The 72,089-nt window shown below is 39.3% G+C and overlaps 2 protein-coding genes across 2 annotated transcripts; one reads left to right on the top strand and one right to left on the bottom strand.

Annotated features, from left to right (window-relative positions):
- Positions 1 to 5,657: 5,657 nt before the first annotated feature.
- Positions 5,658 to 8,097, top strand: LOC145766253 (T-complex protein 1 subunit eta-like). Its single transcript, XM_082577927.1, has one exon. It carries the CDS (start codon positions 5,748 to 5,750, stop codon positions 7,371 to 7,373), a length of 1,626 nt encoding a protein of 541 aa, XP_082434053.1. The 5' UTR covers positions 5,658 to 5,747; the 3' UTR covers positions 7,374 to 8,097.
- Positions 8,098 to 17,731: 9,634 nt separating this feature from the next.
- Positions 17,732 to 48,237, bottom strand: LOC145767188 (signal peptidase complex subunit 1-like). Its single transcript, XM_082578964.1, has 4 exons — positions 48,139 to 48,237; positions 32,613 to 32,672; positions 21,941 to 22,027; positions 17,732 to 18,655 (listed from the first exon to the last, which is right to left on the bottom strand). Exons 1-4 carry the CDS (start codon positions 48,166 to 48,168, stop codon positions 18,536 to 18,538), a joined length of 297 nt encoding a protein of 98 aa, XP_082435090.1. The 5' UTR covers positions 48,169 to 48,237; the 3' UTR covers positions 17,732 to 18,535.
- Between the last annotated feature and the right edge of the window lie 23,852 nt (positions 48,238 to 72,089).

Below are 72,089 nucleotides of genomic sequence, written 5' to 3'. Positions count from 1 at the left end.
GATGTGGTCTGCGGTCTGTTCCTCGGCACCACATTCACAGGAGGAGGAAGAAGCCATTCCCCATTGGTGCATGGTTGAGCGGAAAAGGCCGACGCCCGTACGGAGACGGTTGAGGCGCACCCACGCCTGTCTCTGTAGTGTCAGGCCGATTGGGCGTGTGTCGGCGTCGGGGATGAATGAATGGAGTCTGGTGGTGCTTGACCTCCATTCAGAATTCCATTTATGGTCCGCCCAAGTAGCCGCAGAGATGTCTTGTTCATCAGCTTCGTTGATCAGAAGTTGAGCGGCTGGCACGAATGGGTGTCTTGATTTCAGTCGGCGAGGGTGCCCGTTTGGGAAGGCAGAGATCTTGTGGTGGAGAAGATGATTAGGCTCCAGTGCCCGTCGACCGAGGGACAGAGTGGCTTCTTCGCGACGAAGCTCAGCAGGTTGGATGCCAGCGAGAATGGGGAGATTGGGGAGATACGCTGATACTCAATATCTACAAAGTCGCAAAAAAATTTCAGCTCAGTAACTCGAACGGTGTAAATGTGAAAAAAATTATAGATTTTCACACCAAGACTTTCGACACATACAGGGAGAGTAGGCTATCCACAGCATGTTGGAGGCAGTTGTGAACAATATGAGCTGCACATCCGATCCCTGTCAGATTTCTTTCAACCCTTTCTTTCACTTTGAGGAAAACATTATTTTGCCCTCTTCTTTTCACACCTCCAAAATTAGTGTTGCAGTTGTCGGCACAACGAAAGAAACAAAATCACGCATTCACCTTCAGCAAGTAGGCTACCGGTACGCTACACAGCAACAACAGTAACGAGAACATGTTAATTGGTAATGTTGGTGTAATCCTGACTGGCTGAACGCCCAAGCGGGACGTTTGGCTTCCCGGTCGGGACGCCGGGACAAGACGTTAAAAGCGGGACTGTCCCGCCTAAAACGGGACGTATGGTAAGCCTATGCCTACAATCAGATTCGACTTGGTCCTGACAGCCGAAAACGACTCGCATTAAGCACTCACCGTGGCGTACTTTTACAAAAGGTTTTACCTTTTGGCATATCTTCTGCTCCAGGTTATTTTCAGAAGATCATGGACGACCTTACAGCCGACCTTCCAGGGGTCGCAGTCTACCTAGACGACATTCTTGCCAGTGGCACTGCTGCTGAGGAGCATCTCCAGAATCTTAGACGGCTCCTCGATCGACTTCACTCAAAAGGCCTGAGGTGTAGAAAGGACAAGTGTAAGATTGCACAACCTCAGGTAGAGTATCTCGTACACATTTTGTTCAGGCAGGGCATCTCCAAAGGTCCTAAGATAAACGCCATAAATTTTATTCAAAGTTTCTACCGTTGAACGCTTCCACTGTAGCAAAACCACTATACCATCTCACGAAAAAGGACATTTCTTGGAGATGGGGAAAACAAGAGGAAAACTCTTTTGTTCAGCTGAAGCATTATCTTTCTACTGAAGAGGTTCTTACACATTTCAATGCGTCACTTCCTGTAGGTATCGCATGTGATGCTTCTAGTGTGGGCATCGGTGCTACTTTGTTTCACCGTTACCCAGATGGCACAGAACGGCCTATAGCAAACGTTTCAAAGATATTAACAGCTTCGCAGAGAAACTATAGCCAAATCCAAAAAGAGGCTTTGTCGATAATTTTTGCGCTAAAGAAATTCTATCAATATCTTTTTGGTAGATCATTCATTTTGGTCAGAGATCATAAACCATTGCTTAGTCTTTTTGGCCCGACCAAATCGTCACCTTCTTTGGCAGCAAATCGTTTGGCTCGTTGGGCACTCTTTTTGTCGCAATTTACATAGGCTACACTATTGAGTACAGGAAGACGAAGGATCATCAAAACGCTGATGCTTTGAGTCGCTTACCAGCAGGAAGGGATAAAGTCTTCGATGAAGAGGAAAGTGCGGATGACATTGATATCGTCTGCGCTATCGATGCTTTGGATTTGCAGGTCCAGACCCCAAATGCTGCCTCACTACGTAAAGAATCTTCTAAAGATCCTACCATTTCCACGGTAATGCGTTTCATTCATGAAGGATGGCGGGCCAAGTCTTCCCCACAAGACCCGGTCGAACCGTTTCGTAAGTACGCAGACTCTCTTTCTACTTGTTACGGATGTCTACTTTACGGTTCCAGAGTGGACATCCCGTCCAAACTTCGTCCCTCCGTCCTTCAATTGCTTCATGAGGGACATTTCAGCATTGAGAGAATGAAGCAGTTTGCAAGAACGTCCGTCTACTGGCCAAACATCGATCGAGACATAACGGAACTTCGTCACTAGTGTAGTACATGTGGCGAATACCAACCGCAATCTAAAACCCAGGTCTCATCATGAACGGTTCCAGAAGCACCGTGGAGTCGCTTACACATAGATCATGCGGTAGAATTCATGGGTTACCATTGGTTACTCAGCATTGATGCTTTTTCTAAATACCCATGTATTCATGCTACTACTTCCTTATCGTCAACAACTAGCCTACTATCAACCTACTAGAAGAAGATTTTGCTCATTTCGGCTATCCCCATACTACAGTTACCGATAATGCTACTACTTTTAAATCCACAGAATTCCAAACTTTCTGTAAGGAGAGGGGTATGGTCAGAGATGGGCGTGATCTTGATCTTGAAGAACAATAAGATCAAGATCACTTTAAAATTGAATTCTACTTCCAAGATAGAAGCATTTCTTTAGAACTCGTACTGTACAAAGTAGTTAGTGGCAACTAGTAGGCTACAACAATGACATTTTTCAAGACATTTTGGATGAGTTGGTACTTTTGACAGAAAGCCACACAGCAAACTTCACCTGCAAACCAGAACGAACCACCCCATAATCAATACAAGAAATCATTGATTGCAAATTTCGAAAGGTTTTTCCAAATAGTTTTGTTATGATTTTTTTTGTGTTCCGGTAGCTACCTCCAACGGCTGCGCTTTGAGAACGTGGTTTTAGCAATTACTGAAATTTGTAAAGAATTGTTTGCGCTCCAGTAGGCCTATGACTCAAAACCGATTGAAAAGTCTAACTATACAATATGTTGTGCATCAATTCAGACGTCGCAAAATTTTATCATTTGATGCTGTGATCCGCAACTTTGCATTGCAAAAAGTCCAGAAAGGGTTGAATTAAATCAGCAGGGATGTCCAAAGTCCGGCCCGCGGGCCAATTCCGGCCCACGAGACGTTTTTGCATTGCACGCACCTGTTGTTGTACAATGTGTTATTTTTGGCCTGCAGACACACAAAAATCATATAAATTCAACTTGCAGTTTTCAGAAAAATTATTGTGGCTGTTGGCCCGCGAACATTCATTATCAAATCTGGCTCGCGTGGGAAAAAGTTTGGACACTCCTGAATTAAATGCTTGGTTGAACTATTTTCGTTGCCTGTAAGCCTATTGTGTGTTTACAAAGCTTTCTAGACAAAATAGTTAGCCTCAATGGCATTTTTGCTGCAAGTGTAATCCAGTGATTATTGATGATTTTTACATTGAACGAAGTTCTGTTCATGGTGACACGAACATGCAACGCAAGATACAAATTAGTTGTATATTTGCTAAAAAATATTATGGGGCCCATTTTTCGTATTGTTTCCCGACCAGTACTGAATTCTCTCGAAGGCCCTGCCTGGGAGTAGCCTAATAGCCTATAGGCTAATATGCAGCATTATACAGTACCGTACGTGCATATGTAATGATATCACTGTTCTGACCATAGAGAGCATATAGAGAATAATTATATTGATTAATAGATTGCTCCACCAGTCACACGCAACCACACTCACACGTGCTGCACATCAATAATGGACTCAACAGAAAAGTTTAAAGATTGGATTTCATCATTGAGCCATCAAAGATAATCAAACTACTGTGTATCGAATGAGTGAAGACCTTTTTTTAGAACTCTCTCTCTGATTTGCCATTTTCGCTACCATTTCAAGGAAATTTGGCTTTCAAAAGTGGGTGGGCCAGGCCCACCCAAAAAATAAAGTAGGTGGGCCCAGGCCCACGTGGTTCCTCCATCCCTGGTCCAGAGGCAAGTCTGAGTATCAAACCAAGATCTTAGAAGCCTTTTACATAAAACGTAACAATCCACCTTTAACAGACAATTGTAGGCTATGCTTGCGACTCATCTTTCTTGCTCTCTGTATTTTAAAATTGTTTTTTTCGTACCTTGCTTTTTTACCACATCATGTAATCTGTTAAACACCTTTTGATGCAGTTACCTGTGATTCTTGTAGAGCCTATATCGTTGAGTTTGAGCTAGTTAAAAGTACTGTGCAGTTTTTGTTTTTTCCTGTTTATAGATTTAGTAAACCATTGTGTTTTATTCAGATGTAGCCTAGTTAAAATGTAGGCCTATATGCATGTTATTCCTGAAGAAGACATCTAGTGATGTCGAAAACGTTTGATATTTAACTTGTTGCGTAGTTTTGTGTTTCTTTAAATGTAAAAAACTTGAATATGTTAAACTTGATCACGTTGCTCAGCTTCGTATGCCTATGGTTATACAAGACAAACTTTCTACCGAAGCTCTATCTGTCGAAGATGCATGCAAAATAGTTGGCTACTGCTTTGTTGTCTTGACCTGTCATTTTTCTTGCTGATAAGCTTAGCCTACTATTTTATATAGCGCCTGGGAGACAGCTGATTGATTATGATGTTCTCGACATCAACTATTCGCTGAACTGACACCAGAGAACTTTTACCAACAGTAGAAATTATAGGCATATTGGTGATTACACTAAAGAGCCGAGTAAAGAAACAAGTCGACACTAGGCTTCTAGTTGCTATTTTATAGTTAAATTCTGGTTAAAACTAATTTAACTGTTTAACTTTCTAATTAACTATTTGTATTTATAGCTTTAGTGCCTTTAGACATTATTTAGCCTTTAGTGCTTTAGACATTATTTATTTATATATATATTTTTACTGTTAGAAGCCAATGTTTCCTTGAATTTTGTTGACGCAAAGTGTGGCGTTATTTTTTCTAGAACATTCCCTCATTAATAAATGCCGAAGTTGTGTCACAACTATTATAAAGCAGCAGTAAAGTTGCCCCAGGTTCATCTTCGAATATTTTTTTTTAGATATACTCCAGTCTTGAAGTTTTGATAGAATTATTCAATTTTTTTTTATACTTTTGTGAGTTTGATAATTAGAAGTGCTTTTTTATTTCACACATTTTTTAATTATTATTCAAATTTTGCAATTAACAACTTTTCAAAGAAAATTCTTTGGACTTGGAAACGTCATACCGTATTTAGTTTAACACTGCAAAGAAACATGTCAATTTTGAAAACTTATCTTTATGTCAGTTAGTCCATAGATATGTTTTTGAAAAGGTAAAACAACTTATCTATTTCCCCTGTTTATACGAAATGGTTTTATTTCACTTTTTATTAGCATTGGCCACATTATGTATTTTTGTGCTGTTGACGTTTTAGTATTTTGTTGAAGAAAAAAAAAATGTATTTAAAAAAAATCACCTCAAAAGTATTCTACATGCTCAAGTCAGCATGCACTAACTTTTTATTATTTTTTATTAAGTTTTTAGGCTACAGTTGCTCTAAAATGATATTGGAATCGGCATCTAAGTTTTGTTTAAAGCGTTTTATTTGGCAACTCTTCCACTAACGATTTCATCAGGTTTGAAATTTCTAGAAGGCACGCTGTGAGATTGAATTGAATTTGTTATCCATTGGCTGTTAACTTTGAATTGCTAAAAAAATGCAAGCACCAATTATTTTGTTGAAGGAAGGAACTGATACCTCTCAAGGTATTCCTCAACTGGTCAGTAATATCAATGCTTGTCAAGTCATTGCAGAAGCGATTAGGACTACCCTTGGTCCTCGTGGGATGGACAAACTTATTGTGGAAAACAATGGAAAAGCAACAATCTCTAATGATGGTGCCACAATACTAAAGCTGTTGGACGTTGTTCACCCTGCTGCTAAAACTTTAGTAGATATTTCTAAATCGCAAGATTCCGAGGTAGGTGATGGAACAACTACTGTAACTTTGTTGGCAGCCGAATTTTTGAAGCAATGCAAGTCATTTGTGGAAGATGGCGTTCATCCCCAAATCATCATTCGTGCATACCGACGAGCAACTCAGCTTGCTATTGAAAAAATTAATGAAATTCAAGTTGAAATAAAGAAAGATGACCCAATAGAGCAACGTAGTCTTCTTGAAAAATGTGCTGCCACAGCACTTAGTTCAAAACTCATTGCTTCTTACAAGGACTTGTTTGCTCCTATGGTTGTTGACGCTGTTACTATGCTTGATGATCTTTTACCTTTGAACATGATTGGAATCAAAAAAATTTCTGGAGGAGCATTAGAGGAATCGAAGCTTGTGGCTGGGGTAGCATTTAAGAAAACATTTTCTTATGCAGGATTTGAAATGCAGCGTAAAAAGTACAAGAATCCTAAGATTGCTCTACTCAATGTTGAGTTAGAGTTAAAGTCGGAAAAAGAAAATGCCGAGGTTCGGGTTAATAATGTTGAAGACTATCAAGAAATTGTAGATGCTGAATGGAAAATTTTATATGACAAAATGAAGTTGATTTGTGAAAGTGGTGCTAATGTTGTGCTTAGCAAATTGCCAATTGGAGATGTTGCAACACAATATTTTGCTGATCGGGATATGTTTTGTGCTGGAAGAGTAACAGAAGAAGATTTAAAGAGAACCATGAAAGCTTGCGGCGGAAGCATTCAAACAAGTGTGCAGCAGTTAACTGAAGATGTTCTGGGAGTTTGTGATGAATTTGAAGAAGAACAAGTCGGAGGAGAGAGATTTAATTTTTTTAGAGGCTGCCCTCAAGCAAAGACTTGCACAATCCTTCTTCGTGGAGGAGCAGAACAGTTCATGGAAGAAACCGAGCGGTCCCTTCATGATGCTATTATGATTGTAAGAAGAGCAATTAAGAATGATGCAGTAGTTGCAGGTGGAGGTGCTATTGAAATGGAAATCAGTAAGCATCTTCGTAATTATTCTCGTACTATTCGTGGAAAGCAACAGCTGTTAATTTCAGCATATGCAAAGTCTTTAGAAGTGACTGCACGACAGTTATGTGAGAATGCTGGTTTTGATTCAACCAATATTCTCAATAAGCTACGGCAAGTTCATTCAAAAGAAGATGGTCAATGGTTTGGTGTTGACATCAACAATGAAGACATTGCCGATAACTTTACTGCTTGTGTTTGGGAGCCTTCAATTGTGAAGAAGAATGCACTCACTGCTGCATCAGAAGCAGCTTGCTTAATTTTATCAGTTGATGAAACTGTGAAAAATCCACGTTCTGGCCAAGGAGATCAGCCTGCTCCAGGAAGAGGCCGTGGACGTCCTCGTTAAAACAACCACTTTATGTACTCACATTAAATATTTCACAATTTAGTTTTTTTCAATCGCATTGATGTCAAAACCAGAACTGCGTGAATTGGTGTTAGAAAATTAATGCCAAGGTCAATGTCTAGTCAGTGCATGCTCTTCTGTGGTAAAATGTGAGTATTAGAAACAAATTTAATTTTGAATGTATTTACTGAACTTGGTGTTTTACAGTTTGATCTCTTGACTTATAGAAACAGACTTGTACCCTTATACGAGCATAGCGATGATAACTCTCACATTAAAATATTTTATGGCAGAGTTGCATAGATTTGCTCCTTTGTTTTTTCTACCAACTAATCTAAATTTAAGCTGCGCCTTATCAGCTTACCCTAGCCTGCAGTTTATTTTCAGTCTTTGCCATTGCTTTGCATTCTGCAAATGAAGTACATTTGAGTTTATGAGTTCAAAATGTGTTTCTGAAACCAACAAAATTATAATTACCAGTCTTGTAATAATGCCATCAACGTTTTGTTTATCATTACCAAACAAAAAATTATAATGAGTTTGTGGAAAACCGTTTTTGCGCATGTTTGCTTGTGATTTGTCACATGAACAATTGTAAGTCTTCAAGAAAGCATTTTTTAGATTTGTTAACCGTGAAGATGCTTTGATTGTTCTGTATGTGTGAAACTAGCTGTATACGAGTGTCTCATTGCTGTCATGCATAAACTAACTTTTGTGAATTTCATTGTTTGTGATTGTTGTGATGTGTAAGAAAATAGTAAAATCAGACAAATCTTCATCACAATCGAAATGATCATCATCAAACTTTCATGGACATGTTAACTTTCACTATTGCATGCCAGAGGTGTGCAAACCGTGGCCCGCAACCATAAACTTTTTGGCCCATGGAAGGGTCCAGATTTTAAATAATGTATAGCTCGCTAGATGATTTTCATTATTGTTAAGCAACCCCACATGTTCAACCAGTGTGAAATCAAGCAAACAAATCTTTACCGACATCCCTTGCAGTTACATCTTTTGATTGCAGTCACATTATTTTGTCTGTGGTAGCCTAACTCCATTCGCGCGCAGCGCAAAACTTAAACTAGTTGTAAGTCGTCCGCACGTTGAAAAACCAAACAAAAATTCGCTGCTGGTTTGTGGTTGAATAGCCAAAGCTACTCGCGTGCTGTGTGTAAACATCTATCCGCAAAGCATCCCACGCTCGCCTTTAGGCTAGCTGAACGTGAGGTATCTGCGTAGTCATTTATTGCCTTCACATTCTTCAATATAGTGAACAATAGATATATGAGCGTTCAAATATTACGTAACGCTGTTTTTCCGAATTTTTGACCCCCCCTCCCCCACGTGACGCTTTTCCATTACAAAGCCCGTTTTGCCAGTTTATATCAAAATTATGACGTGGAAACACGTGCTGATAAAATATCTTGGTTTGTATGCACCTAAAGCTTACGTTTGAGACATGAAATTTTAGCTATATTCTTTTTTTGGAATTAAAACGTTATGTACCTACTGAAAGCGTTTAGTAGCCCACCGTCCAAAATGTTTCGATCCAAACCTTTCATTGTTTGGTTATGTATTGAAAGAAACAGCACAAAAGAAACCGCAAGGAAAGCTAAGCATCTTCGAATGGGGTCATCAATGATGTTCACTCACATCAAAGCAAGCTTTGTGATGTAAGAATGCTGCCTTGCTATTTTGCAATGCGTGGTTTTAAGCACTTAGAACCGGTATGGAATTACAGTACCGTAGTTGATACTTGGTAGAGATTTTGTTGGTGCTGAATAGGTGCTGTTGGATATGATTTCAGCTTAATTTAGTATCCAAACGACGATACCAGCCAGTACAAATATACTACCGTACTCGTAAGCGTTACTTAACGTTTTGCTTGAACCCCCGATGTGACGCTACCGTAACGCTTTTCATAAACCCCCTCCCTCTCGATAGCGTTACGTAATATTTGAACGGTCCCTATTACCAGTTGTGACCCGCGAATCAAACTGGATCAGCAGTGCTGCAAGTTTGCACACTTCTGCGGTAGGCATCTAAACAAAAAGCTTCCTTTGTTTTGAAATTATTGTTTTTCCGTGTAGGCCACATAGCCTATTGTGATGAGGTGTAGCCTAACAGTGAGCCTGTTCTTAATGCACTTATCACGAAATGTTAATTTACGCAAACAATATTGCCCCTTTAGTTCGTTCAAAAAGTTCATGTGAAGAAGCGTTTTCATTGCTTACCAGGCATTGCTAAAGATTAAACTTCGTCCAGGATGGACGGCAAAAAGCGCGTAACAAAAACTTGTGGGAAAACTCTAATTTTCATTTCAGTTAAAGTGTTTATGATTGTCACCGTAATGCACTCGATTAAGCGCCGCACAAACAAGATCGCGTAAAAAACATCATTCGATTGACACTATAGCCTATGCCAGGGCTACTCAACTAGCGGATCTCGGTCCGGATCTTCTGGGTACCGGTATTGGTGGTGGACCTTGGCGTGTTATAGAATAACCTCATTGCAACGTTTCAGGGCTTCTTTAAACATATTTCTACTGGAAGGAAGCAATTTGCTCTGTGATTATCTTAGTAGCTAAGGCCTTCGCCTTCCAGACCCCCAACACTTTGTCAAAAATCCAAGTCGAGTTACATTTCACCTATAAAATGGTTCGGTACTGGTAGGCTACTAATAATAGTTTAGTTTAGTTTAACTAATAGTTTAACTTTCTTGGTTGCGTGTGAAATAACGTATTCACGGGACCGCTGACAATATTTAACTTGTTAAACTGGACCATTGTTAACATTGGTTGAGTAATCCTGGTCTAGGCAATTGCTGCGGTATCAATGTTCTAAATACTTGAATACTGTAAACCAAATTGAGTGTTCTTTTTGATCAGACAAACAAAACATTGACACATGTTTCACAATCAAGGCCGTGTGAGCACCATCTTGATCTCCCCCGAAATCCACTAGTGGGCCTGAGCTGAGCTTCTATGTTTAGTGATGGCACTTGAAAATAGGACAAGAAAGTGTTAGGTTATGGCCTCAAATTCTTTTCATGTAGTAGGGAAAATCTATCATTTCAGCAAAGGGTAAACAACTTTACGAAAAAAAAGTAGCAAAGCTAGAAAAAAAGTTAGAGAAGGACCAAAGTTTTAACAAAGCAAAATTCATAAGATAAATAGACAATGCAAAATTTAATGTTCGAAAACGCAAAGTTGGAATGATGAGAGTATGGGAGATTTGCCCCCCAGAAACATTTTTTAGATATTTTTGATGCAACAAAGTTCTTTTTATTAAAATTCTTTTTAAAGTTCTTTTTATTTTATCTTACCATAAGGTCTCTTTGTATGTAGCTTAACCAAATTCATCAAATTAAACTTGGATTTGGGTAGAATGTTGGGGAGGGTGGGGTAAGATGAGCACCTTTTTGCTTAAGTCGCTTTTACAAAAGAACGGTTTGTTTTGGAAAATTTTAATTGGGTGAACTTAAAGCACTAGTGAATCAGTTACATTTTAGATTGAGTTTTATCACCTTACGATTTTTATATTTTTTTATATTGATACTTATTCGTGTGTTGCTCAACTTACCCCGGCATAAATTGTATGGGGTAAATTGAGCAATGACCTGGGGTAAGTTGAGCAATTCGATTAAGTTGAAGCATTCCCCTGTCAGTTTGTTTGTATAATTGCGAGGCATTATGCTTCACAACACAACACTGTTTTTTTATCCAATACGAACCTAAAAAGACACAAATTCAACAGTTCAAACATTAAAGAAGCTAAGGCTATTTCTTTTGGGGTAAGTTGAGCAACTGCTCCAACATACAGTACTTCAACTAGCATTGCACACTTTACCCCATCCTGATTTTTGTGACAAAATTACAAATATTTAAAAAACTACAAGACTAACCAACCTGAACGTTTTATTGAATATCCTCACACTTTATGCTTACCAATACAAAAAAACAGATTTGATTTACATAGTGTAACAATAAAGTTATTGAGTTTTTGGCAAAAAAATAAAAATTTCGAATTTTCGACATAAGCAATATAATCTGATATTAAAAACAGATGGTTTTAGGCATTCACTGCATTTAGTTTAACCTCTAGGTATCTTGTTGCGTGTTTTAATTCTGATTCTTGCTGCTTTACTTTACTCATTTTATCAGTATGTTTTTGTGTTGTGCCATCGTTGCTGAACAGGTTGTATTAACCTGTTTTAGCCACCTTGATAAAGTCAGTCGTGCTGACTGACGAAACGTCGGAAAAAAAAAAGCTAGTTATCATCTTTAACATCACGAGGTAACCTAGTAAATAGTCACCAGAAGAACGCAAATTAATTTTATTATAATCTGATATAATTGCGTGCCATTGTAAGATGCAATTCTCAGTGGACATAACAAATACATTGAATGAAGTGGCATTATGAGTGATACATCCAGAATAAAAATAAAAAAATTCCACCGACTTGTTTTTCCAAAAACAGGGCTTGCTCATCTTACCCCATTGCACACTTTACCCCAGTCTCCCCTTTAGTTTAAAACTTAATTTTACAGCCTACCATTTCAAAAAAATTAATTCACGACCACAGAAGGATTTCAATAATTTATTTTTTGAAAATTTGTGTAGCCTAATATGGTGTGTGTAGTAGTATAGTATTAGTAGCCTATAGTAACAAAAATATTTCGTTTCAAAGCGAAACTCCTTGTCTTAATTTCGTTTCGAAATAATTTCTGAGTGAAGAATTTTGTTGCATTTCGAAATCCAAGCTATTTCGTTTCGTTCTGCCTTCGAAACGAAATATACAAGAATTTGGAGATTAAACAAGTGCCAAATAGGCTACTCATACTTCAAATTGAACTCACGTCATGTTTTTCAAAGGTTTCATAATAATCGCAAGTCAAAAAGTGAGAAAATGTATGCTTACGAGGTGATCCCTTTTTCTCTGTATCAGCAAAATTCGCCTCAATCCGGGTTTCAATTTTTATTAGTGATAGGCTACTAAATAAGAAATGTTATCCTCAATTTTGCAAAATTTGGAAAAACTTTAAGGTACAGTAGCCTAATTGGGAAAAAAATTGAATTGAAGAAATTTCCAAATCTGGAAATATTTGGTCCATAAATACTTGAATAAATTAATTAAAAAGTTCAAAAATTATGGTAGTGTTGTAGCCTACGTTTTAAAATTTGGCTAGGTTTTAGCCCACTGTATTTGGCTATTTTTTAGTTACAGTTTGACAGGAGAATTAGGCTATTTTGGATCTGCCAAGAGATTAAGAAGTTTTCAGGTGTATCGTGTAGCCTAGGTCGTTTCAGGAAGATGCAATTGAATTTGGAGTTACATTGCTTCAGGGATATCTAATGATTTCTTCTTTCTTTAGATATCCCTGCATTGCATTCAAACTTATCCTTTTACCCAAGCCCGCAACCAGGGGGGGCATTTGCCCCCCCCCCCGAAATTTTTTGAAAACATTTTAAGCGTTTTATGCAGTATGAAATGTAGGCCCTGCCCTACTATACGTCGTACACGTACAGCCATACTGTAGGGTACCCGGACATTTTGCCGAAAGGACATTTTGCCGAAAGACATTTTGCCGAATAGACATTTTTTTGAAACTCATTTTACCGAAAGACTAATTGCCGAAAGGACTAAATGCCGATTAGACAAATTGGCGAAATTATAGAATTCGGTAATTAGTCCTGTCGGCAAAATGAGTTTCGGCAAAATGTCCTTTCGGCAAAATGTCTTTCGGCAAAATGTCCTTTCGGCAAAATGTCCGTGCACGTACTGCAGACTATCGAAACTGAAAGTAGGCTACGCTGGTTGGAAGCTATGCTAACAATTTTGTTCGATAAATTAGGCTGGCATCCTCATTATCTGTTTCGTTAGCGTATACATAATGTCAGCATCCATCATCACCATAAAAAGCGTTTAAAAACAACTAAATAATTCCAGATCAAAAGCAGCTGCGATAGCGTGGTGAATAAGCTACTCAGTTGGGCTTAGGCATTTGTAAATCTGATTTTAAATGAATTCTTGAAAGTGAAAGGCCAGCAAGTGCGATTGATGCGGTGTCAGCAATAGAATTCCAAAAAGAGTTTTATCCAAACATTTACAAACTCTTGATAATTTTGGCTACACTTCCAGTCACAATTGCTTCTGCAGAAAGAACATTTAGCTGTTTACGACGCTTGAAAAGTTACCTTAGAAGCACTATGGGGCAGGACAGGCTTTCTGGACTAAATCCATCGTACTCAAATTCCAAGCGCGGAATTGGTGTTAAACGAACTTGCTAAATCAAGTAGAAAGTTAGACATTATGCTCCAAATTAAAATGTCATTTTGCATTTGCAAAGTCAACTTCTTTGGGCCTACAAACATAAAAACTTGTTGAGCCAACAAAATGTTTCAGGATTGTAATTTGTAATGCAGTGGCCGAGTGGTTAGCGCTTTGGGCTCACAGTCGAGAGCCTGCGTGTTCGACTCCAGCCACCCACACCTGCTGTTGTTTCTCTGGGCAAGAAACTTTACGATAATTGCCTCTACCCAGTGATCAATTTCGAGTAATGGGTAGTTCCAAATTAAAGTCATAAGCAGAGTAGACAACCGGAAACAGACATTGTCGTCGGCTGCAGCGTGGGTCAGGTGTACGTCGGAAGGCGTACACCGATGCATAGCGCTCAAGTCCGCTTTCCCGCAATGCAGGATAAAGATAAACAAACAAACAAACAAAATTACCGTGTTGAGTTTATTCATATGTATCTGTTTGTTTATGTTGATGTAAATATATGTTATTGATTAATTTATGACTCCAGTCGTGCCAATGCAGTTCGTAGCCTACAGATGTTGTATTTTATTTGTAACCGACTGAACACATTACTGTGATATCGTAATTTTCTTCCTTGGGTAGTCATAGCTAATGAGAAAAGGTTACAAAGGCTAGTTTCCTTTAATGTTGTACTAAACAAAAACGTGATTGACATAAGTTATGACGACTGAACCGTAACATGGTAGTGCCACACACTCTATCAATGGGCGTGGACATTAACATAAAAATGTCACAATGCATCATTTTAATGTTTGTTCTTTGATAAAAATTAAATGCCCCCCCGAAAATATTTGCTGGTTGCGGGCCTGCTTTTACCGATATGCTAATTGAAATATAAGCACAGAAAAATGATCTCAAGCTGCCACTTCTGTCGAACCACGATGCTGATTCTATCAGATAAAGAGGTTACAGGATGGTCAAGAAAGCTTGACGAACATTAGCTTAGGCTACGTCTTTTTTGTTAAAAATTTGTTGTTTAAGGCAAAAATGCAATGTAAATCGTGAATGCAAAATGCAATCCAGTGTCAATTCAGAATTCGGCTGGTGTGTTCCCATGGAGTAGGCTACAAAGACGTTTTTTTATATGAATTACATTTTAGTTGCATTTTGCAGCAAAAAGTAATTTAATATAGGCCTAGGCTACTCGTTGCAGTGCTTTGCTTTTAGGCTACTTTGGGAAAGAAAAAGGTGGATTAATAGAAACATCTTAGCCTACAGTAGGCTACTCAGTTAAATATAAACGTTTCTTAAAAAAATTCTACAGTAATCACTCCTAAAACATATCATCTGCTTATCTCCTTGCACACAATCTTTAAGCTGCTTTATTTTTCTTATTCTCTGTACTATTTTAAGTAGGCTACCTAGGCTATTACCGGGTAGCCTACGGTATGTTCCCTAATTTTTATTGAGGAAAAACATGTTTACGTTTATCAACCGTTGCATTCTCTCCTCAAATCGCTTTATGTCATACCTGATGTCATCAGGGCCGGATTAACCATTAGGCTATATAGCCTTAGGCCCTGGAAAAATTCGGCCCTCAATTTTGTTTAAGGTTAAATTTTTGTAAGGCTGATAGTGACACAGATCCAGTAGACTACAGTAAAGTTTTTGCTTATAAACGATGACTGAATTGAGTCAATACATGTGAAGAGCCCATTTCCAAAACCACGTAGGCGCCACTTTTACCAAAATTCAGTTTAGAGCAGGGGTTTCCAACCTGGTGGTCAGAGCCGTTTTTTGAAGAGTCGCAAGGCGCTTGAAATTCCAGTGCATTCTTTTCACTTCTTTTTTCCCAGAAAAGATTAAAAACTGTGTTTTTTCCGCAATCGACCATTCCTCTACTTTAGGTTATTATATTGTTTTAGATAATAGATGTTGCAAGGCTTTAACTACAGGAAAGCATTCGACATTTTTGACCAAGTTCTTGTACGTTGCTTTGTGCAGACTAAGTTAACCAGTAACCACGCTATGGTAAAAAATCAAAATTATTAAATATTAATGTCGGCTATTTTGTTTGAAAGTTATTTCAGCAACAGGTGCACGCATTGACAAACTTAATAGTTAAAAATATGCAGCACCAAACATCTCACTGAAATTGATTTAAATAATGGTCTGACGCAAATAAATAATAGGCTAATTTAGGGTTACCATATTTGAAAAAGCAAAATTCCGGACAGTGCATGACTATTTTCATGAGACCATAAATATGCGCTACCGAAATGCTAAAGCTGCAAACGTTGTACGATACTCATGCTAAAGCGCCAGCTACCGAAATGAAAAGTATTGTCTTCTGTCACGAGCAGAATCTCACACCAGGCAGGGTAATCTCACACTCTCTAAATATAGCTACGGACCGTCACTGAAAAAAATCTCAAATTCAGAGTGAAAAATAATAATGAGAATTAGGTTGTGCCGAAAAAGGAAGAACAGCAATTACATGCTTAAAACCAATTAAAGACAAGCTTGTAAGTCAAGTCACTACAAATTTACTCTTCTGACCATGCATATTTTTCTGAAGATCTAATTCTCTTCAATATAATAATAACAAATTATAAACCAAAAATAAAATAAAAAAATAATGAACCAAATCGAAAAAAAATAAACCAAACGGTTGCAAAATAAACCAGATTTGGTTTTAAAAAGACTAAAATGATAACACTGACTTCTAAGTGGTAAACATCATTGATAAGCAAAACGCTCTGTTACATCATAATTCCGTACAACCTCGTAGTAAAGAAAATGCATACGGTACGAAATAACAATGTTCTGGGTTGGCAGTGTGCACAGTACGATTGCAGATGCAGTGAATGAGCTGGCTGAGCGAATTTTCTAGGACACCTCTAATTTACAGGATTATTCCCGCAATTTTAATTCCCCCAAAACGCCCATCATAGAATTCCGGACATTTGAGCATTTTTTTAAATTCCTCCCGGACGCAAAATTTAACCCTAAATTCCGGACATGTCCGGAATTTTCCGGACAGTATGGCAACCCTAGGCTAATATGTTCGGGTGGCAGCTGACTTTGGTGACCTTTTGGTCTTTCGCTGCCATCCTTGCTTTGCGAATTATTTGTGTTTATTGTGTTGTGTATATTTTTGTTTATTAGCCAGCAGAAAAAAATAAAATAAACTGGTCTTCGCTTTAGCAAAATTGATACTAGTAGCTTATGGTAGCCTAATAGGTTACAGATTATTTGTAGGCTGCAGGAAAACTTGTTAAGCATTAATTTTGTTGTTTAAACGAACATACCACGGTGACGATTCAGCTTTACCAAAAAATACCAGTAAAATCAACACCACAGCAGTGTAGCCTGCATGTGCATTTGTACGAAACACATTTTTCTCGCATATCATCTGTTTTGTATCCAGGCTTATTCCTGGCAGTTGAAAATTTAGTCGACCGAAAGACGAGAGAGCTCATTTTCGTGTCCACCATCATACATTAGGCCTAAGTTTCTTGCCAAAGACTCTTTAGCGTCGTCGCACCATGGCACTCACCACTCGAGCTATGCAGGTTAGCCTATCTCCTGTGGCACGAAAAATATAAACCAGAAAAGGAAAATCATTTTGGGCCTTAATGGAAGATTTGAGACGATGAGGTTAGGTTAGTGAGCAGCTGGTTGCAACGGGTACTCATCAATCATTGTTGACCTGTAGCCTACTTGGATTTGCTAATGTTCATGTGCGATAAAATAGACTCGCACAAATATTTCATTTTGATGTCATTTTTCAAATTGAGAATCTAATCTTCATGAGCGGAACTTTCAAGTCGGAGAGTGGTTTGAATTTGGCAGCAAAGTCACAAACATTTTCACTAAATGAATAAAACAACCCTACAGGTGGCTTCAAGTCAGTAAAACATCTTTCAAGCTGTAATAACATGCTCCTCATAGCGTGCATTCTCTAGCTGTGTCACACCTTTGCAGTCTGCTTGCATGTGAGGAAAGTTGCGTAATTTACCAGGCTGATTACGGAACTCACCATGTTGGATACTCCTTTACCATTAGGCTACCCCCCCGTTCTACACCCAACATTGAGATCGCTGGTTTATTCAATAGTCAGACATTTAATTGAAGGCCACTGCAGAATTTTCACATAATAAGGACAATCACCCACACCGCCGATCAAACTGCATTTACATTAACCCGAAAACATAAACGCAGACTCTCGTAACAAAAAACACGAGCATAACACCATTATAATTCGTTCACAATATTCCTGGACAGTTAAACTAGTTAGAGCAGTCACAAGTCTACTATCCAAAATGTTGTATGGCAGATCAATGACATAGTTTTCACTAAATACATCAGTACAAACAACAGTCATAAAATAAGCTCTTCTTTTCTTCCGATGACTGCAAACCAGGCTGCCACAAGATGTTTAAAATAATCACCAGCTTTATTTTCGACGCTTCAACATCTTGTGGGAGTTGAATTCGCAGTCAACGGAAGAACGTAAAAAATTATTTTATAATTAAACGCCTGGTGAACAATCTCATTCTGTATTTAACAATAGTTATGTTTCGTTTTCCAAGTAGCCTATCAGTGTTTCTAAAGCACTATAAAATTGGAGAGAGAAGCTTTTCAGCAACATTTTTTAGATATTCAAGTAAGCCACATTGCAATTTGCAACAAAGACGTGCATGTGACCAAAGCGAATAGAAATAGACCAAAACAAGTGCGCAACGGAACATTTTCAATCTGACATACGTAGGTTAAAACGAATAGATTATGACTTCAGTGTAACAACTGCAGACTTATCGTTCAACGATGCTTTGAAGAGTTTTACCCAATTGATAACAATCGCCAAGAACATGTAAATCTTTATGATGCTGAAACTAATTACGCTTTTTGGACGGTTTGTTAGGCTTGGCCTGGGTAGCAACGTGATCATCTGAACGAGGTTCCTGCCACTTTATAGGATCCCTTCGGTACATTGGCCAGGGAGGGAGAGCAACCTGAAATGCATGCACCGCTGTAAAGCGAACCGATTGTTGCTTGACATTTGCATTTTATGGTGGTCTTAAATAAGGAGATTACACACTACAGCTTACAACTAAAATTAGGGAAAGGCAGGGCAAAACAAACCTTCTAAGGGAGAAAGCGAATTTGTTGATTGTTGCCAAAACAAATTTATTGGGCAAGGTTAAATTTAGTTTTGACTTATTTTTTTCCTTTCTCAACAATGAACTTTTTTTACAAGAGAGCTTGTCACAATTTCTAACTGTCTAGCCTTTCTTAGTGAGCTTAGCAGAAGGCAGTGGAGATATGTATGCTATCGAAACCCTGCTTGGTTCCTTTGATGTGGTAAGATCGTCCAGCAAATCAACAGACTCTACAAGTGAAGGATGGTAGTGTGATGTCATGCTCAATAGTTGGAGTGATCTCATACTCAGTGGTTAGAGTAATCCCACTTTCTTCTGAGTTTTCATTGGCTGATGTGCTTTCGATGCCCATGGCATCCTCTATCTCAGTCATAAACGCTGGAGCAAAATCTGTATCTTGGAATATATACATCAGAGTTGTATGGTACAATCCGTGCTGACCTGAAGCCACTCACAGCATTGGTCAAGGAAGCAGCTCGTACGCATGCTGAGCAAAACAGGGATGTTATGTGGAAATCTTGAACCCGTTAAGTCGTTGATGCACATGACTTATCAATTTCATCATAATTCAATTTCTTATCATTTATCAATTTCTTAAAAATAGTACGTTTTTAAAGGACCAAAGAATGTACGGTCCAGCGGCTGCAGGCGGTGGGATTGAAGGCATCTCAATCCCATGCTGGTGGGCAAAATTTATAGCTGCGAGGTGGAGATGGCTGCTATGAATGTCGAGGATAAGGAGGACTTTCTTATTAGTCCATGAATCAACAAATTTCTGAAAATGCATTATCCGTTCAAGAAAATTTTTGACGTCAACCCACCAAGACGATGAGGCAAAACCTTTTAAGCCTTGTGGTACTCCATTCATCAATGACCAAAGCATCCTCTCACGAGAAAATTCTTGGTTTTTCAACGCAGGTGATGCCGGATTCATCAACATTGTAAATGTTACGTGGACGTATGCGGTTGACAATCACAACCTCCTGCAATCTCTCATAAAAACGGTTCACTTGGGTTTTATAGCCCACTGCGAGGGATAAGCTGGTTGGTTCAGGTTGTCTAACAGTTAGATCCAGTGTTGTACGCGTCAATGAAATAAATTGACGGCGTCAGCGCGAATTGCCTAAAAACTTTACGGCGTAAAGTACTGCGTAAGCCCGTAAAGAAATTGACGGCGTCAGCGCTAATTTCTAGCGCTATTTTAGCCAGTGTCTCACAAAACGGAAGTATTTCAACCAAGTTTAGGCTAACAATAGCTATAAATAAAGAGCAGGTTTTATGTTTTGAGACTGTATTGTAACTAACTGCTTTAGCTTATTAGTTATTTCCTTGTAGAAACACAAGCATTTCAAAACGTTTGTCTGACAATCTGCTGCGTTTGAGACGCATAATGTCCTTTCCAAGTGAAAACATGCGTTCCACAGCAGCGCTGAATGTGGTATTGGTGTGTTGTATTTCAAAAACAAGTCTTGAAAACGTTTACTCGGAAAGGTATCACTGTTCCAAGCGTGCTGTGATGGCTTAGCATATACTCGTATATATCTTTTAACGAGGTCCACTGCACCAACATCGCTCTTTTCAAGGGCATAGAGCTCTTGAAATAAAGTACCTTCAACCACCACGATGACATTCATTGATTTTTCGCTTTCTCTCTCTGATCCCTCGTTCTCCATACTGATCACGATATGAGTGATCACCATTTGGCAAACTTCTTCCGCTTGTATTCCAGGTAGCTATTCCAACCAACGCGAAATCGGGTAATTCGGATGAGTCGCGCTGGCCAGAATACATTGTGAAACTCTTATTGTGAAGCGAGATTTTTCAAAAAATAAAAAATGACGCATAGCGCTTAACGCTTAAAATCTGCAAAATAATTGACGGCGCTATCACTTCCGTGAACTAAAAAATAAACTGACGGCGCTAGCCTCAGCGTCAACAAAAAGTTGACGCCGTCAAATTGACGGGATCAACGTACAACACTGGTTAGATCTCGGTGTCATTTTAAGAAGCTATTTAACCAGTCATTTCCAGCTTTCTTTTCTTCATTTTTGAAAGGAACTAGCATGTCGTTGGCTTTGGTGAATTCATAAGCCAGTGAACGAATATCATTTCGAGTTAAACTAAAAAATCTTGTTTGCAAGACTTTGGCATGTTTACCAACTCAGCTTCATCATCTGGTTCCAGAGCAGTTAAAAAACGGCCTAACCTTGTACACCCAGTTTTGGATACAAACTTGTTTGCATGCCGTCTAAGGGTAGCTCTGGGTATGCTGTACGATTTAGTTGCAGTTCCCAAAGACATTTTTCCACTTCTGATATCACCTATAGGCATTTTTCAAATTTGCTTCTGATCATTTTGATCTGTTAGTTTTCCTTTGATAATGTCGTACCATTGTGCATCAGTAAACTAAGAGATTACCGGTACTTTTTCAGATCAAAATAATTCACAGAAAGATAACTTTACACCAGACTTGAGCTAGCAAAAGTAAACATAAAATCACATAAGATTATAGTACTATGTTATTGTAGTTCCAGAAAACCTTGCAGGAACGCCATTCAAAAAAACAAATATAAATACACTAGAGCTTCAAGTTAAGTTACATTCTTAATGATCGTCGGGATAAAACGGACATCCTAAAAGTCCGTTTTGCTCCGCCCAAGGGGTCCGTTTTGCCCTAACGCTGTGCATCGTACAACAAGCTTTTTCATCAAAAACCTCAAAACTCCAACTATTTCTGATTAATAGATAGGCCTTTCCCGACAAATGATTTAGCAAACAAGCAACTTCACCTTCATTTGGACTGTTAGTAGCTTACAACAACTATCATTAAAGTTTGCTCACATCAAGATCTTTTTAAAGTAAACACATTTTCTTCGATTACTGCTATGATCAAAATGGAGGCTGCCTCGTTTTTCGACAGAATAGTTTTCTTGACGTTCGTCACGGTTCAGCAAACGAATGGTGGCGCTAGTAATTTTCGTTTCGGAGAAAAGTGAGGGTTCTGTTTTGCCCCGCTTTCCCTTACATGCAAAGTGAAATATCAACACAACTAAACTGTCCGCTGTAAGTATCTACGTTGGTAAAAGTAAACGGCTACAAATCACACTCGCAGTTAAGCAGCTCAGATTTTCAACTCACCACACCAGCAATTACGCAACCAACAGCAAGAACTAGCATTGAATGGGAGAGCTGCTGGGTAATGAAGCCAACGCAGAATCCGACAATCTGTAAAGCGAAAAATGTAGTTTCATCTGTCAATCAACTGTTTCCTTAATTCAGAAATACAAATTATTTGTATTATATACATCAAATATGTATAGTTATTACTCTCTAAAATCTCTACAGGCTGTTCCACACTAAAAGGGGAATCATCAAAAGGTCTTGAAAAATATGCAAAAGCAATAAATCGGTAATACGGTACCTGAAAATATATTGAATATTATAACAATGAAAACTATTAATACTACAAAAAGTGCTCAATGCCAAGCAATTCTATTTGAATAAGACCTTCTGATGATCCGTTAGGTGAAACAATTTGTAAAGGCTTCAAATAGTAATAACTACATTTGATTTTATTGAATATTATATATATATGATATAATATAACCTTAATATAATCTGAAAAATAAACACATCAGAATTACAAAAGGCTACCTCCATCGGTTACCACAAATCCCTCAATTAAGACGTCCATTGGGTTATACCAATTTCCAAGGTTGCTGTTTGGAGTCACCAACAGAGTAGATTGTTTTCAACGAGTAAAATTATCAAAGTAAAACACGTACAAGGGCCCAAGGGGTCTACCCATATTCAGACAACATAACTATCCGTGGACATAATCAAAACGATCATAACAAGAACTTCAGAAAGTTTATGGAGGTTTCCAAGAGAAAAGGAATCGTCCTCAATGAAGCGAAGTAAATGAAAGAGGAAAAATCCTAATTGATTGGTGCAGAGATAATGATATGACAATCTGAGGAGGGGCAAATGGCTACATCTACATCAGGAGTGACAATGGTGAGGAAATTAGAGAATAGAAGAATAAAGAGAAAAGGAAAAGTGAGAAAGAAAAATAAAACAGCTCATTACAGGTAATTGGATATTCTCCTTCGAAATTGCACAGCATGCCAAAGAGACACAAACCCACCGCCATAAAACGTAAACTAAAGCAAATTACAAATGAATTAGCAAAGTCATTTTTTAGTGCCGGGACATTGCTATAGATCTTATAGAACAACAACCAACGTGTTCCCACAAAGAATGGAAGACATCATATGATGATCTTAACAAGTTGATGTTTGAATTGAAGGAAAAATTCTGGGAAACAACAATTCATGGAAATATTGTTGGTAGTGTGATCTTGACACTAAAACTGTCATCATGGTCTATTACATGAAAGAGCAATTTTTTTTTACTGTCACAGAACGTCAGGCCTTGAAGTTGAAATCTAATAACAGCCTACTATCAAAACCTGTGCGATTTGCTAGACAGTGTATTAGTGATACAGTCAAAGACCAGGTCCTAGCATTTGATGAAGATGACGAGTTTTCTCAGTTGATGCCAGGGTCCGGTATGTCAGCTTGGGGAATAAAATCCACTGGCAAAAACGACTTCTTCTCTGCAGTTTGAAGGAACTGTACTAATGCCTTTAAATCATAATTTCCGGAAAGTAAACTTGGTTTGTCGAAGTTTTGTGAATTCCGTCCAAAATAATGTGTTAAGATGAGATCTTCTGGGAGTCATTCGGTGTGTGTTTGTACTATTAATCAGAACACCAAACTGGTTGCTTCTACCTGTGGTTTAGAATACAAGGAAATGATGGCCGAAATTGTGTGTAATTTAGAAGATAGGATGTGTAGGCTAGGGTGTTTTTAATTTTCTCATATCGTAAGTTTGATTTGTACAGGGCACCAGGTTGTTACAATTGGTAAGAAAACAATGTCTTTCAAATTTCAAGAAATTATTTCAACATTTACAACTTGCGCAAGGAGGTTGAAAAATTTGCAAAATCAATAAAACAAGCAACTTTACAACACGCAACCAAATAACCAGCTTTATTCAGTACTTTTAATATGCACGCATTTCAGGCACGTTTATAGGATAACAAAGCAACTATTCCTCTAACAACCTTTACACCGTGTTTCACCCATAACCGAGATGATCAGAAGCAGTGGCATATTTAGAAAGCTTATTAGGGGGGGGGGGGGCGGCAATATATTGTGTCAGTCAGCCGTGTAGCGGCCCAGAATCGCCAAAAATACCGTCATATGATATTTGAACGGCCCCATACTTTAAATCAAGAGCGATTCCGCAGAAGTAAGTTACTGTTCCAATCAATGAACCAACAAAAGATATCAAACTCTTCAGAACATAAACAATAATGGAACATAAACAATAAGTTAGTCCTTCCGACCTCGAATACTTTTGAATATTCTCGACGATTCACAATGACAGCCATCGCATTAAACTTAGAGTTTGCGCTTGGCAAATATGTCAATGACTGCATCATACTCGAGTACAATATCCTTGTTTAAATACATCTGAGCTAGACCATCCAAACATGGCTTTTAATTTTTTTTGGCTACGGGAAATTTTCTTTGATGATGCTCCACTACCTGCAGAACGTACTGTTTCTGCTCCTCATCTCTAGTCAATGTCGAATTGAACTCTGTCATAAGCGCCACTCCTCGTTCTGCCAAATCGTTTGGGAATATATCGCTCGTGCCATCCATCTGGCTCGATGAAGTGCACCAGGGTGACGGAATTTAACACCTCTCTTCGACACTCCTCCGAGAAATATGATACTGAGTTCTAATAATTCAGCGTAATCGTCCCGAGGATGATTGAGATCTAGCTTGTCGCCGCTAACTTCAGGATTTCTGCGCGGACAGGTTGTAACTGATCAGAAACAGCAGGATCGTCCACAGATGTGCTGAAGTTTGCTTGATCTATATTTGGCCAGAAGTCGCGGAACCGAGCGAATAAGTCGATGACTGGGGACTTAGAAACAGCATCTACCAGAGAGAAATCTTTTTCAAGGACAATCTCCAAGGAAATGACCTGAACTGCTACCTACCAGCCAAATTTTATCTTTAGACCTTGTCACAGCCATTGTACAACCGCAAATTGTTAGTAAACTGAAATAAATGCAACAGCACAACAGACATGACAGTGTAATTTTTGTAGTTTTACGAGGTGTTGCAATTGTGACGTAACAATGCTTTATTTGTTCTGTGAAGTAACGTAGCCTACAAGTACCGGTAATTGCTTATATTCCGCTGCTAGATTATAGGCTAAACAACCTAAACTTTAGCTTCTTTGCGCAAGTAGTAAATGTCGACGGATTTCAACAAAAATTTGCCAAAAGGATTTTTTTACTGAATGGAAATGAACACCACCCTGTACATTAATATTAACAATGGTTAGAATTTTGCGTATTACGCTAAAAACACCCTAGTGTAGGCTATGGTTCATCGTTGTTCAAACTGCCAAGGAAGGACAAACATCAAAACTAATCAAGCACTTCAATGGAAGAGATTCTGAAGGCATTTATTTCAAGCAATGGCAGTCAACAGACCGATCAGAACTCAACATTTTAACAATGTGTTTGTCTGATTTCATTGAATTTGTTTCAGCAAAGACGGATAACCTGATTAACCTGACCTCTCATTCTTATATTTCAAAGTGTCAAGCCCGTTACCTGAAGCAACTTAAAGCAAACCTTTTACCGGACATGCCAATAATGTTAGTGCATTATCTTAAAATTCATTTTCTGTCAATTTCCAAAGTTGAGTATTTTTCTGATGGCTGCAGTGGTCAATATAACAACTTCAAGAATTTTCTGAAATTAACCTTTCACGCACAGGATTTTGTGTATGACGCTTCATGGGTGTTTTTTGCCACTAGCCATGGCAAATCACCATGCGATGGTATTGGTGGAACTGTAAAGTGAACGCTTATGTGAACAAGCTTGATGCAGTCTTTGGGAACAGAGCTTCTCACAAGAGAGAAAGTTTTTGATTTCTGTAAACACAAGATCAAAAGAATTGAAGTTTTTGTTGGATCCAGAGTATCTTAGCAACATCAGAGCTTTTCTTGAAAAGCGGTATGAATCTGGTTGTACAGTGCCTGGAGCTCGTTTGTTTCACTATTTTACACCAGTATCAGTTGGAAAAGTTATGTTCAAGTGGACATCTGAGGACGAGCTTTATGCTAGTAGCCTATAGACACCATCTTTTCAGATTATGAGCCGAGCATATCTGTAAGTGATCTAAAGGTTGCCAAATATGTTTCTTGCTTTTATGATTGGTGGTGGATTGGAATAATAACTACAATTAATACTGCTTCAGAAGATGCACTTGTAAATTTTCTTCATCAATATGACGGTGATACTACAGAAGATTTGTTTGTATGGCCACCAAGAGAGGACAAATGCTGGGTTTTCATTCAACACATTTTTTGTGAAATCCAACAACCTCAACTGAAAGAAGCAACAAATACCGCATGGCGATCTGCCCTTAAATTCACAATTTTTCCGGAAGACAAGGCAATAATCCAAAATGTATTTTCTCATTTCATATCACATGCCAATAATTCACTGGATGGACAAAAAGTGGCTCCTTGTGTACCATCCTGTGAGTAACATCTGCACCCAAGCAGATGCCAAACGAAACTTGTCAACCAAGAACCTCCACCCGGACGGCACAGCTGCAAGGGGCAATGGACAAGTTCAGACGCCCCACATAGAAGCTCAACATAGAAGGCTATACACCAAGCAAGATCAAAGTTGTGGAGCAGCTTTCACGTACCAACCGGGCACTCGCCATCCTCTTTTAAGAAACCCACTGCACCTCTGCAGATAGGCTAGCTATTCCCAACTACACGCTAGCCGGGTCTACCTTAAGCAGGAAGCACGGCATTGCCACGTTTGTGCATGAGAGCCTGAAGTGGACCTTTGTCGACCAATCTCCAATTGATGCTGAGATTGAGTGGGTGTGCACTGTGCATTTGTATCTCAGACTACAACATCGTCAACATCTACAAGCCCCCACCCTCGCAAATGTTGCCACCATCTCTTCCAACGTTCCCCTCCTCCAGTCTCTACGCTGGCAATTTCCGGAATGGCCCGTTTCGGTGAGTCCGTTTCGGTGAGTCCGATTCGGTGAGTCTGATTCGGTGAGTCCGATCCCTTAACGGGGGATTTTTTTAATTTTTTTTTTTAATTATTGGGTACCGTAGCCTAATTATCATTGCCGTTTTAGGGTTAGGGGTTAGAGGTTAGGAACTCACCGAATCGGACTCCCCGAATCGGACTCACCGAATAGTAGCAGACCCGGCAATTTCAACTGCCAGCACATCGACTAGGGCTACAACAACACAAGCAGCAACGGAGAATTGCTGGCTAACTGGGCCTCTACAAATCATCTTGCCCTCCTATTCAACCCAAAGGAACCAGCCAGTTTCCACTCCGGCCGCTGGGGAAAGGGGACAAACCCTGACTTAGCCTTCGCGAGTGTCGACAGCTCTCTTCCAGACAGACGTGTGCTTGAGAAGTTCCTGCGGTTCCACCACCGGCCGTCCCTCATCGTCACCCCAAAACTTGTGGCTCCTGTCCCGAGTTCACCGGTGAAGCGATGGAACTTCAAAAAAGCCGATTGGAATCAATACAGCCTCTTGACCAATGAGTCTGCTGCAAAGTTACCATCACCTGAAACATGCAACGCAGACGAGGCATACCAGGACTTCTGCAATGCCATAACAACTGCGGCAAAGGCCACAGCCCACAATACCACGTGGCCATCGAACCAGCTATACACCATGCTGGGACTCTAAGTGTGAAGCTCTCTGTCGCTCCTACCTGGTGGTGCTGCTTCTAACACCGGCGCCACAAGTGGTGCTGCTTCTAACACCGCCGCCACCAGACTACTTGATCGGCTGGATACAAAGAAGCTTGAGCGATGGAACGAAGCTGTCCAAACCATCGACTTCTCACACTCAAGCCGCAAAGCATGGAGCATCATCAATAACCTCACTGGGCGCTCAGCAAACTCCCCTCGTCAGTGCCCCGTTTCTGCTAATGCCATCGCTTCCCAGCTAGTGCAGAAGTGGGTCTACAAGACAAAGGACCACAAGGCATCCCGCCTTGTTGCCAAGGAAGTATCTGTCCTTTGGCGAGTGGAAACACCACAAGAGGAAGCAATCTCTGGAGACTTCACTCCAGAGAAATTCGCCACCGCCCTCCGCCTAGTGAAACCACACAAGTCTCCAGGGCCGGATAAGATCTGCCCTGAGCTTGTGCTCCATGCTGGCCATGCCCTAAAGTCCTGGTTACGTGGATTCCTCTCTTTCTACCTGCACCACCTCACAATCCCAAAAATCTGGAGAAGAGCTTTAGTAGTTGCGATCCCTAAACCTCAAAGGCCACCAGAGGACCCAAGGAGCTATTGTCCGATATCCCTCTTCTGTGTTCCTTTCACGATCCTCGAAAGACTGATCTATGCACGCGTCAACCCAATCATCGACCGCTCCTTCCAAAAAAGCAAGCTGGGTTTCGGCGAGGAAAATCCACCGTACCCAAGACATCGAGGATTGCTTTGAGGCAAAAGAGAAGGCCGGCGCTGTCTTTCTAGATCTTACAGCTGCCTATGACACCGTATGGCATCGCGGCCTTACTTTCTAACTGCTTCACCTGCTTCCTGACCGACATATGGTTCATATGATTATGGAACTCGTCAGGAATCGAAGCTTCACCCTCACCACCGGTAGCTCATGGCGAAGCAGACTGAGATGCCTGAAAAACGGCGTCCCACAGGGATCGGTCCTGGCTCCACTTCTTTTCAACATCTACACCCGATCTGCCAACTACGGTCTCCGCAACATATGCATATGCGAACAACCTGGCAATTCTCCACTCCACAAAGTCGTGGGAAAATCTAGAAGACACCTTGAGCCAGGACATGAAAACTCTCTCAGCCTATCTCCAGAACTGGCGACAGAAACTTAGCGAAACTAAAACTGTGGCAGCAGCTTTCCACCTCCACAATCGGGAAGCTGATCGTGAGCTACATGTCCAGAACAACAAAAAATCTCTGTCCTTCTGCCCCGAACCAAGATATCTTGGGGTGACACTGGACAGATCGCTCACATACCGCCACCCTTTGGTGTCACTGCGCAAGAAACTCACATAGCTGGGGGGCGAGGGCTGACACTTTGCGTATAGCAGCCTTAGCCCTTGTCTACTCTTCAGCAGAGTACTGTGTACCTGTTTGGTGCCGCGGTGCTCACTGCCATAAACAGCGCCCTGCACACAGTGACCGGATGCCTGCATCCCACACCATTGGACAATCTCCCCATTCTCGCTGGCATCCAACTCGCTGAGCTTCGTCGCAAAAAAGCCACTCTGTCCTTCGGTCGACGGGCACTGGAGCCTAACCACCTTCTCCACCACAAGATCTCTGCTCTCCCAAACGAGCACCCCCGTCGATTGAAATCAAGACACCCATTCGTGCCAGCCGCTCAATTTCTTATCAACGAAGCTGATGTACAAGACAACTCTGCGGCTGCTTGGGCGGACCATAAATGGAGTTCTGAATGGAAGTCAACCGCCTCCAGACTCTATTCGTTCATCACCAACGTCGACACACGCCTCATTGGTCTAACACTACCAAGACAGGCATGGGTGCGCCTCGGCCTTTTCCGCTCAACCATGCACCAATGGGGAATGGCCTCTTCCTACTCCTGTGAATGTGGTGCCGAGGAACAGACCGCACACCACATCATCAATGACTGCTCCATCTTCAAGCCACCTAACGGAATGGAAGGTCTGCGTGTCATGGATGATGAAACCAAGGACTGGCTGCTCTCTAGTAGCCTTCCAGTGTAGTCCGGGAACATCGTCAATCTGGGGTGGTAAAAGGATGGACCCTCGGCCCCAGACGCTCACACGACGACAACGAATTCACTGTAATTCATTTCAATAATGTACAGTCAACTGGGGTGACTATGGCACCTAACTGGAAATAAAATTACTACAACTTTGTGATGCTATTTTCATTATAATATTCATAATTCTTTTTTTTTGTCAGAAAAGTTGATTGGTCTTTCAATGATGTGATATGTGATGTTTTGTTGTCCTTTGAAAATTTTGTAAGTCATTAGCTGCAACAAACGATCATGCAGAGAGAAGTATCGCTCTTGTACAAACCTTTACTGGGCATCTTCTACAATTCTAATGGTATGTACTGCAGTAACAGCCCTTGTTGCATTATCATGAAACGAGTCTCAAACCAAACAAACCAGAACCCTCTTGAAAAACACCATCAAGCAACAAACAAGTTTTTTGGCCATGTCATGAGGAAAAACACAATTAAAACATATGTACTGCTTTTTGTGGAAAGATCAAAGGAAAACGAGCTCGTGGAAAGCAGCGCCTCACTTTTTCTAATAACCTCAAGCATAGGCGCCGACTTTTCAAAAAATCTTGGGGGGTGAGAAAGGTGATGACGTCATAACCATAACGCTATTTTACTCAATTAAAATAGTCTTTGATTAAGCTTACCATCTTGTTTATATTGACACCTAGGTCGCAAACCGAATTTATTAGAACCGCTGCTTGAAACGATTAGTTTTTCGCATGCAGTACGCCTAGTCGTAACAATTTTGATATTGTTAGCTTATAATTGGAACAGTTGGAAAACAAGCCGATTCATTTTCTTTTCGCACGAGTGAATAACAACGATCAAGACAGTGAAGTTATCGAAACAAAACGCAAAAAATCATGATCTCAAGCAGATTGGAAACCCGCTATCAGTTTTATTAAACCTTGTTTCGCTCGTTTTTCTAATTACTTACCTTCAAAGCGTTAACAACAAGTGCGAAGTGTTTTCTCTCCTGTTTTTTATCGAAAGTCTTTATAACTTAGTCTTTTATCGAATAGCTTATATACTCAAGTATAAGTCGAGATGTTCGCAAGTGATTTTCACTTCAGAAAGCAGGTTCGACTTACTGTATACACGGGACAAGCAGCTGTTGTCTCCAGCTCAACAGTTTTCAAAATGAACACATGAACACATTTTTGCAAAATCATTGCCGACGTAGATTACGGAGTGTGAAATGTTGTCGGCCGAAGTAAAAGTTTTGAATACGTTTATTTGCAGTAATTCAAACTTAATTTTCAAATTGTATGATTTATTGTCAATTCTAAACTTTATGCACTTGTTGAGCAATATGCAAAGCCCAGGAGACAAAACAGCAGGAAGAGCTGTTTCAAGAGATCAATTTATTTGTATTTTTGTGTGTAGGATATAATCGTTCTTCCTACGTAACATTTCATGATCGTTGAAGTCGATGTCAAACCTTAGCGGCCGCATAAAACAATGATGTCAGGTTGACTAGGTGATAAATAGCGGTAAAAGACATCATTAATGCAGCAATATCTGCGACCAAGACCAACACCTTTTGTTTTATCGGTTTTCGATTTAATTCTCACAACATTGCGAACAAAACAATGCGTTCTGTTGAATCATAATTGATCTCACAGCGGGAAGACCTCCTTGAAAATAGCTAAATAAATTAGCTGATTTATTTAATATTGCCGTGAATATTGCCGTGACTATTCCAGCAGCGTAAGTTACTTTATCATCTACTTTAAAATTTCCTCACCGTATGTCAATGCCAATAGATGATTCTAATGAGCTATTCTACTTATACACGGGAGAAGGAAATATCACGGATTTCAGCTCAAAAGTAGAGGTTCGACTTATACACGAGATCGTCCGTTTAAATGATCTAAATCTCTTTCGCAAACAATTTTATCTTTAAACACTTCTTGGTAGCCATTTTTGTTGCCCCTCAACCATAAATTTCCGGGGGGCAACGCCCCCCGGAAGTCGGCGCGTATGACCTCAAGGATCATCTTCAGTTCTTCACGTTCCAACCACAACAGTTTTAATAGAGTTAAATATCGGAATAACTATGCATGAACGCTTAAGCCTGGAACAGGCATGGTAAGGCATAGCATAAAGAACCATAAAGGAGAAGAATAGAGCCGAATAAACAGGAATAAAAAGGCATAAACAGGCAGGAATAAACAGGCATAAAGGGGAAGAATACAGCCAGTAATGTTAAATCCACACCACATCGGGGTTAATGTTAATTTATATTATATACAGTAGAATTCGCCTATAGTGACTTTGGCTATAGTGACACTTCGCCTATAGTGACACCTGTTGCAAAGTCCCGTTTGCAAACCATATGTTTTGCATAGAAATGACTTCGCCTATAGTGACTTCGTGTATAAGAACACTTTGCTTACAGTGACGCCACATTTCTGTCCCTTGGGCTCAAAAATTTCCATATAAGGACACTTTACGGTGTATTTCCAGTTCAAGTTGGAATCATATTTTGTCCTTATCAGCATTCGCCAGTTCTCAGCCAGCAAATCCATCTTTTTACATTGATTTAACGTATGCAGAGGTTGAACCATAAAGGATTGATTTGCTGACTGGGTTTGAATTAAACCAACATGGATGCGCATGCGCAGATACTGCACAAGTGACGTTATCAACGACGTCATCATTCGTCTATAGTGACACTTCGCTTATAGTGACACTTTTTCCGCGGTCCCTTCAGGTGTCACTATAGGCGAATTCTACTGTATATCATAAACTGGTTTTGAAAACAGGAAATATAGTTACAAACACATTTTGTTTATAAACCATGAGACAAGTGAGCTTAAAACAGTGAGTGATACTTTGACTTATAAATACCAATTCTATGAAAAGTGATCATGCAGAAAATAAAAAATACTTACACCAAATATAACAGTGATAACTTGAAAGATTTGTTCTGACAGCTTTTGCCCGGAATAATCCTAAATAAAGAAAAGGTGCTTGGTGGATTTTTATTTATTTGAACTTTTAAATTCTGTATAATGATGCAAGCAGATGTATTTCTATGGATGCAATATTCGTACCCCGATTTCGTCCCCTGAAATTGGGGTATGAAGTGTTCTGGTGATGAACAAGTAAAAACAGGTAAAAACAAGGTAAAATCCTTGGCTTAAACATTTCTAACCCTGACGTTATTGCATATCATGAACAATTGTTGCGAGAATATAACATCCAGCACATTCTAGTGTGCATCTAGAGAATGTTAATACTGTATCACTTAGCTTCCATTTAAGCAGAAAAGCTTTGGATTTTTATGTTGCTTCAACAATTGATGACATTGAATCAGCGTAACAAAGGTGAATTCTTCGCTAAGAATGAATGGGTAATACAATGAATAATATGATGAACCTACTCGTTCTTCATCACTTTCGCTCAAATGACACTCAAAAATATACCTAAGGAAAAAAGCCTAGTGAAACGTTTGACTCTCCAAGCGCAGGTCGTTGGTCTGATGAAAGCCTGTCAGAGTGATTTTGCTGAAATTTTAAAGTCTTCTAAACCGGAGATACAGTTTAAGATAAAGTAATTAAGTATGACGATCGACGTTAAAACTGGTGTGACCGCTGTCAATAAAATCGAATTTCGAGATTTCCTGCAACCTATTTCGTCCCCTGAAAAGATCGAGAGAAATTTTGAACTGTTTGCGGCAACTTCAATCAGCGACTTCGGCTCTGTTGTATTTTTTCTCGATCTTTTCAGGGTACGAAATAAGAGTACGAAGTGTCCAGGGGACGAAATAGGTTGCACCCTATTTCTACTAATTGATGATGAATATAGGATAGAATGCTATACTTTTTATTAAATTCAGATTTTAGATGAAATTCAATTCAATTCAATTTATTTTTCATTGCTGGCGCGAACATGTAGAGAACAGCAAAGAACAAATACAGACAAACTCGCTTAAGCGCATAGGCCTACTGCTTAAATATATATATCAACCATTTCATTGTATCAAACACTGAAATCCCAAACCAAATCCTACCTAATGTTAAGTAAAACTCAGGCCTCAATACTGAAGGCGGCCATCGGGGCCATGGCCGCGATTAACCTACAAAAACCAACATTTTGTCCGCCGGGTCTCGCCCTTCCGTTGGCTGCATTTGTCCGCCATGAAGTTCCAAGAAAATTTTACGCAAGCGGCCTTGTGGATAAAGTACTTTGCCACTTATAATCACAAAGGATTAGAGAGCAGTTAAAGCACCCGATAAATCACAATACATACTGTCTATGCTTGAATTGTTAACATTATTGATTGACCAAGCAGCTGATGTCTGACGATAAGCAGGATGCAAGTGACATCACAATACACCTTATTGAAATATTGATGGGATAAATCAGAACAGAAAGGAGTGAAAGCCAGTCAGAGCAGAGGTGCCAGATGGTGTTTCAAAAAATTGGCTAGGCTACTAGATTATGAAAATCTGGTGAAATTTGAAATGATTTGGTGCCGACAAAAACAAGATTGGAACCAGACAAAAATCTGGTGAAACCTGGTGTTATTTGAACAAAATTACACAATTTGATACAAAAGTCTGAAAATTTGATACAAAAAAAGTCTAAAAATCCAATAAAAACAACAAAAACAAATTTGCACAATTCCGGTAACCTCACGGACAAGAATACATATATCAAGAGCAATACAAACATTAAGTTAAGTGTCATTAAAGATAGGGATGGGCAATTCAGAATATTTCACTACTCCAGAATTATTCCGGAATACTAAATCGAATCCAGAATACCAAATCCTATTAACTTCCATGCTCCATCAACGCAAATACTAAAAAATTTCATAGCAGCAACTCCGGGGCGGTCAGCGCCTTTGGCTCTGTTAAAATATTTTTTTCTCGATCTTTTCAGGGGACGAAACTGTGGGACAAAGTGTTCAGGGGACGAAATAGGTTGCACTTGTGAAGCCCAATGCAACTGAGTGCAAACTCACATTCTCAACAATAACGCCTGATTACAATAAATCTCTTTTCTAGAGCAAATTTGTTAAACGTATCAATAAGATACCGCATCAAAATGTCTGGCAAATGGCAGATAAGAATAACCGATTTTGTCTGTAATTGTGAAAGCAGAGTTTTTTTAAAAACAGCTTGAGCTTTAAATCTGAAAAAATCACTACACATCTAACCATACATTACAGTGCATTTAAAGTTTACAAGCCAATCATAACATTCAAAAAGTATTGGCAGTGGCTATTTGACCGGTGCCGGTCTTTTAATCTAAAACACTACAGTGGAACTCGGTTAATCCGGATCTTCGCCAACTCCGGATAAAACTGGAAGTACAAATGATTTGTAATCTTTTTCTTGAGAAACAGCTTTGGATTATCCAGATTATTTAATCTGGATCTTCGCCTATTCTGAACAAAAGTTGCGCTTTCTCTATTGCTTTAGCCGGATTTGCTTTGTTTGACCGTGATTTTTTGCAAGTTTTCCATAGAAACTCGTCTTCGGTAACTGTTTTCTAAAGTTTCAGTGACTACAGATTATTCCGACACGCATGTCTGAAGATGTAACTTTTGCCAGTGTGTTCTTGCGTTAGACGCAGAGTGTACAAATACATTCATTTTACATGCATTTCAAAAGAATTCTATCACTGGGTCGTTAATGTGGTGATCGCGCGTCTCGGAATTGGCAGATGACCACACTAATGCGTTCAATTTCGGTGATTTTTACCGATACCCTTCTATCTAGGTAACGGCAAGCTTGATAGAACCGTCATCGGTTAATCCGGATCTTCGCCTAATCCGAATGGAATCGCCGGTCAAATTGAATCCGGATTAACCGAGTTCTGCTGTATTTGACGGCATGACGTAACATATTTTTTCTTTCACTTTCTCATTCAAAGCAAAAGACGAAAGAACAAATTAAAAAAGGTGCCTACATAACTTCTAAATTCAACAGTATTTTTTCAACTGAATCAGTGGCGCCTCAAGATTTTTGTCAGCCTGGTATTCCCAAGGATGTGAGTTTGATACTAGCCGGAAGGTTTTTTTTTAAACTAAATTCTAACTCGAATACTCAATCGTTAATCTGAGTAGCCTACAGCCCTATCTTTTATGTCTTTTCAAATATGAGTGAGTAATAAAGAGTTTTTTTAATGGCAGTGGCTATTTGACTGGCTCCGGTCTTTTATTCTGAAACACTATTTGACAGGTCAAGACGTTACTACATGAGAAGAAAAAAGTGCCTATATAAGTTCTAAATTCGACAATTTTATTCAACTGGGTCGGTGACGCGTAGTAGCGTACAATAATTTTCAGGCTGGTGTTTCAGAGGGAATGAGTTTAATACTACCCGGAAGCATTCTTTTTTTTTAAGCTAAATTTTGACCCGAAGTGACTCAATCGTTAGGCTGCTGCATTTTTGTGATCAATTTTTAATTTGAGTAGCCTACAGCCAAATTTTTTATGTCTTTTCAAATATGAGTAATAAATCAAATTAAAAAAGGGGGGTTTGCGACACTTTTTAACCTTGAATGGGCGTAAAGTCCACAAGGGATCCACGTAAAGCAGATACTTAAAGCATCTAAATACAGTGAAAAAAATATTTGAATCAATTTTAAGATATTAACGTCTACCCTTTAAAGTACGTGTTAATTTGAAGAGAAGGAGACATTATTTATGGTCTCTGTTAAAGAAGGACCTTTAGTGCAAACTAGCACACGTTAAAATTATTTGGATTTGAACAGTCAATTCATAGAACTCACGACGTGATACATCTTCTTGTCCACCATACTATACTTCCAAGTTTGATCAACTAATGAATTGATAGATTTACAAGTCTTTCAACTAATGAATTGATAGATTTACAATTCCATTACGTGGCCAACATGATTCTTCATTATTTCGTTTGTGACGATTCAATTAAAATTTTTTTTGCTTTTATGCTTCGCCCTCGTTTAATCAAGCTGTGTCCTTTGTATTCATTATAAATAACAGAGTTTGAAGTGAACAGTGTGTTACTTTATGATGGCTAAAGCAAGAAACAGAAACAAGTAAATAATACTAGAAAGACTTGTAAATCTATCAATTCATTAGTTGATCAAACTTGGAAGTATAGTATGGTGTACAAGAAGATGTATCACGTCGTGAGTTCTATGAATTGACTGTTCAAATCCAAATAATTTTAACATGTGCTAGTTTGCACTAAAGGTCCTTCTTTAACAGAGACCATAAATAATGTCTCCTTCTCTTCAAATTAACACGTACTTTAAAGGGTAGACGTTAATATCTTAAAATTGATTCAAATATTTTTTTCAATGAGTAATAAAGTTAGAGTTTTTTTTAATTTGCTGGAATTTGAGAATTTCTCAGGGTAAGTTTCCGTTCGTCATAAGAGGATGTGACCATACGACGCATTATATTTTTGCTCTCGACAAGTTAGTTTGGTGGCTGTAAAAATGGTTTCATCATCAATGTTCAGTTTACTTTTAGGCAGTGTTTTTTTGCAGGCAATTTAGTTTAAAATAAAATCCTTGCCGGTAGTATCGAATGGATGCAACCTAGTTCGTACCCTGAATAGATCAAGAGAAAAAATTAAAAAAAGCGGAAGTCGCTGACCGCAGTTTCCGCAAACATTTTAAAATTTTCCCCCTGAACAGATCGAGAGAAAGCCGAAGTCGCTGATTGCAGTTTCCGCTAACCCTAACCATAGACTAATCTATGCTCTTACCCTAAACCTCACGGATCGCAGTTTCCGCAAACATTTTTCTGCACTTTCCGCTAACCCTAACTCTAACCATAGACTAATCTATGCTCTAACCCTAACCCTCGCTGATCGCAGTTTCCGCAAACATTTTTCCACAGTTTCCGCTAACCTTTACCCTAACTCTAACCATAGAGTAATCTATGCTCTAACCCTAACCCTCGCTGATTGCAGTTTCCGCTAACCGCAGCTTCCGCTTACCCTAACCATCGAGTAATCTATGCTCTAACCCTAACCCTCGTTGATCGCAGTTTCCGCAAATATTTTTCCGCAGTTTCCGCTAACCCTAACCCTCGAGTTGTTTGCGGAAACTCCGATCAGCGACTTTGGCTTTGTGCTATTAAACTGCAATCGGCGAATTCAACTTTTTAATTTTTTCTCTCTATCTTTTCAGGGTACGGACTGTTCGGGGTACAAACTAGGTTGCACCCTAGGGTGTTGCAGGCGCCCCATGAAATTTAAATCTTGGTTTCACCATGCTTACCTTTTTTGTGGTACTGTGTTCAGATCAGAAGACCACAAATATGAAGTTTCATAAATTTTCATCGACGTTTACCTCCACCGCCGAGGCCATTTTGAGGCCCACTTTTTGAAATTTTTCATGTATTTTGCCACTAGAGGGCAGTGTATAAGTTTTGCAATATTGGGGTATATTTAAAGGATGCCCTATGATGTTCTGAATTGTTTAAAAAAAAAATTGGAGAAATGGGATAAGTATATCCTAAAATATTCAAGTTTTGTCACTCATTTTTTGCACAATACTGCCCCTAATGGTAAAAAGAAAAGTTAAAATATCTTGAAAACTACTCATCATATTGTTATGGAACTTGCATGCACCCCCCCATTTTCATGGGTAAGGAATTTGATTTTAGCAATATTTTTGCAAAATATTACCACTAGAGGGCGGTAGTTCTAATTTTGAACTATTTTTCTGTGAAAAGGCGATATTGTTGCATTTCTTGAGCTGTGCTTCTGAAGAATACAATTTCATGGCTTATGCACAACAAAATTTATTCAATTGTAAAGAAACTGCATGCATACCTGTACTATATCAATAAATCCAAACAGGCAATGTGAGTCTTAGTTAACACAATTTCCGCAAAGGCAGTTTTGTGTTGATAAGCGACGTTTTCTAAGATTTGGTATCTTTCTTCAATCCTCCTCCACCGCTTGAATATAGTTTTGCGGATTTTTTTCTTGTTTTGCTACATGAAGAAAGTCGGATACCACTTTTACCCTTCTCTCTGCTGTGTCATTACAGACTCTGAGTGCACTTATGATACCATTAGCAGAAGCATTGCCATCATCTATTTCCCACTCTTTCGGGTGTTTGACATGAAAAGTTGTTGAAATGTGCAAAAGTTCAAATAACATTTTGTTGCTGGTATTTGCATACAAGCACAATGACAATGAGTTATCATTAACAATGTCTGGCAGCTCTGGCTTACCGTATCCATTACCAAACCTGTTTGTAACCTGGCCATGGAAACTTGCATTTTGTTACAGACAGTTGTTCGCCTGGTCAAACGTCATGTAGAAACCGTTCGGGTCTACTGAATATTACGTCATGGAAATTCCTAAAACATGAGCCAAAATTGCACCATCGTCCGTAAGACTCGTGTCAGACCGGTTTAAACCTGTTTCAGTTTGAGACCTGTTTGGACATGAAATATTGCGTCACGAACTGCTCTCGTGCCTTTGAGTTATCACAAATTTTTCTGATTCATTCTCGAAGTTGTTTGTTGGAAGTCGGTCGCACATTTAACTGGTTTATTTGGTGCTTGCTAGCTGGACAAATTCTCCGTCTTTTATCCAAGTAATCTGTATTGTAGTGACAGTTTTTAGGTGTACGGCGTTGCACCAGTCATTTCGATAGCCGCGGGCTAATTTTACTGGAATACACTTTGAATAGACGTTTCGAAGGTGTGTTTATTTTTCGGTCATTACGTACAGACAAACGGATCCGGGAACTTTATGTTACAATTTTCCCACGAAGAATTATGGTTTACCGCTGTGACCACATTTAAATGCAGCAGAGTTCTAGCCAAAGCTTCCTTTTCATCAATAGTGACTTGTTCGAATGTTCGTCCCATAGAGCTAATGGGATCAGCTCCCCAGTTACATACCATGTGTGCCTACCTAAAGCTTTTAAAGCAGCAATACTGATAGTTTTGTCTACTGCATCATAGCTTTTGATATTACTTACCAGTTGCAAATCTTCTCGGGGTGCTGATGCAGCAATTGGACAGTTGAACCACCATCCATTAAATTAATACAAAAGCACAAAGGTCAACAAATCACTCTAATTTTTGTATTTGTGACTTGAAAATGATTCCTTGCGGTGGAAAGTCTTACAGCATAACTATCTTATAGCAATAGAGCTGCTTTCCCATCCACCTTGCTCGATGGACTGTTCCACATTTCATGAAGTTGTACTGTCCACTGTTGATTCCAATCTACACCGTCATCAGGTCTAAAAGTTCTTTGTAATCACCCCTCTGATAATTTTGCATATCTCTCTCAAGCTTTATGTGCTTACACTTTTCTGCTTTGAGTTGTTACAAATTCTCCCAACTCTTTTGAGGATTTTTGGTGTGCAGTACAGCTGCAGCATGTGGGGTTGCATTGAATCCTTTGTTCCGGAATCTTTCGAATAGTTCAATGCCTGGAGATCTTGACGTTTCGACTTACAGGGCTTCCCACACATGAGAAAGTATAACTTCTCCAATATGTTTTCTGCATGCTAGGCAGAGAAGTGGTTTGTCTAGCTTTATTTGAAAAAAAATGCATGCAGCAGAGAGATAGCTTGAAAAAAGTTTTTGGGTGTTGTTGTTTTAAATTTTTCTTTTTTTTTAAGGCCATTTCTCTGCTGCATGCATTTCTCTCTGCTGTCCATCGAGCAAGGTGGATGGGAAAGCAGCTCTATTGCTATGAGATAGTAATGCTGCAAGACTTTCTACCGCAAGGAATCATTTCCAAGTCACAAATACAAAACATAGAGTGATTTGTTGACCTTTGCAGTTTTGTATTAATTTAATGGATGGTGGTTCAACTGTCCAATTGCTGCATCAGCACCCCGAGAAGATTTGCAACTGGTAAGTGACATCAAAAGCTATGCTGCAGTAGACAAAATTATCAGTCTTGCTGCTTTAAAAGCTTTAGGTAGGCACACATGGTATGTAACTGGGGAGCTGATCCCATTAGTTCTATGAGACAAACAAGTCACTATTGATGAAAAAAAAGCTTTGGCTGGAACTCTGCTGCGTTTAAATGCAAGTTTCCATGGCCAGGTTACAAACAGGTTTGGTAATGGATACGATAAGCCAGAGCTGCCAGACATTGTTAATGGTTGGTAACTCACTGTCATTGTGCTCCTATGCAAATGCCAGCAGCAAAATGTTATTTGAACTTTTGCACATTTCAACAACTTTTCTTGTCAAACACCCAAAAAAGTGGGAAATAGATGATGGCTATGCTTCTGCTAATGGTATCATAAGTGCACTCAGAGTCTGTAATGATTCAGCAGAGAGAGGGGTAAAAGTGGTATCCGACTTTCTTCATGTAGCAAAACAAGAAAAAAATCCGCAAAACTATATTCAAGTGGTGGAGGAGAATTGAAGAAAGATACCAAATCTTAGAAAACGTCGTTTATCAACACAATGAAGATGCACAACTGCCTTTGCGGAAATTGTGTTAACTAAGACTCACATTGCCTGTTTGGATTTATTGATATAGTACATGCATGCATGCAGTTTCTTTATAATTGAATAAATTTTGTTGTGCATAAACCATGAAATTGTATTCTTCAGAAGCACAGCTCAAGAAATGCAACAATATTGCCTTTTCACAGGAAAATAGTTCAAAATTAGAACTACCGCCCTCTAGTGGTAATATTTTGCAAAAATATTGCTAAAATCAAATTCCTTACCCATGAAAATGGGGGGGTGCATGCAAGTTCCATAACAATATGATGAGTAGTTTTCAAGATATTTTAACTTTTCTTTTTACCACTAGGGGCAGTATTGTGCAAAAAATGAGTGACAAAACTTGAATATTTTAGGATATACTTATCCCATTTCTCCAATTTTTTTTTTAAACAATTCAGAACATCATAGAGCATCTTTTAAATGCACTCCCAATATTGCAAAACTTATACACTGCCCTCTAGTGGCAAAATACATGAAAAATTTCAAAAAGTGGGCCTCAAAATGGCCTCGGCGGTAGAGGTAAACGTCGATGAAAATTTATGAAACTTCATATTTGTGATCTACTGAGCTAAACACAGTACCACAAAAAAGGTAAGCAAAATCCGAGAGGGTCGGGGCGCCTGCAACACCCTATTGCACCCGTATCGAACTCATACCCTTGGGGATACCAGGCTGAGAAATATCGTACGCGCCAGTGATTCAGTTGAGTAAAACTGTTGAATTTAGAACTTATATACTCACTTTTTTTTCTCCTCTCGTCTTTTGCTTTGAAAGAAAAGGTGAAAGAAAAAATACGTCATGACCGGTCAAGTAGTGTTTTAGATTAAAAGACTGGAGCCGGTCACATAGCCACTGCCAAAAGTATTATGCAACAAAATTCATTCAGTAAAATTACCAGGACAAACCACAAAAACTATAATTATTGCATCATAGCTCCAACCAATTAGCCTTGCAATAAATTCGAAATGTTCTATTAGAAAAATTGGTTATGTAGGTAACCTAGACTTCAGACGGGTGCAACCTATTTCGTACCCTGAACAGAGAACACTTTGTACCCCCATTTTGTACCCTGAAAAGATCAAGAGAAAAAATAAAACAAAGCAGAAGTCACTGATCGGAGTTTCCACAAACATTTCCTAGTGGGGAACATTCCACTAGTGGGGAACAAACCGACGATGGATTATGATGATGATGATCAAAAAGCCGAAGTCACTCGTCGGAGTTGCCACAAACATTTCACCCATCAATGCTAGACTGGAGTTACATTATTACCACTAAATCTAATTAAATTAATTATTATCAGATATATCATTTCAGATATAATATATTCAACAATTAGTCAACCTAGGAAGAGCTCTTAATGTTGGACATAGGCGCCGACTCCAGGGAGGCGACGCCCATCCCCCCCATGACTTTAGCTCGGGGTGGCTGCCCCCCGCAAATCATTCAAAAAAAATCCTAAATCAAATGTTTCTAAGCGTTAGTTTGATCTTCATTGCAGATCGATCTCAATTAAAAGATCTACTTGTTGCAACAAGAGTGCTGCTCCTAAGATAACAAAAGAAACAGAAGTACGGTAGCTGATAAATGCCAGCATGGTGCCGTTGAAGCACAGTAACAATGATTGAAAAACGTTTTTCTTGATTTCTTCCGCTTTGCTTTTTCTTGGGAGTGTCAATAACGAGGTGCTGTTTGCTCAGTTTAGTATCTAGGCGTATTAAGAGCTAAAGTTCAATGTGACCAGCATATAATTCGAAGTAGCCTAAAGACCTCGAAATTTGTTTTTGTTGACGGCAGACAAACGAGTCCGATCTGAGCAGCTATCTCGGCGGACAAATTAAGTCTCACGGCGGACACACCAGTTTTAGCCATCGATAGTCATGCTTAATCACTTTATCTTGATAATAATTCTTCGCCATTTCAGAACTATAACTACAGTTTTAGAAGGTTTTTTGAAAATTTAGTAAAGGGTCATTCCATGCCAAACGTCCTGAAAATCATAAAGATCCCAGTTTGACCCTCTTTGATTTTGCTAAAACTTGGTCAAAATGTTATTTGGCATGATTTAGCCATACATTACAAATTTTAGCTCAATATCTATTGTAGTTTTAGAAATATGATGCTTTAAAGTCTTAGGTACCCCCTAAACTTTTCCGCATTCGGTTTTTTGAACCATTTTCAATTAACTATATTATTTGCTCCAAAAGTTGTATAAAGTTTATTTTTGGTAAAATGGTTCACTTTTAGCTATATTACATGATTGCCTTGTCAAAATGCAATTAATTTGCAGCATAGTGAAGTAATCAAGTCTCAAAGTAGCCCTTTTCTTCATCAAAAACAAATTTTGTGCCATATTTGGAAGCCTGTAACTTTTTTATGAAAAGTAGGATGGTTATTAATATTTATCATGTATGCTCTTTCCCTACCAGGCAACAACTTCACCAAGTTTGATAAGTAACATTATATTTATTAGAAAGTTACAATGCATCAAAATATGCACCCCAAGCAAAAAAGCCAAAATAACGCCATCTTGTGGTGTAAAAATACCCCCATAAAAAAGTGTTTACAAAATAATATTTTTAACCTATTGAAGAACATTACCTAAGGAACTTGTGTATAAAGTTTTAACTTTGTCACTCAACTATTAAGAGGTAAGTTGGGGGCTAATTTTAACTCCCCATAATAAAAAATTGACTTCTTTGCAGAGGAGTAATTCCATGCTTAATTTAGGAAAAAAAATATTAGTACACTCATGGTTCCAGAATTTTATGATATATTGTGTTCAGATAGAGCTCATCGAAACAACTCTTTTAAAATAAAAATTAGCGTTCTATGACCTTCAGTCCTCGCAATATTGAGGATTGCAATTTGGCCACACGAGGTGCAAATCCTGGTTACGCATGAGTGATTTTTAAGTATATTTCTTATATAGATGGTAGAGGAGTGGGAAAAATTGCTATTTGGGGGTTTTCAGGGGCACTGAATTCAATAAACACAGTTCCAAATGGCTCAGAGCAATAGTTTTGTCCCTACATTTATTTTTTTCACTTCAACCGCTTAAAGGGTTGAGTGACAAAGTCAAAACTTCGTACACAAGTTCCTTAGGTAATGTTCATCAAATGATTAAAAAGATTATTTTGTAAACACTTTTTTACGGGGGTATTTTTATACCACAAGATGGTGTTATTTTGGCTTTTTTGCTTGGGGTGCATATTTTGATGCATTGAAACTAGGGGTGTTCAATTTCGATTATTTGAATATTCGAAATTCACTTTATTTTCGATTTCCGACTTCGAATATCACAACTATTCACCACACTGCAAAATGTGATTTTATTGAAAGAAACGACATGAAATTCGCTAGAAAACGCGAAAAAAGCCATGAAAATTTGCGAAAAAAGAACACAAAATAACGTCTACAGCTTCAGGCCCATGTTGGTGTTTATGAACACAAGCTGATCGACATGGTCACCCGTCAGTCGGGATCTCAGCTTCGTGACGGTCAGGCCAGCTTTTGAAAACGATCGCTCCGCTGGAGCCGAGGTCGCTGGGATCCCAGACACTTCAAGTTCATTTTCACAGCGATTCACTGCCGCGACATTTCACTGCAGAGGTTTCGACTCGAAAGCGACATCGAGTATGTTTTCAAGCGCATAAAGCTAAACGCACGCTCCGTCTACGTAGCAAATTATGTTGTTTTTGGGTGCATTCAACATCTGATGACATTGAATCGACACAAAATGGTAGATTTTTGCTATGTCCCAGGCAGCAAAATCAGTCATTTTTACATTGATTCAACGTCTGCACTCTGCAGACATTAAATCAATGTAAAAATGACAGATTTTGTTGTCTGGTGTTGGATTGTAGCATCGCAACTCGTTCTCATGATTATTTATCGTGAAGCTGTTGCGGTTTGCATTCAAAAAGTGTTTTCCTGCTGCCAATCGCTAGTTCATCTATTGTTTTATGTATCAATACAGCATAAAAAGTTGCCCCCACACAGAAATATGTGTGGGAGCCTTTGCTCTCAACAAGTAACTTTTTACAGCCACCAAACTAATGCAACCAACTTATTCAGCCATCAAACTAATGAACAATTCGTACCGTCAGTTCGTACCTTGAAAAGATCGAGAGAAAAAAATAAAAAAAGCCGAAGTCACTGATCGCAGTTCCCACAAACATTTAAATATTTTCCGCAAAGAAACAAAAACTCTTAAGCCTGGTCTACACTACAAAATATTTTGAGCTGAGCGTGGCGCATTCTTTGTTTATTTAACACAAAGCTTCTCTCGGCAACAGCGCCGCCGTCGGCCTGAAAATGTCTGGTCATCGCGAGCTTTTTTCACGCTCTGGAGAGATTCGCTTGACCAAGGTTCTGGCTCAAATTTAGTTTGAGCTCAGGTCTTGGCATTTTGTGGGACTTTGGTGGAAAGGCAGTTTCAGTTTTCTGGAAAGATGGTACTCTGTTTCAGTTAATAGGTTAGTTGGTGTGTGTAGATAAAAATTAAAAGGTTAGGTTTAAAAAAGTCTTACATAGGCCTGACTTAGCTGTTAGTTTGGTTAAGGTGGCACTTCACTAGGCTTTTGGTATGATTAAAGTTGGCCTTCCAGCTAGTATGGTGTTCCTACCTCTTAGACGGATTCAAACTATCTTTAGCTGTTCGTCAGGTTCAGGTAGCACTTCACCAGGCTTTTGGTCAAACTTGGGTTGGCCTACCTGCTAGCCTTGCATTGATTGCAGTGTTCAACTGTACAAGTTAGAGGATAGCTCTAGGTCTACAATACTATTCTAGATTATTTTCAGTTGACCTATTACACTGTGTCAGTACAGCGATGGATGTGTTTGATTGATAAGTATAAATCAATTAAAGGCGAATTTCCAGCCAGCTTACGTAACCAAGCAAAAAGTGAAGTTGTTAGCGCTTGAATGCACACGGTCGCAAGATCAAATTTGCCAGTGTAGACAGTTTTTAGTCAGTCGAGGCTGGACAAGGCAGGCGTTTGTGCTTTTCGGGCTTGTAGTGTAGATCAGGCTTTAGGATCATTACCACAAATTTTTAAATGTTTGCAAAAAACTCCGATCAACCCTAACCCTTTTAAAATGTTTGCGGAAACTCCGATCAATCCTAACCCTAACCCTTTTAAAATGTTTGCGGAAACTACGATCAGCGACTTCGGTAAATTCTTAGGATCATTACCGGAAATTTTAAACTCCAACTTTATTACTCACATTTGAAAAGACATAAAAAATAGGGCTGTAGGCAACTCAAATTAAAAATTGACTAAAATAAATGCACTTCGGGTCAAAATTTGGTTAAAAAAAATAAATAAAAAAAGGAACGCTTCCGAGTAGTATCGAACTCATTCCCTCTGGAAAAACAACCGGAGAAATATCATACGCGCCACGGATCGAGTTGAATAAAGTTGTCGAGTTTAGAACTTATATAGGCGCTTCTCGTCTTTTGCTTTGAAAGAGAAAAAGAAAAAAAGTGTCTATATAGTGACGTCATGACCGGTTATATAGTGTTTCAAATTCAAAGACCGGTGCCGGTCAAATAGCCACTGCCTAACAAATTTTGTTGCATCTTGCTATAATAGCCTACTCGTATAATCTAATTTAGTAACCAACCTTGGATGCAACCTAGTTCGTACCATGAACAGTTCATACCATCACTTCGTACCTTGAAAAGATCGAGAGAAAAAATTAAAAAAGCCAAAGTCGCTGATTGCAGTTTTCGCAATCATTTTAAAATCTTCCCCCTGAAAAGATCGTAAGAAAAATTAGCTCAAAGCCGAAGTCCGCTGATCGCAGTTTCCGCAAACATTTTTCCACAGTTTCCGCTAACCCTAACCATAGAGTAATCATGCTCTAACCCTAACTGATCGCAGTTTCCGTTAAACGCAGTTTCCGCTTACCCATGGATCACGGAATTAGTAATTAATAAAAATTAAAAATAAGAATTAAAAATCTAATTCAGTGATCCATGGCTAATTCAGTGATCCATGGCTCTAACCATAGAGTAACCTATGCCCTAACCCTCGCTGATCGCAGTTTCCGCAAACATTTTTCTGCCGCTTCCGCTAACCTTCGAGTTTGTTTCAAATTGTTTGGGGGAAACTCCGATTATCAGCGACTTCGGCGTTGTGTTATTAAACTGTAATCAGCGACTTCGGCTTTTTTTAATTTTTTCTCTCGATCTTTTCAGGGTACGAACTGACTGTACGAATGGTTCAAGGTACGAACTAGGTTGCACCCACCAACCTTGCTGTATAATTATTACTCGGAGATCAAAGCCAGACGTTGTGATGTAAAACTTGAACTAAATTTTGCGTGATTAGTGTAGAAGTACCTGTACTCTATCCATTCTTAGCGAAGAATTCACCTTTGTTACGCTGATTCAATGTCATCAATCGTTGAAGCAATGTAAAAATCGAAAGTTTTCCACCTTGAATGGAAGCTAAGGGATACAGTATTCACATTTTCTAAATGCACGCTAGAATGCGCTGGAAAACATATTATCGCAACAATTGTTCGTGCTATGCAATGACGATTTGTATCGCTAGTTGCTGTGTTATTTCTCGGCGGACAAATATGACCGATCTAGATGGTACTTCCCACAGACATCATATGCTGTGACGGCGGACATGTCCGATGTCCGCCGTGAATTTCGAGACCTCAGGCTACATTATAAAGCTTGGCGATATACAATGGCAGATAGTCGCAAACAAACATCAATGCTGACAAACAAATATCAGCATTTTGAATGTAAGCAATCAGTCGACTAGAAAGTTTGCCCCCCGGCAATTTTCAAAACCCAGCGCCTAAGATCTTGGAAGTTGTTTAATTATATTTAACTTCTACTTGCATAGAATTCTAGATTTCAAAAAAACTACCGTAATAATAGCCCAAGCTTTCAAAGTATAAGGCACTAAATTGACTACTGTTAAATTGTCTTTTCTTCAACTCACCATATAATACGACTTTATGAAGTCAAACATCTTTTTTTCACAAAATGTGGTAAAAATACAATTATTAAATCGTTTCAAATGTTACTGATAAATCCTGCTACGAAAGAGTTTTATCAGTGTTATTGCTTGTAATTGACTCTTGCAAATGAGTCTAATTCTGAGACTGAGTCTCTGAGAGTCAGAGTCTATCTTTTTGACCAGATGTGTACAGATCTAAGATTTTTAGAATCCTGATACGATCCTGTTTCTGCTTTTTGAGATCCGGTAATATCTGATGGTAGCAGTGCTTCCGCTTTTACAAAACTAGACTACCACTTGCATTACCACATTTGTCCTCAGATTACCACATTTTTTACTGTGATTTTCTTCCGAGTTTAACCGTATTTCGACTTACTTATGTTTACCCACTTGTTGCCATGGTTACAATCAGGTGTTGCCAGAGTTAGTATTAAAGTTAGGAAAGGTTAGACTTAGGAATAAGGTTAGCATTTTGATCTTTACCCAGAACAAAAAAAAAATCCAAAATGCAAGTTTTTGTTTTCAACAGCTTTAAACTTTTCTCAAATTACGACATAATTCCTTATCTGGCAATGCTATTATTTGGAAGTGGCTGCATTTACGGCGACGTAAATACAGCCGTTCCATGCCTTTTTTCTAATCTTTATGTCGCTTTTAGTGCGCATGCGTGCTGTTGCTGATAAAGGGTGGATATACAACTAAATTCAACTGTTTTTGCCAAGTGATGCAGTGGCGCGTGCTATCTTCGCCTGACTCGTATTCCCGAGCATATGAGTTCGATACTTCCAAGAGGTGTGTTCTTTTTTTAAATAAATTCTCACCCAATGTGACTCAATCGTTAAGGCTACGCATGTTTGTGGCCGTTCAGTTTAGTTTCTTTTTAGTTCTGACCATCACAACGAAAAATCAGTTTAAAATATGGCACGGTCGTAAACACCTAAAAATTTTATGAATGTAGAATTTTACCGTTCAGTTTAGTTTGTTTTTAGTTCTGACCATCACAATGAAAAATCAGTTTAAAGAATGGCACGGTCATAAACACCTAAAAATTTTATGAATATAAAATTTTAAAGAAAAAAAACTCGCTAGCCTTTTTTTTCTCTTCTAAATTTATAAAAACTTTATTAAGGTGTTACAACCGTGCCATATTTTAAACTGATTCTTCGTTGTGATGGTCAGAACTAAAAACAAAGTAAACTGAACGGCCACAAAAATGCGTAGCCTAACGATTGAATCGTAACGTAGCCTAACTAAAGGTTTGAGAACAAGACGTCTCTGCGGCTGCTTGGGCGGACCATAAATGGAGTTCTGAATGGAAGTCAAGCACCACCAAACTCTATTCGTTCATCCCCGACGCCGACACACGCCCAATCGACCTAACACTACCAAGACAGGACGTCGGGCTTTTCTGCTCAACCATGCACCAATGGGGAATGGCCTCTTCCTCCTTCTGTGAATGTGATGCCGAGGAACAGACCGCACACCACATCATCAATGACTGTTCCATCTTCAAGCCACCTAACGGAGTGGAAAGTCTGCGTGTCATGGATGACGAAACCAAAGACTGGCTGCTCTCTAGTAACCTTCCAGCGTAGTCCGGGAACATCGTAAATCTGGGGTGGTAAAAGGGTAGAACCTCGACCCCAGAGGCTCACACGACGTCGACACCATATTTTAAACTGATTGTCCTGCTTTATAATAATAATCGTGTTTTTATTTGCGCCCATTGCGATAACATAGCCTACAGTACACTGCGATCACAGATGCGATACAACAGACAACAGAAAGCAGCGAAGTGACATTTACGGTAGTCTTCGAGTCAGCTGTTCCCCTTATTTTGGCTTGCCATTAAGTGTCTTTAAATACCGAGACACAGCCGAACGCCGCGCAGTCGAACGCTGCGCAGCCGCGCAGAACGAGACACAGCCTTTCGAACGCCGCGCAGTCGTTCTCACCACTCCGCTATTTGGTATCATGCACGATAACCTATAACGTCCGCGTTTTGTCTCTTCTACCTTTTTTTAGATCTTTGCTATGTTTGTCATAAATGATACTGTTTTTTCGTTGTGATGTTTAGAATTAAAAACAAACTAAACGGCCACAAAAATGTGCAGCCTAACGATTGAGTCACTTCAGGTGAGAATTTAGCTTAAAAAAAAAACACACCTTTTGGAAGTATCAAACTCATATCCTTGAGAGTACGAGTCAGATGCAGACCGCACGCGCCACTGAATGATTTGGAAAAAAACAGTTGAATTTAGTTATATATGCAGCTTTTTTCAGCAACAGCACGCATGCGCACTAAGTAAAAGCGACGTAAAGATTAAAAAAAAGGCACGGAACGGATGTATTTACGGCGCCGTAAATGCAGCCACTTCCCTATTATTTGGCTATATATTTACACTATATAGTGTGAAATAAGGTCTAAAACAACTACTCAGTTCATTAACAGTAGCCTACCTGTTATTATCAGTTATTAAAATGTCCGAAATAAGTAAGCAAAGTATATACTATACTTGACACCGCAGCTAGAATCTGAAAGACATCTTGACTATGAATATGATCACATGGTCACCCTATGCAGGGATGGAGGAACCATTTTTAAAGTAGGTGGGCCCAGAGGTGCAGTAGTCAAAGTCAACCAACTTCTGGGGGGCTTCGCCCTCCCAGACCCCCCACAACTTTGTTGCATTCCTAATATTTCAAATCGTTTACACCAGGAGTCGGTAACCTGCAGCGTGCCTAGAAAAATCATCCGGCCCACCGCTCTTAAATTATAATAATATGTGGCCTGGCCAGTGGTTTATTAGGGTATAATCGAATGAAAGAACAAGTACTTTTCATTAATTATTTTAGTAGGCCCACGTCCTTGATTTGCCACGTTTCTGTTTGTATAAACAAAGAACTCAACATAAAGCGCCATTATGATACAAAACATATTATTTTTTCAAGTTAATGGATCAAACAAGGAACGGCAAAGTTAATCTACTCAAAATAGCTTTAAAACAGCAAATTTCTCTGTTACAAAGGAAAGGAAAACCAATGAATTAGAATATTCTTTTGCTAGCTACAAAGTAGCACAATCAATAGCAAAAGACAAGAAATCGTATAGTGATGGAGAATTTGGGAAAAGGTGTAAGATGGATGTTATTGAAAACATACCGTATGTCCAGAGAAAAAAAAAATACTTTTCAGATATACCGGTACGCCTAAGTTTTTCAACAAGCACCGTAACTCGAAACATCTAGCAAAAAGTTATTGTATATTCACACTCTACAGTTCTTCGCAATGACAATAGATGAAAGCACAGACACGACAGTTAAGCCTACAGCTGAGCTGGCAGTATTTGTGCGTGCAGACGGTGCAGTAAACACAAATTTTGATGTTTAAGAATATGTTCAGCTGATTCCCTTCAAGGATATTACTATCCGATATTCTGAAGGCATTAGGCTACGTCAACGCCTTGAAATCATGCTTCTGAATCTGTAACAGAAGTCAAGACAGCAGTCGGTACAAATCTATCAAAACTGGTATTAATAGGCTACGGCCCGCCAAGACCATGTAGCCTAAAGTTTGGCTTTGGCTCGCTGTTAGAAAAAGGTTGCCGACCCCTGGTTTACACATTGCGTTTTCATAATTGCCCTTCGTGACAACAGGTAAAATTTTTCATTTTGGATCGGATTTGGTTAAAAAAATTTACAAAATTGTTGAGTTGCTCTTAATGTACAAAATCTGGCGATGTAGCCTACCCACAAATAAAAAGGCAACAATACTGTACAGTGTACACACACAGTTATAATACCACCTGGGAGTAATAATATGCAGCATTATACAGGACGTGCATAGGTAATGATATCACTATTCTAACCATGAGAGCATAGAGAATAATTATATTGATAGATTGCTCCACCAGTCACACGAAACCACACCCACACGTGCTGCACATCAGTAATGGACTCAACAGAAAAGTTTAACGATTGGATTTCATCATTGAGCTATCAAAGATAATCAAACTACTGTGTATCAAACGAGTGAAGACCTTTTTTTGGAACTCCTTCTCTGATTTGCCGTTTTTGCTACCTTTTCAAAAAAATTTGGCTTTCAAAAGTGGGTGGGCCAGGCCCACCCAGAAAATAAAGTAGGTGGGCCCAGGCCCACGTGGTTCCTCCATCTCTGACCCTATGTTCAAAGTCAAAACGCATTCCAAAATCAAATCAAAAACAGCGGAATATGCTAGTCGCATGCTATTATAAGTAGTTTTTTTACATATATATCTGTTCGATTTCGAAAGACAACAGTTTAAATGTTCTTATTTATTGATGGTATTTTATGTTAAATTTTCAAAATTATAATTTCCACATTTTGGCAACATTTCCACACAAAATTTCCATATTACCACTAAATTACCACAAATTTTTCATTACCACAAGCACAAGCACATTTTTACCACAAGCATGATAAAAATTCCACAATTGTGGTAATTACCATAAAAGTGGAAGCACTGGATGGTAGGCACTTTAATAGTCTACCACAACTTTTAGGAAAGTTAAAAGATCCTATCTAAAAAAGTAAATTTTTACACTATTTTTGACACAGCCTATTATAAATCTACGTAAACCAACAATTTTCTTTTACAAACATTTTATCAGGTAACGCCTAGAACAGGGGGGTGTCAGCCGGAGTCGAGGTTCATTCACTAGGTGCCGCGGAATGGAGAGCAGTCATGAAAATGCGTTGCTCAAGAGCACACCCCGAGGGTTGAACTTCAGCCGGGCGCGTAACAACTGAGCTCGCCGGCCGGACAATTATATTTTAATTGTCAGTGTCAGCATTGGACAGCAGACGTCCAAACACTCGGCAACGAGTCTCCGGCGAATTAAAAACGAAGTCCTCGGAGAGGCCATGGATGTTGATCGAATTTAAAACTGTGTTGTGCACATGGCAGACCATTGCATGATTTAGCCGTTTCTGTGTGATGGTAGATCGTAACCAAGTTTTGATACGAATTACGTCGCAAAGTTGAAAATGACCGTTCAGCTGAACACGAGCTGGCTGGTGAAATGAGCAAAAGTCGCACCAAAAGTTCCACCTGCGGAAACATTTGCCGAACGGCGGATAGCATCTTCTTGAATATCATTCAAAAATCTTCCACCGACTTTCTATTAAACTGCTTTCGAAAGAAGCATAGCTCTTGTGCAAGGGACTCTGTATCAAAGACCTCAGGATAATCGTCTACCACATGTGATCGTAGCTTTCCACTAAACGGAAATTTTTGTAGAATGCAGAAATAGGCTATTGTAGTGCTCAAGATTGGTTAACTTGAAATAGTCAGTAAGATTTTGCTGCGCGCTGTGAATGACTGCAAAATACTCTGACCGATATTTCGTCTTAGGTGTTTGAAGTTGAGGAGGTTGACCATGGGCCATGGCCATGCTGGAGACGATTTGGGATCTTTTTGGGACGTGACAGATTCAATAACTCAAGCCTTTCAGCATTTACAAAGGCACCATGAAATTCTTCTTCACTGCGTAGATGGCGGAGTTTTGCACTACAAACAGTGGCGGCTCGTGCCATAGAGCTACAGGGATGCAGCCACACCTAAAAGAAAGAGAAGAGGAAAAATATGTTTTCCTCTGTATTTGTCCGACCCGGTTACTTTTATCACTTAAAAATTGCGGATCGAAAATTAAAATGTTAAAAGTTTTGTTTGGCAACACGGACTTTGGGCGAACTGCTCTGCAGCCCAAGATTCTGGTAGGCACTTTAACATTACCCACTGGTCGAAGAGGTACCGTACGCAATCATGCGTGACATGTTCAATCAATATTTGTGTTTTAGTCACAATTTCGACTTGTTAAAGTGGCTACCATTAAGATCCTTCTTGCACTCAGTTCAGTTGCAGAAGAAAAAATAGTATTAGCAGAGGGTGGGAATCGAACCCACGAAATCGAAATTACTATACTCCTCTGCCCTAACCATTAGGCAACGGTGGTTGTGGTGAAGCATTCAGTTAAATTTCTTTGTATCAAAATTTTTGATCAGAATAACACGTCACGAGTCACATGACTGAAATCAGCTGAATCGCGAATGAACATGTCACGCATGATTGCGTACCTCTTCGACCAGTGGGTAATGTTAAAGTGCCTACCCAAGATTCTGGATTTCAAGCGCTCTAATTGGCTAAAAATTATCCTTGAAGCTCCACCTCTTTTGGCATTTTACAGCAATTTTTGAATCTGTTGGGGCTGCATGGAAAACAGCCCCAACTAACCGAAAAACTTTACAGACTTTTTAAAGTTAGTTTTTATTTTGCAGAGTAGCGATGAGCCATGAATGTAGAAGTGTTAGCTGTAGAGTTAGGGTATTCAACAGGTTATAGGAAGTGCTAGGGCAGGGGTGGGCAACCTTTTTAACACGAGGGCTAGTTAGGAAAATGTAATGCTTACAGGAGGGCCGCACATCAAATAAACACTAATTCATATTTTCAGCAATGGAGTTTATCTTATTACAATTTTGTACAAGAATGTCATCCTCCTGCAGTGAATTCAATTCAAGCTTGATTACTACAGGCACAAAACTTATTTCACAGGTAGCCTACAGGGGAGTGAAAAGATGGTCGTATCACTTCTTAAGCTTCGAAATTGTGTAAATCGAGAAAAAAATAGTCTTAATTTAAATAGCCTTAGCCTATTTGAGGAAAAATAGCTGGAAGAAGATGAAGGGCTACACAAAAAATGGAAAAGGGCGCACGTTGCCCACCCCTGTGTTAGGGCATCTCAAAATCACTTGAACCTTGTATGCAACGGCTTGGCTAGTCAAGACTAAGCTCAATACTAGTAAAGTTTGTCTCCAAAGCAACAGGCTACCGGTACTGTTAGTTTTTTTAAATGCAGCTTAGGAATACATCAACTATTCAACAAAGTTTGAATGCATTTTTTCAAAATTTGGGGTGAAAACATGCTCAGAACTCACCAAATTTAGTGCAATTTTTCAAATTTTTCTGAGAGAGACCTCCCAGACCCCCTGCGAATTGTTTGCAGCCCCACTTCTCACAGACACTACCAGCCGCCACTGACTACAAAGTTCAGCACCTTTAAGCATGCCAGCCACAGTCACCGTGCAACCTTCCAAGGCTTTTGTTGAAACGTTCCAGACACTGAATGCAGACACTGCCGCTAATAACCTAATCACACTTGACCCACGAGAAAAAGATTTCAAAAGCCAACTATAGTAGGCTAGCTGTTGCTACATTTGAATGAAACTGACTTACGGCTATTTCCAAGACTTCCAATACTGACTAATAATTATCAAGCACTGCTTTTACAGCAGCTGCTCGTGTGAGCCATCTTGTTGGGACTAATTGGTTTCAGTTTTGATGCCGCCTGATGCAAAGACTCTTCAGCATAAAGATTCAGGTAGGCTACAGATGCTTGAATTTCTAAGAAACCATTACCAGTACGTTATAAAAAATAATTTAAAAAGATGGTGGGGACATGTAAAAAGATGGTGGATGTCCCCACTGTCCTATAGGGATCAGCGCCCATGCCTGGGACTGGTAATCATGGGACTTTTAACTCATTACAAAGACAGGACTCAATTCAATTTTCTCTTTCGCCTTAGTTGTGTGATGTTCTAGGTTTTTCCGTTTTACCACGACTTTTTCTTCTTCTTTCGTTTGAGACTAGTCAAATCAAATTTCAGGGCAGGTGGTGGAGAGCGTGTAGTGAGTGTAGTGTAGCTTCGTCCAGCGTTCCTATACCATGCGTTCCATTTGGTGCCTTGTAGATGGGGCATTCGAGAACGACATGGTCAGCAGTTTGTTCCTCCGCGCCGCATTCGCAGGCCGATGAGGGAGCCAGATCCCACTTGTGCATGTTAGAATGGAAGCGACCGACTCCGGTTCGGATTCTGTTGAGCTTGACCCAAGTCGGCCGAGGCAAGTCCATACCAGGGGAGCGCGCCACCGGGTGGGGTATAAAACCATGTAGTTTGGTGTCGGTGGCGCACCACGCTGCATTCCAATTGTCTTCCATGAAGTGTGCTGCGCTGCTGATGGCATGATCGCTGAGTGGATGTAGTAATTCAACAGCACCTGGCACAAAGGGGTGTCTTGACTTTAGTTGCCGGGGAGATTTCTGAGGTGGGGTGTTGAGTTTTGCATGAAGCAAGTGGTTAGGATCCCCCGCCCGGCGAGCCAGGTGTATGATGGCTCCCTTTCGGCAGAGCTCAGCAGGTTGGATGCCTGCAAGGATTGGTAAATGCTCTGTTGGAGTTGGGCGCAGGCATCATCGTCAGTAACAGTTCGCAATCGTCGTTGATTGGATTGTCGATGAGGCGGGTGTGTGCACTGCGGCACCAGGCAGGGGCGCAATATTTAGCAGTGGAGTGAACCAAAGCCAGGGTTGCAGTGCGCAAGGTGTCAGCACCTGCACCTCAAGTTGTGCCTGCCAAACGTCTCAGCAGGGCGACGCGAGATGTCAGCTTTTTGCGTAGTGACTGTAAATGGTGAGTGACCTGCCAAGTGACCTGTCAAGTGACCAGTGACCTGTCATGTGAGTAACCTGTTAAGTGTAACCCCAAGGTATGTTGGTTTTGGGCAGGGCGGCAAAATTTTGCCGTTAACGGTCACTTTCAGGTCACGTTTTTCCTCCCTGTTGTTGAGGTGGAAGGCTGCCGTCACAGTTTTACTTTCTCTGAGCTTCAGTTTCCATTGATGAAGGTATCCAGATATGGTCGTCATGTCTTGGCTCAACGTCGTTTGTAATGATTGCCAGTCTTTCGCAGAGTGCAAGATGGCCAAGTCATCAGCATATGCATATTTGTCAGATGTTGTTGATGGTAGGTCGTGCGTATAGACGTTGAAGAGGAGGGGAGCCAAGACTGATTCCTGTGGGACACTGTTTTTAAGTCGCCGCAGTCTACTTGGTTTTCCGCTTCCGGTGATAAGGGTAAAACTCCTGTTGTGGATGAGTTCCATGATCATTTTGACCATGTGCCTGTCGGGAGTAGGCGGAGTAGCTTGTAGACTAGGCCACGGTGCCAAACAGTGTCATAGGCTGCTGTTAGGTTTATAAAAACAGCCCCCACTTTCTTTTTTGCCGAGAAACTTTCCTCAATATCCTGAGTTAGTAGTATGGCTTGGTCTACAGTTGACCTCCCGTGTCGGAAACCAGCTTGTTCTTTGGGAAGCAGTGGGTTAATTATTGGTTCGACACGGCGTAGATCGGTCTCTCAAGGATCTTGAAAGGGATGCAGAGCAAGGAAATGGGGCGATAGCTCTTTGCATCGTCTAGTGGTTTGTTTGGCTTAGGGATCGCGACCCGCACAGCAAACAATGTCGCCTCATCGTTGGCCAACGGTCGCGAACGTCGCGGTCGGCTTTTCGCCGCCAAACCACCATTTGCCAACTAACATTATTTCTTTAACTGAACAAAGAATCAGTAAAAAAGGGTACAACATGTTATAATTTGGTGATATAAACCACATAAAACATTTTTTTTACCAAATATATATTGTGTAAAACTTGGTTGTGGACACAATGCTAAGACAATGGTGGGCCAACGTCGCATTTGTCGTCGTGGGCATTCAGTTGAAAACCAACCTCCAGCCACCGATTGTTTATTTTGATATTCCGGGTGAAATAATCTTACATAATGAAAAGTACCCATTACAATTCTGTGAATTGAAGCTTTTATAAATTTTTATTTCAACAAACGTCAATATCATAAATAGGTTGTTAACACAACGTTGAACCAACGAAGAACCAACGTCACGTACGTCACTGTGGGCATTCGGTTGTCAGCCAACCTTTTGAGAATAAATCTCAATTTTGGTGTTTCTGACAAACGAATTAAGAAATATGGCAAGTATGTATTATAATTCTGTGAAATGAAGAATTTTTAAAGTTTATTTCAACAAAAATTTAATATGACTAATATAGTTGTTGACGCGACGTTGTGCCAATGGTGGACCCCACAGCGCGTTCGTCGCCGTGGGCATTCGGTTATGAACCAACCTTTCTACAACAAATATCATTTTTCGTATTCACAACAAAATAATTCGAAGCATTGGCCAGTATATGTTACAATTTGACGAAATTAAAGTGAACAAAAGTTTGTTCTAACAAAAACGCTATATAAAAAATAGTTTGTTGAAGCGACGTTGAGCCAATGGTGGACCCCACAGCACGTTCGTCGCCGTGGGCATTCGGTTGTGAACCAACCTTTCTACAACAAATATCATTTTTCGTATTCACAACAAAATAATTCGAAGCATTGGCCAGTATATGTTACAATTTGACGAAATTAAAGTGAACAAAGGTTTATTCTAACAAAAACGCTATATAAAAATAGTTTGTTGAAGCGACGTTGAGCCAATGGTGGGCCCCACAGCGCGTTCGTCGCCGTGGGCATTCGGTTGTGAATCAACCTGTCTACAACAAATATCATTTTTCGTATTCACAACAAAATAATTCAAAGCATTGGCCAGTATATGTTACAATTTGACAAAATTAAAGTGAACAAAGGTTTATTCTAACAAAAACGCTATGTAAAAAATAGTTTGTTGAAGCGATGTTGAGCCAATGGTGGGCCCCACAGCGCGTTCGTCGCCGTGGGCATTCGGTTGTGAACCAACCTTTCTACAACAAATATCATTTTTCGTATTCACAACAAAATAATTCGAAGCATTGGCCAGTATATGTTACAATTTGACGAAATTAAAGTGAACAAAGGTTTATTCTAACAAAAACGCTATATAAAAAATAGTTTGTTGAAGCGACGTTGAGCCAATGGTGGGCCCCACAGCGCGTTCGTCGCCGTGGGCAATCGGTTGTGAACCAACCTTTCTACAACAAATATCATTTTTCGTATTCACAACAAAATAATTCGAAGCATTGGCCAGTATATGTTACAATTTGACGAAATTAAAGTGAACAAAGGTTTATTCTAACAAAAACGCTATATAAAAAATAGTTTGTTGAAGCGACGTTGAGCCAATGGTGGGCCCCACAGCGCGTTCGTCGCCGTGGGCATTCGGTTGTGAATCAACCTTTCTACAACAAATATCATTTTTCGTATTCACAACAAAATAATTCGAAGCATTGGCCAGTATATGTTACAATTTGACAAAATTAAAGTGAACAAAGGTTTATTCTAACAAAAACGCTATATAAAAAATAGTTTGTTGAAGCGACGTTGAGCCAATAGTGGGCCCCACAGCGCGTTCGTCGCCGTGGGCATTCGGTTGTGAATCAACCTTTCTACAACAAATATCATTTTTGGTATTCACAACAAAATAATTCGAAGCATTGGCCAGTATATGTTACAATTTGACGAAATTAAAGTGAACAAAGGTTTATTCTAACAAAAACGCTATATAAAAAATAGTTTGTTGAAGCGACGTTGAGCCAATGGTGGGCCCCACAACGCGTTCGTCGCCGTGGGCATTCGGTTGTGAATCAACCTTTCTACAACAAATATCATTTTTCGTATTCACAACAAAATAATTCGAAGCATTGGCCAGTATATTTTACAATTTGACAAAATTAAAGTGAACAAAGGTTTATTCTAACAAAAACGCTATATAAAAAATAGTTTGTTGAAGCGACGTTGAGCCAATGGTGGGCCCCACAGCGCGTTCGTCGCCGTGGGCATTCGGTTGTGAATCAACCTTTCTACAACAAATATCATTTTTCGTATTCACAACAAAATAATTCGAAGCATTGGCCAGTATATTTTACAATTTGACGAAATTAAAGTGAACAAAGGTTTATTCTAACAAAAACGCTATATAAAAATAGTTTGTTGAAGCGACGTTGAGCCAATGGTGGGCCCCACAGCGCGTTTGTCGTCGTGGGCATTCGGTTGTGAGCAAACCTTTTGCCAAAAAATCTTAATTTTATTTATTTATTTGCAATCAGACTCAAAGTCCATAGAATTCAAAATGCTTAGCCTATGCAATTAAATCAAATAGTTTTCAATTAGAGAAAACACAAGTCTCACGAAACAAAGTGTTACAATCACTCATACAAATAGCCTATATTAAAATGTTGCATGACCAAATGCTGCATAAATTTGATTAAAGAAATTCATTTTCTTTTGATAAACGTTTTTACAGCTTTTCAATAGTTTAAAAGTCAGTAAATCGGTTGGATATCGGAAATTTTTGGAAATGAAATATAAGCCGTCGCCAAAAATTCATATAAAAATAATATTTTGTTGAAAATATAACCAAGAAAACTCAAAATGCAAAAATTTTGTCTTGTTTGAGAATAAGGATTTTCATTAGCCTACATCTGCCGTATTTAACGTTTGACTAGAATTAACTACATCAAAATAAAATAATTTAATTTGGACCAAAAAAATGATTTCATCATGTTTTTACAATAACTGCAAATATCCCCCATAAAGTAGCCTACAAATGATCATATAAATGTTTGTGGTGGGCAAAAACTATTTTTCAACCATTCAGACTTTCGAGCGTTCAATACAAATTACTTCCTTTAGCCACAAAACTTGTTGTTCTCATCTCGTTTGCTTCGAATTTTCGAAGTATTTCGTTTCGACCTAAAAGTTTCTTTTGAAAAGCAAAGTCCAATTTTTTCACATTCATCCAATGTTTGAAGATGTTGAATCAATGTAAAATGCCTGATTTTGTTCGCCAGTGATTTAACCCAAATAGAATTGTGGTTTAATTAAATCCAAAGTTTGATTGAATTAAATTAAGTTTAACTACTAGATTCACCCGGACAACAGAGCAGAAATTGATTTTCATTGATTCAACGTTCACAGATGTTGATACAAAAGCATGCTTTGCTGGCTGGCAATAAACAGCTCTTTGTTAATTAGGTCATGCATTGGTGTTAATTAGGTCATCCTCTTCTTTTTTCATTTTTTTCCCATGCTGCCCCGCTTTTAAATTTATTCACAGTGAGTTGTGACGGCTTGAGGGCTTGTACGAATTACAAAGATAATATTGCGGTGCTTTGGTATGTCAGCAAGGTCCAACCAATGAAATTGCGAAAGATTTTAAGCCTACAAGCTCCAGCCTCGAATAATATCATTAGTCGCCTGGAAAAGCATTGGTGAGTGTATAGCCTACTAGGTACTGCATATCGCTGTTTTTATTGTTGTTAGCATTTTTGATAAAGCATGAGATGGTTCAATTAGTTTAATGTAGTAGCCTACTATAATTAATTATAATGCAATACCGATACATAATTATTCATAAATTTAAATTTTAGGACACACCTGGGTGTGTACTGTGCAGTGCATTGATTTTTGTGTTAGTTTTGATAATACTAAATAGCTTATCTCCTGTTTTTTCAATGAAGTCAACTTTTTGTAGCAAGCTTGTGCGGTGCGTTTTTTGTAAGGATTCTGAAAGTAAGGAAAAGGTTCCAGATGCTTATTTAATAGTTCAATGAAAAGTCAATTCAATACCATTACTTATTTCAAGTCAGTTTGTTTTAAATGGACACTGGTAAAGCAAAGTGTTTCCTCCTACATTGATAAAAAAAGCTAACCCTCAATAAATTGTTTATTTTTATGTCGCCAGTTGTGTGGCTCAGACTACTGTGTTGTATCGCAATTTTGCAATTTTGGTACGATCTAATTGATTAAAAGCAATTAGTTTTAACATAAAATCTAAAAAAACACTAAATTATTTGGTCAAGTTTTTGTTAGGTCATTAAGGTCATTTTCACATTTTAAAGTAAATTGTTTTGAATATTCAGGTCGATGAAAACTTGCTCTATTTGTGAGAAATAGGCTGATGATGATGGATGATGGTGATGACGGATGATGATGAGGCTACATCAGATTTCGATAATCCTTTTTCACTCCAAGCACAAGCATGGTCAGCTTAAGCATTTACCCCTTTACCTTATGTTTCTTTTTCAACAAACTCTCAGTTTTTAATGAATAATAACTACAGACAAAGCTTCTGTAGTTAATTTAATGCAAGGTTGCATGAAAAAGGTGTTTATTACAGTGACGAAAAATCATAATTTTGTATTTGTAATAGAAGTAATTCGCAAAATCTTTGAAGAAATGGTTTCAAAGTTTATTTGTAGCAGGATAATTCTCATTTTCTTTTCCAGACTGTTGTAATCAATGTAATTCTGAGTTTATCCATGGGAGATACTTTCAGAGCTTTTTCAGTGTGATTAGTTCATTGTTTATGGGAAAAAGTTGCTTGTTAGAGTTAGTTACGTGGCTTCAGCAACCAACCTTTTCCACTAGACATATTGGTTTGGACCAGCTATTGGCAATTTATCCCAATGACATTATTATTTTTAGATGGAGTACGAAGAACGCATAACTTGTCCACAGCAACAAATTGAAATATCCATGCCGCTATTTCAGACTGGCTGAAATACGCAAGAGATAGGGATTGAGAAGTTTGAGAAGAGGAAGACAGGAAATTTGATTTAATTTGCCTCATGCCCTTTTCTAGACCGCTGTTATATTTAGCATGTTTTTTGTTTTTGCTGTGATGGTTAGAAATAAAAACAAACTTAACTGCCATCTGTCCTACTTTTTGCTTGTATAAGTGCCTTTTCTAGCAATGTTGTACCGAGTGGAATGCTAGTATGGTAGGTGATAAGGTTTACTGCGAATTGAGGCCTCGATCCCACGTCTTCGTGGTCATCATTTTCAGCATAGATTAACTCGAAAAAAGTGAGTTAACAACACGCCATCATGTGGTCAAAGTTAAGAAACGTTTTCGGTTTGGTGAGCAAATGATGGCCAACGCTAGGCCCACGAGTAACCAAATTGTTTTCGCCACAGAGGGGATGATTGTAAATTGCATCTTCCACGTCGACCCAACGAAAGCGTTTTGTCGTAGGTTGGCCAACAGTGCACTAACGTTGGTTCTACGATTAAACAACTCTTTTTTGCCACAGTGAGGATAGTTGTAGGCTAAATTGCGTCGTGGATCCCACGTCGAACCAACGAAAGCGTTTAGTCGCAGGTGGCAAATGGTCGGGAAAAGGTTGGCCAACAGTGCATCAACGTTGGGTCTACGATTAGCCAAGCATTTTTTTTGCCACAGTGAGGATAGTTGTAAATTGCGTCATGGATTCCACGTCGAACCGACGAAAGCGTTTGATCGTAGGTGGCAAATGGTCGGGAAAGGATTGGCCAACAGTGCATCAACGTTGGGTCTACGATTAGCCAAGCCTTTTTTCGCCACAGTGAGGATAGTTGTAAATTGCGTCGTGGATTCCACGTGGAACCGACGAAAGCGTTTGGTCGTCAGGTTGGTCGCAGGTGGCAAATGGTCGGGAAAGGGTTGGCCAACAGTGCATCAACGTTGGGTCTACGATTAGCCAAGCCTTTTTTCGCCACAGTGAGGATAGTTGTAAATTGCGTCGTGGATCCCACGTCGAACCAACGAAAGCGTTTGGTCGCAGGTTGGTCGCAGGTGGCAAATGGTTGGGAAAGGGTTGGCCAACAGTGTGCCACCGGGGGATCGACGTTTAACCAACCGATTTTTGTGACTGACGATTCGCCCAAGGTGGCCCGCTGGCCAAATTTGTTACGCGCCAACGTCGGAAACCAACGGAGGGCCCACGGGACGTTTCCGATGGTCTAATGTTGGACCAACGACACGTTGTTGTGCGGGGACGACCAGAGATCTTCTCCATACTTTAGAAATCTTGATGCGGCGCAGGCAGGACGACAGGAAATCGCATAACTAGGACTTTAGAGCATAACCAGCGTGCATGATAAGCTCTGGACATATCTTATCTGGACCAGGTGCCTTACTAGGTTTTAGGTGCTTGAGGGCAGCATTGAGTTCGCTGCGTGAGAAGGAGCTAGAAATGCTCTCCTGGTCGGGTGTAGGCTATTGATCTTCCAAAGCTTTGTCACTTCTTTGGTAACAAACCGGTCTGGGGTACGATCACACGGCTTATATGTCCCATTTTTTATTACCTGCGATGCGATCTTATTAGCAGGAATGGGAAATTGTCGGGGTGATTGTTTTGATCGTCCCGTAAGGTTATTGAGTGTGCTCCATGCTGTACGGCTTGAGTGCGAGAGATCGATAGATTGGATGATCTCTGTCCAGCGTTCTTTTCTTTTTGCATCGAGTCTTTCCAGAAGAGCCTTGGCGGCTGAGGGTGTTGTTTGACCATCTGAACAGCTAACAAATGATTGGTAGAGGCGCTCGCACTCTGCATCCCAGTACGGAGTGTAGTTACTTCTACGACCGCGAGGGATGGCTTGTTTGGCACATGTTAAGATGGTGTTGCAAAAGTCCTGGTAGGCCTCGTCCACTTTATGACAGTTAAGTGGAGGAAATCATTTGTGAACTTGTTGGTAAGGAGGCTAAAGCGATTCCAGTCGGCTTTACGGAAGTTCCACCGCTTGACTGGTTCACTCGAAATGGGTGTCTTGAGCGGTATAGCGGTAATGAGAGAAGGTTGGTGCTGGGACCGAGGGAACCTCTGTAGCACACGTCTGTCCGGAAGCTGATTGTCGTTGCCAGTGCTAGCAAAGGCCATGTCTGGGTTTGTTCCAGTGCCCCATCGCCCGGATGTGAAGCTGGCTTCGTCTTTGGGGTTGTACAGTGGGGCATAGTTGTTATTTGATGCCCAGTTAGCCAGACATGCACCAGAAGGACTGGTGATGTGGTATCCCCAGTCGACGTGCTGGCAATTAAAATCGCCAGCATAAAGGCAGGGGTGGGGGTACACTGGGATGGCCGTCGGAGTGAATGGCGAGGGAGGTGGCTTGTAGATGTTTACGATTTAGTAGCCGTTGATGTCCACACTTTTAGCCATTCAATCTCTGAGTCTGAAGGGGATTGTTCAACCAGTCTCCAGTTCAGCTTTTCGTGGACAAATGTGGCTAAGCCGTGTGTCCTACTTAGGATTGACCCAGTTAGTGAGTAATTTGGGATCACTAGCCTGTCTGCGCTGTGGCAGTGGGTCTCCTGGAGGATGATGATAAGGGCCTTTTGTTGTTGAGCTACTCTTTGTACGACATCGATTTTAGCAGTAGTAAGGCCTTCAACATTAAGCTGTAAGATGTTGAGACTTCTGGCTTCTTTTTTCGTTCTCTGGGGCCGAGACTTTATCCTTTTACCACCCAAGAGACGCCCTGATGAGTCTCTGTTTGTTGTCATTAGCCTGTTTTGTGCAGTTACCAGGACTCACCGCAAGGAGGTTGACAACTTGTACCACGACTAATAGTAAAATTTCCGCAACAATTTTTTTGAAGTGTTTACAAACCGCGGTTTTGTGAAATTCTTCATCACTAATATTTTTTATTTTTCAAATGCTGCAAAACGTTATCAGAAAAAATCTCAAGAAAAGATTTCATTATTTCAATGTACTAGTCATCTTATACTTCTTTATTTTTTGTATTGTAGCTGCGTTGTTTCAATAAAGAAGCCATTTTGCGACAATAAAAATTTATAAAAAATAATTTACAATTCTGCTAATGTTTGGAAAAATTGAGGAATTTTCTCATGATCTGGTACAAAATAATTATGTTTATTTTTTGTATCTTTGCAATACTGTTACGATAAACTTTGATGCTTTGTTATAATCACCTTTATTTTTGAAGCCATAAATTATTTTTTTTTGTTTTTGGGCCAGAAACATGATCGACAACTTAATTGTTGCTTGAACTAATAATTTGGGGGGCCGTGTATGCTACGTATTTGTAATCTGTGGGTAGTTGCAGCAGATTTGATCGGTAGACACTTTAACATAGGACAATTTTCTCTATAAACAAGCTGATTGCAGCATTGTGAGCCTTCTAGCAGTCAGACAGAGAGTTGATTCTTGGTTTGAACTACCGGTATGTGTTGTAATTACAGAAGAAAAAAGAGCAATGGTAAGGGTGGGAATCGAACTCACGCTATCGAAGTGACTTTTTATAGACCTAGTCGTCTAGGTCACGATGGCGAAACGTTCATATACTGTAATTTACTTTTTAACGTGCATGAATCGCATTTCAACCGGATGCAACCTAGTTCGAACCCTGAACAGTTCGAACCCTCAGTTCGTACCCTGAAAAGATCAAGAGAAAAAAAATTAAAAAAGTCGAAGTCGCTGATCGCAGCAGTTTCCGCAAACAAACAAAAACTCTTAGCATCCTTACCGGAAATTTTAAAATGTTTGCGGAAACTCCGATCAGCGACTTCGGCAAACTCTTAGGATCATTACTTGAAATTTTAAAATGTTTGCGTAACCTGCGGAAAAATGGTTCCATTTTTTTCTATCGATGTTTTCAGTTTGTTTGTTTGCGGAAACTCCGATCAGCGACTTTGGCTTTTTTAATTTTTTCTTCTCGATCTTTTCCTAACCCTAACCCTTTTAAAATGTTTGCTGAAACTGCGATCAGCGACTTCTCGGCATACTCTTAGGATCATTACCGGAAATTTTAAAATGTTTGCGGAAAAACGAAAACTCCGATCAGCGACTTAGGCTTTGTGCTATTTTTTCTCTCGATCTTTTCAGGGGAAAATTTTAAAATGTTTGCGGAAACTGCGATCAGCGACTTCGGCTTTTTTGATTTTTTTCTCTTGATGTTTGCAGGGTACAAACTGAGGGTACGAACTGTTCAGGGTACGAACTAGGTTGCACCCGCTTTTACACTTAGTATTAACAAGCAAGGTATCTTTTTCGATCAACACAATCAGGCACGGACGGTTTTGTTTGTAATCTGTAGGTCGCTGCAGTGGTCGAGGTTTATGAACCAATCAGAAGGCAAGGTTGAAATGGGTGCAACCTAGTTCGTATGTAATTTTATTTTTAATTTTTAAAATTTCCGGTAATGATCCTAAGGAGTAGCCTATGCCGAAGTCGCTGATCGCAGTTTTAGCAAACATTTTAAAAGGGTTAGGGTTAGGAAAAGATCAAGAAGAAAAAATTAAAAATAGGCGAAGTCGCTGATCGGAGTTTCCGCAACAAACAAACTGAAAAGATCGAGAGAAAAAATAGAACAAAGCCGAAGTCGCATATCGCCGTTTCCGTTTCCCCGCAGTTTCAGCAAACATTTTAAAGTTTCTGTTAAGAGTTTGCCCAAGTTTGCCGAAGTCGTTGATTGCAGTTTCTGCAAACATTTTAAAAGGGTGTGGCGCTCGAGAGCTATTTTCTCTGACGCAACGAGTCACTTCACGGACGTCAAGTCGAATTCTGGAACCTTTCTCTCCAATTAACAAATCCCGCATGCTCTCGGAATGCAGTCTAGTAATCAATTTTTGCATTATGCCTGCATCGCATCCCTACTGGACTTCATCGACACGTAGATCTACTGTTGTGTTGCGTCGACGATACTTGACATTGATTCCTTAATGCGGGGAGGAATAGAGAAAGAGCTGCTTGTTTGTTTTTCATAGGCTATCTTTATCCTGCATTGCGGGAAAGCGGACTTGAGCGCTATGCATCGGTGTACGCCTTCCGACGTACACCTGACCCACGCTGCAGCCGACGGCAATGTCTGTTTCCGGTTGTCTACTCTACTTATGACTTAAATTTGGTAGGCTACTACCCATTACTCGACATCGATCACTGGGTAGAGGCAATTATCGTAAAGTTTCTTGCCCAGAGAAACAACAGCAAGTGCGGGTGGCTGGAGTCGAACATGCAGGCTCTCGAATGCGAGCCCAACGCGCTAACCACTCGGCCACTGCTGCTGCTAACACCACGTTATGACCAACTCGCCGAAACAATGCAACAACAAGCTAGCTATTAAATCATTTTCAATTATGACGTTTTTTGCACTTTTGTATGCGTAGTTTCTTGTGCCTGCTCAGTCCAAGACTACTATAATCACTTTAACAAACAATTAATTAATTATTAGTTTGTTTTACTTCCTATGCACAATTAAACATTACTATTTGTGAGGTATACGAAGTTATTAAAAATTGAAAAAAGGTGTACCACGGACCAAAAGGTTGAAGAGCACTGCATCATACACAACTGGTTTCAACAACGCTTTAACAGTCACTATTACGTCGTATGCATCATAATAAAGGCAATTATTACGCGCATTCTGCTGGAAGCTTCTATGTTAAAGTACCGTAGTGATAGTCTTCTCTGCAAAAAACAATCGGTAGTGATTGCTGTCTTGATACAGTGTACTGTTTTGGCATTATCAATGAAATTTTCATCTTTTTTTCAGCTTCCACAACGAGGTGGGCAGTTCTAAAATCATTTTTGCAACTTCAATCAAAAGTGCCAAAACATTTGCCAGATAGGCTACTAGCTGCGGAAGCTATTTTGGAAAGTTACAGTGCCATCACCAATGCTCTCAGTCATTTGCACTCCAATGTAAGTGAGAAGGGTGATATCAGACTTCATGCTAACAACCTTTTGCAAAAAATGGAAAAATTGGAATTTGTGTTTATGTTGCATTTTTGGTCCAGAGTGCTAGGGACCGTTCAAATATTACGTAACGCTATCGAGGGGGAGGGGGGCTACTAAACGGTGGGCATTTTGGACGGTGGGCTGCTAAACGTTTTAATTCCAAATAAAGAATATAGCTAAAATTTCATGTCTCAAACGTAAGCTTTGGTGCATACAAACCAAGATAGGCTTTGGTGCACTGTTGCCACTCTTTTGTCATGAAAAAGTACTAGATTTGACTGAAAAAAACACTACATTCACAAAAAAAACACTAGTATCATAAATACACGATCATTTACATGCATAATGTACAAAAATGATAGCCAATGGCGTTAGTGAGTGTTAAAAGTCCTTAAACTTTCAAAGTAGAACTGAATTTCCTTGAAAGTGAGAGCCCTGAAGTCATAGCCGCAGGAGAGTAAAACATTTTGGGGGGGGCAAACAAAATTTTCCCAAATTTGGCCTTTGCAAATATATTGTCAAAAACGCCATATTACTCACAATCATTTCTGAGGTAGTATAGTCTAAGAACTCCACACCATCAAATGTAAGCCGACGAAATGTAGCCTAAGCCTCCGGTACCATATATGGTAGGCTACGCTACCTACTTTAGTCTACTTTGAACACTTTTTACAGTCATTTGTGTGTATTTTTTAAAGTATTTATGCCAAATCTCTCAAATTTGATCATCATTGGGTGTAACTAGACAAAAAACTCGAGTCCACTTTGAAAAGCACTACAAACACATTGATGCAGCCAAACAAAAATAGGTGGGGCTACTTTGAACTAGGGCTACCATATATCCTCTTTTAAGAGGATTTGTCCTCTTTTTTGAAGAAAAATAAATTGTCCTCCGAGGACACCCAAAAATGCTCAAATGTCCTCTTTTTTTTACATTTTCTGTTTTCTTGCTAATATTTTCTACATGATTTCATTGTTATGTGACTTTTTCGCAATTTCCAACCATTTCTGTACCAATGCAACATGCTGATTTTCAAAATAGATTTTCAAGAAAACATTGACGTACGGTATTACTGTATTTGATCTGCCATTCTGAACAATCTTAGACGTTCATTGAAACATACTAGCCTACATTGCTTTGCGATTGTCTTTGGCAAAGTAGCCAAATAGTGATCAGCGATGAGTGCAAGTGGAACTGCAAATCCAATGCAACAATTGTGAGGAAATTTCCTCATTTGAGGAGATCTGATCAACAAATTTATGAAAATGAAAAATTGGGACAAAATAAAAAAAATGGAGTAGGCTAAATCACAAAGAAATAAATCCTTAAAAAAATTGCAAAAGATTTGACATATTTACATTTTAAGCTTCTCACACTTTTACAATAAATTATTGTTTTACCCAGATCTATTTTGTATTGATTCAGCGCTTGTAGACGTTGCTGATTACCGACATAGGCTAATAGTTTGGTTAATTTGTCAAGTGAAGCAAATCGAAAATATATCCAATGAGCATAACATAAATATTTATTTTAAAAATAAATCGTGGCGTGGATGCTTACAACTTATGTGGGTGCAAATGTAGAATGAATTTAATCTATGATGAAGTCACAATAGTACAAGGAAGGTAACAGCCTTTTAGTTGAATCTGTCCTTAGCATCTCATTAACAGCTGTAGGTTTATAGCCTACAACTTTAATTATACTTCAAGCAAGTAATTTTATGATTTCGTTAAAGCTGATACCTTTTTTCTGAAAAAAGTTAAGGCATGGCTACCTGCAGATACTGCTTGATTTGTCACATTTTTATTACATTAGGCCTATCACATCACATTTTTATTTTGTCGCAACAAATCGGCTTGCGAAAAACAAATTTGTCTGGGTATTTTTTGTTTGTTTTTTTTGCTGTAACTTTTCCTGCATAGGCTACGCCTATAATTATCCAAATAGATGTAAAAAATTCTTCATAGGCTACGTAACATTCTACTTGTAGGCTATTTTACCCGCTGGTGAAACGTGTCCTCTTTTTAGGCGATGAAAATATGGTAGGCCTACTTTGAACACTGTCCAAACTTATGCATACCAACATAGCGGTAAATCGCTAAAAAGACACTAGATAGCAAAAAACACTAGAACACTAGATGCAACCCAAAAACACTAGATCTAGAGGAAAAACACTAGGAGTGGCACCACTGCTTTGGTGCATACATACAAACCATAATAACCAAGATATCAGCACGTGTTTCCACGTCATAATTTTGATATAAACTGGCAAAACGGGCTTTGTAATGGAAAAGCGTCACGTGGGCGAGTGGGGGTTGACAAAAACGTTACGTTGGCGTCACATGGGGGAGGGGGTCAAAAATTCGGAAAAACAGCGTTACGTAATATTTGAACGCTCCCCTAGGTCGTTTTCACAGGGTTAGCAAAGTTCTTCAGAAATCTGAATTGTGCAGTGACATTGCAGAAATGTTCCTCTTTCTTGCTAATCTGAAAGCAACTAAGGTAAAAATTGTACGAAGCGTAGAACTTTTAAAGGAAGCGTATCCGGAAGATTTTGACCCGAAACTTACTGATGAACTTCTACATTTTCATTTGTACGTAAGATAAATACAAAACCAAGGGCTTACCGGTACAGAAGAGCAATCTATTTCCTTGTCTCATGGAGACCTTTATGAAATTATGTGCAAGAAAAAAATTAACACTGCCTTTCTCAAGAAAGGTTGTCCGCACTGAGCATTCTGTGCATTGAAAGTGACAAACTTAAACAGATAAATTTTGATGAACTTTTGCATGATTTTGCTTTGACGAAAGCTAGAAAAAAAAAATTGGTAGCCTAGTCTTACTCTATTTGATGGCTTTAACTATTTTTTATGTCCTCGTAAATAAACTTTTCAGTTATTGTAACGGTTGTTTGATTAAAGAAATTAAAGTTAAAAGCAAAATTGCCTTAACTAAATTTTTATTCTTTTACCGGTAATTAAAAATTTGCACCTATGAATGTGGAAAATGAAAAGAACGAAGAGTTTAATGCACTCATATTTTTAACATTATAAGCAATCACATGTGATGTTGTTTAGAGAGAAATTCTGAGCTCAAAAATAGGGAGGGGCCTCACAAATGGAATAGCCTAGGGCCTCTCATGGTCTAAATCCGGCCCTGATTTCAGGTCTACTCAAAAATTAACTAAACGTTAATATCTTCCGGACCACGATGAGCTACTAAGTAAATGAATGACTTTTAGTTTTGTAGTTCGCTCAAAGGCTTGATGAATTTTTATACATTAAAACACTTTTGTCAAACCTTTTAAACTAGTTCGATCGAACCCTGGTTAAAAACCACTGGTCTACACCTGTAGCGCACCCAGCATGGGGCTAAGGGGTCTCAAGCCCCCTCCAAAACCCGCCACCACAATGAAGTTTTTGTGTGTTCCCCTTTTATATCTTTTGCTTACAGATTAGATAGGAATAAGACACAACAATACAACAGGGCTAAGCATTATAAAAATATACCGTATTTTACATATTTACAAATAGTTTTAACAGTCGAACGTTTTCGGCTTAACTTAAGCTCTCATGAGGAATATGAAATTATTTATAAAAATGA

Source organism: Aplidium turbinatum, chromosome 3, assembly GCF_918807975.1.
Source record: "Aplidium turbinatum chromosome 3, kaAplTurb1.1, whole genome shotgun sequence".
NCBI classification, from domain to species: domain Eukaryota; kingdom Metazoa; phylum Chordata; class Ascidiacea; order Aplousobranchia; family Polyclinidae; genus Aplidium; species Aplidium turbinatum.
Note: the sequence above shows the minus strand (reverse complement) of the source record. Positions and strands in the feature narration are given on the sequence as shown.

Bases quoted from the DNA above. Each gene is read 5' to 3' on its own strand.
- LOC145767188 (XM_082578964.1), bottom strand. From the start codon at position 48,168: ATGTTTGACTTCATAAAGTCGTATTATATG. The intron at 32,673-48,138 runs GTGAGTTGAAGA...TTCTTTATTTAG, and splicing joins TCATAAAGTCGTATTATATG to GATTATTCCGGGCAAAAGCT. The intron at 22,028-32,612 runs GTAAGTATTTTT...TTCGCTTTACAG, and splicing joins TTATCACTGTTATATTTGGT to ATTGTCGGATTCTGCGTTGG.
- LOC145766253 (XM_082577927.1), top strand. From the start codon at position 5,748: ATGCAAGCACCAATTATTTTGTTGAAGGAAGGAACTGATACCTCTCAA.